The 72,089-nt window shown below is 38.8% G+C and overlaps 1 protein-coding gene across 2 annotated transcripts; it reads right to left on the bottom strand.

Annotated features, from left to right (window-relative positions):
• Window positions 1-21,353: 21,353 nt before the first annotated feature.
• On the bottom strand, window positions 21,354-44,263 carry SPARC (secreted protein acidic and cysteine rich). Of its 2 annotated transcripts, none has more exons than XM_026696633.2 (10): window positions 43,949-44,263; window positions 33,678-33,747; window positions 32,258-32,308; window positions 31,018-31,102; window positions 28,569-28,690; window positions 27,690-27,810; window positions 25,459-25,592; window positions 25,208-25,356; window positions 23,262-23,410; window positions 21,354-22,026 (listed from the first exon to the last, which is right to left on the bottom strand). In XM_026696633.2, exons 2-10 carry the CDS (start codon window positions 33,732-33,734, stop codon window positions 21,998-22,000), a joined length of 897 nt encoding a protein of 298 aa, XP_026552418.1. In that variant the 5' UTR covers window positions 33,735-33,747; window positions 43,949-44,263; the 3' UTR covers window positions 21,354-21,997. The 2 variants fall into 2 exon arrangements, with proteins under 2 accessions (XP_026552418.1, XP_026552419.1); XM_026696634.2 differs by having other exon boundaries at window positions 32,258-32,305; window positions 43,949-44,127.
• Between the last annotated feature and the right edge of the window lie 27,826 nt (window positions 44,264-72,089).

The raw sequence follows: 72,089 nt of genomic DNA, 5'->3' as shown, positions 1-72,089 counted from the left end.
CCCTGCTGCATGATTTGTTTTCTAGATTTCCAGACACTAGATTACATGTGCCCCATTTCCCAGGAAAATAAAAGAACATCAAGATCAACTGAGATAGTTAGCATGTAGAGTCAGGCCTCAGAAGCATAAAGATCTGAGAGGGTAATTTGAACCCTATCAGAAACATGTGAAAACTAGAAATAAATTCTGGTGAATCAGCCTGCTTCATATTTTCACAGCAGAACATGGCAATACTGTACATCAGGGGTGTCAAACTTACGGCCCGTGGCCCGGATGCATCATGCACTGGCCATGCCCACTCCCACTCCCATTTTAGAGAAGGGGAAAAAAGTCGTGATACATCACATGATGACAATGTGACAACACGAGTTGGACATCCCTACTGTACATTGTTAGGTTGGTCTAATTACTATCAAATGCCTACATCAGAGGTGTCCAACCTTGGGCAACTTTAAAACTTGTGGACTTCAGATCCCACAATTCCCCAGCCAACCATGTTGAAATCTACAAGTCTTAAAATTGCCAAGGTTGGACACCCTTGTCTACATTCTAGCAATCTTGCTCTTTCAACTACATAAGCTTGTCCAGAAGGTTACAGAGAGAATGTAACTCATTGTTAATTCATTGTTAAAATGCTTCCTGTGAACCATACACTTCAACATTTCTTCAGGTTTTCTCTCTAGATTTCAGCAATTGAAGAACATCATGTTAAAGATAGAAAAAATTGCCATGAAAGATAGGGATAAAATTAGAGATGTTTTGAAATCCAGTGCGGACACAAAGGTAGTTAAGCCAGCAACCTCAGGACAAAAACTCTAACCCCTTGGACTTCTTTTTATGCCCCTGGTATGCGGAGATCTGCATTTGCTTACTGACTGCTTGAATTTACAATAGCAGTGAAAAAAGAGATTTATAACTACTCCTCAAAATTGCAGCCAGTTCCAATTCTAGCCATAAGTGAGGACTATTTGTGGTTTAAAAGTAAAGAACTTCCCCCAAATTGTCTAAAAAGATAAACTCATTGCTTGCCAAAACATTTCCATGTTGACGCTCATTCTGAAATATTATGCCATCCATGTCAACCCCTGTACCCCCCCCTGAAATATTAAAAAGACATAGAATGAGACATATATGAATCCTGTGATATTAAATAACTAAAAGGGAAGCATCTGTACTCAGTTCTCCACACTATCTATTGATACACATAGTTAACATAGCAAAAAGAAGAAAAATGAAGCTGCATTTTAAAAACTCTTCACAGGACAAAATAATAACATATACAAGATTCTTCAAAATCTGGGCCATTGTTTGAACAACAGAGCTTCAAAAAAGAAAAAGCAGGTTTAGCTTGTTTTCTGATTTGCTCTGGCTTTTCTTGTCCTGAAAGTGATAATTAAAACAGTTTAAATGTTATTTTTTTTATAGATGTATGGTTCTCACAAATCTTTCAGCAACTGGGAATACACAAGTGGTATGAAGGAATGCCGGACACTTCAAAAGGAATATTAGAAAAGTAGGGAGCTCCTGAAGAGATTCCCCAGAATGCTTATGCTTATAGAATTGCTATTGTTGCCCTTAGATTTTAATAATAATATTAGTAATTGAGAAGACAGTCACTGACAGCAAATACCATTCGTGCAAAGAAGCAGAAGAAACAGTGAACCACCTATTCAGTTGCTGCAAGAAGATGATAGAGTCTGACTACAAACAATGGCATGACACAGTAGCAACAAAGGTGCATTGGAATATCTGCAAGAAATACCATTTGCCTGCAAGCAAAAACTGGTGGGACCCAAAAATAGACAACGTAATAGAAAATTCAGAAGCTAAAGTACTCTGGGACTTTAGAATTCAAACAGACAAGCAACTGCCATGCAACACCTCAGACTTAATAACTGTTGATAAGAAAGACAAAAATAGTATGGATAGTAGATCTTGCAATATGAGGTTCAAGGACTCCACATTTCTCCTAAAACCATGATGTAGTCCCTAGAGGTGCTCCCAAAACACTCTCCAAATAGTCATTTTTAGTGAGACACAAGGACAAACTGTTGAATTCATAGGAAATACTCATGCTAAGGTTATTTAATGACTCTGATGTTATTAAAATTAAGTTTTCATCCAAAGGAATCAAGTTCTTCTTCTTTTAGCCAACATAAATGGATGAATAAATCAAAGGGGAAGTTCAGCCTCTCCAAAGTTGTTCATTCTTGCTATCAGACCTCAGGCCCATTTTTAGGATGGAAATGGCATTCAGTGATCTGTGTCATGACCTGGATGGGGAAAGGATGCCCTGCCTCAGTTTTTAACATCATCAACTATGCTATCCTTTTGGGCCACCTGCTAGGGTTGGGGACAGTTTTTGGTCCCACCCAGGGGTAGGATTCAAATTTTTTAACAACCAGTTCTGTGGGTGTGGCTTAGTTGGTGGGCATAGCTTGGTGGTCATGTGACTGGGTAGACATGGCTTGGTGGTCATGTTATTGGCTGGGCGTGGCCAACTCAACATCACTCACATCAAGGCATGCATCTCCTCACCTGGGCTCTCATGACTGTGGAGATGCTGCAACAGTCGTAAGTGTGAAAAATGGTCATAAGACACTTTTTGCAGTGCCATTGTAACTTTGAATGGTCACTCCACACAAGCAAAGTACCAGCAAAGGAGGGAAAATTAACTCCAGAGAAGTTCCTGAGACAGGAAGTCTAGTCCTGCCAAGAATGTAATAAGTGTTAATGGAAAGGCAGTTTCTATAAGGAACACCAGAATGTTTTCTTCCTGCCTTCCTTACAGGATTAGGCCAAGTAATTTCTTCTAACAACCAGTTCTCCAAGCTGCTTAGAATGTTAACAACCAGTTCTACCAAATAGAATCCCACCCCTGGTCCCACTCTTTCCTTGGGGATGGCACCAATCTGTGTTGATGGAAGAAGAAAGTTCATCATCCCTGATCCGTGGGGTGCCACAGGGTTCAGTCTTGTTTCTCTCATTTCATAACATGTATATTATGCCACTGAGACCTATCATTCAAGTTTGGGGGATAAACAACATGCAGAAGCTATAGAATAAATATATATAAATGAGATATAAGATATAAAATAAGAAATAATGTACAAATGAAATTTGAGAAAGGAGATATGGGAGAATAAAAGAAAATCTAAGAAAGCCTACTTTACTCCAAGCCAAACTGCTGTATTTCTCCATCCTTTTCTCTGCTTATAAATCATTCTTGCTTCTATCCTGTGGTAGTATTCCATTTTTTTTACTATCAGTTCTGTGGGCGTGGCTTGATGGACATGGCATGGCAGGTATGGCATGGCATGGCTTGGTGGGAGTGGCTTTATGCTTGACTGAGACTGCAAAATCATGCCTTCAGGATAAGCAGGCAATTGGCTCATATCTCTGTCCATTGATCATTAGGATTTTAAAAAAATGTTTTTACAAAAACCTTGTCCTTGGTTTTACTAGTATCCAGTTGTAAAAGCAAGATAGTCCTCAAAATGAACATTTTAACCTTATCAGTTGTTTGTTATAGGATTACTGTGTCATCAATGCAAAGCAATACTGCATTTAGAGGATGGCATTCTTTTTAAGTTAAATAGCCTGCAAATGGTACAGGTCAATGTACAAACTGAATAGCACTGGGGTAAGAATATAGTTTTGTTTCCTACCCCTCCTAGAAGGGATTGGTTTAGAAAGCTGGCTTGTTGGGTCGCATCTAGCATAAAAGCTGTACCCTCATATCTCTCAGAGATAAGGAAGCAAGGGACAGGTTTTCCCATTGGTTATCTCAAGGAATGTAGACAAGCACTTGCTTAAAAATCAATGAAAACAAAACAGCAAAAAGAGCAGACTTTGGCTTATTTTGTATGGTTCTGTATCAAGTAGCTCAGCTGAGTCTCCTAATGTGTTATAGATCTATCTGCTCTAAAGCCTGTTTTTTGTTGACAGCATTTCCCATAATTAACCATGCAATTAGGTTCTAGAATAAATATATTTTGTAGAACTTATTAAAAACACTGAACAGACTCCTTTATTGTTAACCAGCGGGAACATAATGTTTTCTTTTCTTAGAAACTAGAATGATGAATAAGAAATCCCAATATTTGGAAATTCAGACAAGAGATAAAATCAGAAATGAGGCCATCTGAGAAAAAATTGGCATAGAACCAATCTTAAACTACATACAAAAACAGAAAATAAAGTGGTTCGCCTGGAGAGATGTTGCGGGATTTCATACCATACAAGGCATATACAAAAAGAGAAGAAGGCCAAAGAACACGAGGCAGACCCAGAAGAAGATGGAGATACATCAAAGACATTCAAAAACAACATCAATGAACAAGGTTGAGGCTGCCAGAAAAGCAAGAGTTAAAACTTTGTATCTTCCACAACACCCAAAGCGATAAAAGAGGAAGTGAAGAACACCACAAGGCTATAGTACTGATTCATGTAAATAGTGAGGTCAAAGTGAGAGCTCCATCATCTCGGTTTAGTTTTTTATAAAGACTTAAATAAGTTTGCCCTGGTATCTTCCTGACCAATCAACTCTTCTGAAATCTCTTGGCAAGGACATTCAATCTGGATTCCCTAGGAAATAGTTTGTGAAAAAACTCCATGTCCTAGTGGGATATGATACTACAAACAAGTTAGCTCTGTATCCTGAAGTGCAGGCTTTAGTTTGAAGAAACACTAGCAAATGATTGATTGTGCTACACCTAATAAATGGTTAAGGGTCTCCTTTTCTTGGCTTGCTTTTTTCCTTTGCACATACAGTTGCTTGTACTATGTATTTTTTGTTTTAATTTCTGGGACAGTTTGAGCAGAGGTTTGTATAGAATTAGATCTATAAGCATAATCCGTGTCAGTCAGGACTTTCTTTGCCTTAACATGGTGCTGATCGAGCCTTTAACTGAAGTTAATTCAACAACTTTTTCTCCTTAGACTCTAAAGCATCTTGATGGAAAGCTGTTTTGAATATTGGTAGAACCTAGAGAGTATTTGGCCTACTAGAAAAACAGCCAATGTTTTATTCTTGCTCTCCTTCAAGTAACAGAATTAAAGCCTTGGGTATAATTCCAGTGTTTTAAATAAAAGCTGAGACCAGCAAGTTGAAATCAGAATTAATCTACCTGGATGAAAACTGAAGATCTATTTTTAATTCTTAACCTGGCACACATGCGTAGACTTGGTATGCATAGATTTACTGGTAATCAAGATTAGTGTAAATTCCTCCCCCAAACAAAACTAACATTCTAGATGGGGATGTGGAGCAGGGCTGAGAGTCAAATCAGATCATACATGTATCTGAGTAGTGAAGCAAATATATAGGCAACGTACACAGAGATAGAAGAAAGTTTAGAAGAGCAAGAGTTTAGGCCAGGGTGTCCAACCTTGGCAACTTTAAGACTTGTGGACTTCAACTCCCAGAATTCCTGGGAGTTGAAGTCCAAATCTTAAAGTTGCCAAGGTTGATGACCCTATTTAAACTATTATTTAAGCCTACTATTTTGAACTGTACTGTCTAAACACATTGATTAGGTGCAGTAGGTTCATGCCTTGTTGTGTTTCTAACCATTTAAAAGAAAGTGTGAGTGAAACTTTATGCACACACATGTCATCTTTAAAGTCAGGCCCTCAGTGAATTAAAGTATAACGATAAACATACAGTAACTAAATAACAGTAAGTTAACAGGAAGACCATCATGGTGCAGTGTTTAAAGGTATCAGGCTAAGAACTGGGAGACCGTGAGTTCTAGCCTTGTCTAAGGCACAAAGCCAGCTTGGTAATTTTGGACTACTGTAGTTATTTTCTTTCAGCCCTAGGAAGCAGGGCAATGGCAAATGACTTCTGAAAATCCTTGCCAAAAAAACTGCAAGGACTTGTCCAGACATAGTCTGAAAACTGGATACAATGTGGGGGGGTGGAGAAACAGCCCAGCAAATTACATCAGTTAAAGCAGGTTCAGTAAAAGAACAAAGTAATAAATAACACCCATAAAACAAACATAAAATACAGACTGCCAACATGCCAAGTCATAAAAAGGACAAAATTAATATAATGTTTACTTAGATTCCTCAAATAGGTTTTTATAATTAAAATTCTTTTATTGGCCAAGTGTGATTGAACACACAATGAATTTGTCTTTGTGCAAATGCTCTCAGTGTTTCTCTTAAAGTTAGCCAAGGAGTGCAATGTCCTCCTGACTGGAGGAAATTACTACTGAGAAATGGTATCACCACCCAGATGGCCCAGAGTTTAGTTATTTCTAGCGAGATGCCCTTTCTAGGAAGAACTGGTATCACAGATGATAGGTGGATGAAGACATAGGGAAAGTGATCCTCTAGGAAAGATCCAGAAGTGGTATTTAGCAGGTTCTGACCAGTTCTGAAGAACCAGTAGCAGAAATTTTGAGTAGTTCGGAGAACCAGCAAATACCACCTCTGACTGGCTCTGCCTCTGATCTATTCTCTGCCTCCCAGCTGATCTTTTGTTACCCTGGAGCTGGAAAGCAGGTTAGTGGGGGTAGGGAAGGAATGGGATTTTGCAATAACCTTCCCCCAGGAGTGGGGAGGGAATGAAGATTTTACAGTATCCTTCCCCTGTCACACTCACCAAGCCACGCCAGTGGTAGAATTCAATTTTTTTTACTACCGGTTCTGTGGGCGTGGCTTATTTGGTGGGCGTGGCTCATGGTCATGTGACTGGGTAGGTGTGGCTTAGTAGTCATGTGACTGGGTGGGTGTGCTTGGTCATGTGGCTGGGTGGGCGTGGCCAACTCAATGTCACTCACAACAAGGGGTGCCTCACCTGGCCCCTCCCCTCCCAGCCATTCCTTGTCACCCAGCCTCAACTTATCTATAGTTCTGTAAAAATGTTGTTCACCTTTTTTGACTTTATTATCTGCATACTATAGATGTACTTTCATGGACCACTGAAAGGAGGAAATGGCTCACATGCTTTACTCAAGAGTGTGATAGGCAACAGGCTTTTAAGGGGCTGCCACAAAGAAAGGGGGACAATGTATTTGCCAAAGAAGCAGAATGCAAACAAGAAGCAATGGATGGAAACTGAACAGAGAGAGAAGCAACCTAAAACTAAGGAGAAACTTATAGACAGTGAGAACAATTAACCAGTGGAACTGCCTGCCTCCAGAAGTTCTGGATGCTCAATCACTGGAAGTTTTTCAGAAAAGACTGGACAGCCATTTCGCTGAAATGGTATGGGTTCATCCCAAGGTCCCTTCTAAGTATTATTCTGACACCTTTCCCAGGATTTCTACTCAGAGTTTGGCATCCTCAGTTTTCTTGCCTGAGCTGGAGGTTGGACTAGAAGACCTCCAAGGTCGCTTTCAACTCTTGTTAAACACACGTGTATTTTATGCTCTGGACTATTGACATTGAATGCTCTGGACTATTGACACTGACATTGAATGCATGTAAACCCTGAAAAATATGTGGTAGCCCTGGGCAAAAGAAAGGCAGAAAAATCACTCTAGGTGTAGGGACAGTGTAAAATATTAACACATGATAAATAATGGAACAATTAAAAATAATAGCACAGAGTTTTATCTCTCTCTCTTCCTATTTTTTTCTTTCTTTATCTACCTTCCTCTTTCTTTCTTTCTCTTTCTTTCTTTCTTTTCTTTCTTTCTCTCTCTTTTTCTCTCTCTCTCACATACACAGAGCACTTAACAGACAAGCATTTTGGAAGCAGCTCCTTTAAATTTCTTCAAGGCTTGTGTGGATTGTTTTATGTTGCAAAAGTACTCCAAGGCTCCATTCACCCTGCACTCCTTCTCACTTCAGCACTTTACCTCACAAGGGGAAAGCGATACTTGCAGCGTCCATGCCTTTCTTCCTTCCTCAGAAGGAACCAAGAAGCACTCACCAAACCAGGACTAGTGTCATGTGTGCCCCAATAAGGGAAACACTAGAGAAGTCCAGGTTCCTATGGTCAGAGTCTCCTTTAATCACAATCACTGTGGATCTCTTCTTCAATATTTGTTCCAGTTAGCCAAGGAACAAAAGCATCTGTGGGAAAGATCAAAGGAAGGTCAGTAATGAAAGGAGGATCATGCTGATGTAATGCAAACTCCACCCCATTTGTTCAGGCATGGAAACACTGGATCTACATACAAAAGGAGTGGATATTACACTGCCAACTTGTGCCATCATTTTGACATAAAGTCTTTGGGAATCCTGTGGCTGCCTCTGCTAAGTGAAATCTTAAGTGTTTTCAAATTGCAGAATGCTGTTATAAGCTATATAATTCCCCATACAAATGATTTTCATAGAAACAGGGTTTCCTTTTAAAAAAAAAATCATACCACCTGGATTTGCAGGTGGCCCAGATCTAGGCACAAGTTCCTATTCTACAATTATAGAATAATCAGGCAATGATCAGCAAGGAAAAAGTTATAAATTCTAGGAACACCAGAGTGCCGAATATAATAATTTCAGTGCCCTATTGTGAATAAGCCAAAACACATTCAGTAAATGTTACTAAATTGATATATACTGTATACATATATTCATTTCATTTTATCCATTATTGCATTTTCAAATTGGAGTTCTCTCTTTCTTTTTTTCCTAGTATAGTGTATCCGGAAGGAATATTACTACTAATAATAATGGCAGATTTTTTTGCAGCTAGGGAGCCTTTTTTACAGCAATTACTCAATAATCCACTGTAGCATAAGTTTGCTGAGAAAACATGGAACATATTGGATAGAAGCAGGTAATCAAATCTTCACAAATAAGTATGTGAACAGAACATTTTTTATCTGGCTTAAGAAGAGAATGAGCAAGAGGGAACTTGTTAGCAAACAAGGAGGAATGAAAATTTGTGCATTATGCATATATACAGTACATGAAGTAGATAAACAAGAAGTGAAAGGAAGTGTTTTTCTGTAAAAAAAAAAAGATCAAACATTTAAAATGCTGTTGTAGCTCTTTATGACATTTGGTCTTTGCAGATGGTTAGCCAAGAGTTCCTGAGATATTAATATACTTGTGGAATTCTTTAGCTTGAATCAGGATAATTCCAATTATTCTCTCCTCTCCTTTGTTCTTCATTCTTCTCTTCTTTGGCTTACAATAATTTTAAACCGGGCATCTAGCTCATTTCCCCACTTTGCACACTTTTTCAAGTGATTCCAGGTGTGAACTTAGATAGACCCTCCACCCTGTATAGGAACTGCCTGTCTATTTGGAAGCAATTTATCAGTAAATATCCCGTTCCAAGATAACTGCTATAATTTTGCTATTGTGGAAGGCAATTTGCTCTCTCTTTCAACATGGAGCTTGGTTGCTTCTTTTCTGCAAACTCTTTTGGGCTATGCCCACACATGTTAAAGGAGCAGCCAGAGGGAAAACCAACCACGGTTCCAGCATGTCCTATGCAAAGAGAAAAGGCTCTTTTGTACTCCTTAAAGTGGATTTTCCATGTTGATGTATATTAATAAATAGCTAATGCCTGGCACAAACTAATTGCCCCTCTGAGGCTCATATATATGGGGCTTTCCACTGTTGGGGTGTACAGATTTCAATCTGTTTGGAATTTGTTCAGTACATTCTAATTTCTACCTGCCTACCCCTTATAAGAAGCTGCTTCAAAGTGATCTGTATTGAGTTTCTGTCTTGGCTGATAAGCTGCTCCAGTAATGTTTGATTCTGGCAGCTTACCAGCCTCCCAATAGTAAAACAATTTATGGAAGCATCCAAATAGCACTGTAATAAAATAAATCATGCTGGGATTGTAGGTTGGCCAGTCCTGAGTGAGAGTATGGAAGCATTACGGGAAACTTACTTTCCTATCTTTTCTTTACTTTCCTTACCTTCCTATCAACATGCAAGATCAACTAGACCAGTGTTTCCCAATCTTGGCACTGACTTAAAAAAACCACACAAATATTCTAGTTTGTGTGGACTTGCTGAAAATTTAGGCAGTTGAAATCCATGATTTGGAAACATTGGCCTGTCCCAGCATGATGTCCTACAGATGCATTGGGATTATAACATTTGGTCAGCATCTGGTCAGCTTCACCACATAGTAGGTTGGTGAAAACTATTCAAAATAGCAAAAGGAAGTCCTATGTACAGGTATTAAGCTTGTTTTCCAGCCCATACCATATTTGCTTTTTTTCTATTCTTTTGTACTGTATATTTGATTATTTATTTGGTCTTCTATGCTGATAATAAATGGCTAGCTTTTCCCCCAGGCACTGGGATAGGGAAGGTTGGAACTTGGAGATTATATAGATTGTTGCATTGTAAATGATGGGTTAGGTGCCTATTTTAGTTTTCTTAAGTTTTAATTAACTTTATTGTTGTTGTGAAGAGACCAGAGTTGTGTTTTACAAGATGGACAGCTGTGCGGTTTAAATCTTTAAAAAACAAACAAACACAAATAATCTGCATAACTTTCTATTTGTGCCCAGATATTTTTTTTAAAAAAAAATTTGTATAATATTTCCATAAAGACATTGCAGTAAATATGTATTTACCGAGAGATGCCATTGCAGGACCATCGGCCTATAGGACATATGCTTTACCCTATCAGTCTTTTAATTAAAGCAGCTTTTCAGTAGTAAAATAAATAAAATTGTCCTAGATATCACAAACATGTTGGCTCACAGTTGAAAAAATGTGCAAGCAACTATCAGTTTGACTTCTGGAGCTTTTGCTATTATTATCGTTGTTGTTCTAATTACTATTGTTATCGTTAATAATAATGCAGGCTATGAAGTAAGATTCATTTTCTAGCAGAAGCAGCTTTCAAAATACCTTTTTCAACACCGGTATAAGCAGTACTTAGTCCTGTGAATGCAGAATTCATGCGCTAAGCAAGTCTCAAGCAGTAATGTACCTGTATTCTTAGCTTCTTGCTGACATCTTGTGGCCAACTTTGATTTGTAAAACAGGAGATCAGTGGATTCAACCCTTTGGATTTTTAAAAAAAACATTTTTGTGTGTGTGCATCACTGATACGTAGATCTTCCTGGAAAGTTGCAATGTGAGATGTCTATGGAGATTCTCAGTCCAGGTCCTAGTTCTCCCAAAGGTGCTTTTCTTTCGAGAGGCAACTGGACTTTCTGGCTTTTCTTTGAAGATGTTCCACTTCTCATCCAGCTTCTTGGACGACAAGTGAAAAGTCTTCAAAGAAAAAACTGAAAGTCCAGTTGCCTCTTGAAAGAAAAGCACCTTTGGGAATCTTATTCTTCAGTAGTGCTGTGATACCTCTGTTTTCTCTAAAAAAAAAGCTATTTTGAAAACAATAGAAATATATAAAAGAGGGGGAAAGGGGAAAAAAAACCCAGGAAATATTCCAAGTGTGGTCTTACTAAGATATTATAAAATGATACAATAAATTCATTGCCAGTTCCTGCCTCTGTTGCTTCTATTCCCCACCACAGAAACCAGCTGATTTCTATTCACAGTAAAGGGGAGCAAAACATATTTCATCCTTCAAAAGATTGTCCTTGGACAGTGTAGGAACAAGAGGGGAAGGTAGTCCTCAATTACAGCCAATTATATTGTTAAGAAGGGACATGGTGGCTCGGTGGCTAAGACGCTGCTTGTCGACCAGAAAGGTCAGCAGTTTGGTGGTTCGAATCCCTAGCACCATATAATGGAGTGAGCTCCTGTTACTTGTCCCAGCTTCTGCCAACCTAGCAGTTCGAAAGCATGTAAAAATGCAAGTAGAAAAATAGGGACCACTTTGGTGGGAAAGTAACAACGTTCTGTGCGCCCTTCTGTCTTTAATCATGCCGGCCATATGACCCCAGAGACATCTTCGGAGAGTGCTGGCTCTTCGGCTTTGTAACAGAGATGAGCACCGCTCCCTAGAGCCTGAAACGACTTGCACTTATGTGCGAAGGGAACCTTTACCTTTACCTTTTTATATTGTTCAGTTACAATGGCACTGAAAAAAAGTGACTTATGACTGGTCCTTGCACTTATGACTGCTGGAACATCCCCACAGTCACATGATCAAAATCCAGATGCTTGGTAACAGGGAAATATTTACAATGGTTGCGGATCCTATGACTGTCACTTGCAACCCTCTGAGTTGGTTTCTGACAAGCAAAGTCAATGGGAGAAGACAGATTTACTTAATGATAGTATGATTCACTTAACAAGGATGTCCAAAAAAGTTGCGTAATTGGGCGTGACATACTTAACAACTTCCATGCTTTGCAATAGAAATTCTGGTCTCACTCATGCTCGTAAGTTAAGGACTACTTATATGAGGTGATGAACAACTTCAACTAGTTTATTTACACAGGAAAATGATCAAACCACAAGCATGAATACACTTTAAGGGGCGGTCCAGATGTTCACATATCCACATACAGCCCAGGACCCCAACTCCAGCCCTGCAGATATGCTGGGAAACCAGCAAGGCTACTCTCAAAATGCCTTCAAAAGGATCTTTTACATGCAAACATGTAATTTAATACTGTTTGATAGAAAGGCATACACTTGTGATGACACCTCACCCTTCCTGGCATAATTCTGTGCTTGAAAAAGCTCAGCCCAGTTAAGGCAGAATAAGTGCTTAGAGGAATATCCGAATGCTTTGAACCTTAGGAATTTCTATTAAACATGTATCAGATATTAATTAAAAATGAGCCTAACATCATATACTAAAACATTGGCCTTCAGATTCTGTCAATATCCTTGAAATATATCTTCTAGAGAGGCTTGTTTCCTCTTTGTCCTATCCCAGGCCAAGCACACCACAAAGGTTATTTCAAAATGAGAGTAACTTCCCAACCTCCCCAAATAAAACAACATCTGGCCGGCAAATTTCTCCCCGCTATCCTTATGCCAGGTATTCAGTTCACCCACCACATTACAGGTTTGGTTCTGGCAATAAATCCAGCCTCTGGGCATTGGAAATAAAGGCCCATGTCTTAATATGCTGCTTGTTCAATTCACCTTGTTGGAAGAAATCAGGGTTAGCACAAGGCGCAGCCCAACAATGTGCAACATCTGTAATTGTGGAATTCGGATGAAATTCTGGCAGAGGAGCTTGAAGAAACTGGCCACCAGGGGGAGCTCTATGGCTTTTTAGCGGCCGCTCACCTCTTCCTCCTTCAGGGACTTCGGGAGAAGAGAGCGGGCGGGCGCGGGGAGCTGGAAAGCATATTTTTGAATAGAAACTGGGACGGAAGTCTGACAAAGGGAAAGTATTTGTCTGCTAAGCTCTTATTCGCTTGGCGTAAGAGATGCTGGCTGCTAGTTAGAAGGAATGCTGGCCTGGCTTGGGCTGCTGCCATAGATTAGGGAGCTCCAGGCTGTGAAGGAACGCGTGGTGAGCAGGTCTCAGGAGCACTTTCATCCACAGACGAGAGGTTTTTTTTGCTCCTACTGCCCAATGTGAGTTAAGTGCAAATGCCAAGACACAGCACTATTGCGTGAGGCAGAAGAGAAACATATCCCATCCCCACCCCACCCCGTGGGCTTCTTTCTAATCCTCCCACAGCAGAATTTTCAGCCTCAGCAGCCTGAAGATGAGTCGACTTCAGCTCCCAGAAGTCGGTCCACTCACCTTCAAGTCGCTGAAGTTGAGAAACACTGTGCTGTAGAGTTGAGGAAAGTTTTTTTTTAGAACACACACACACGATCAGTGTCTTTGCAAAGTTTAAAAAATATTGCATCCAGAAAGGGAAGGGGGGGAAGCATTTGAAAAGATTTCTGAAAAGTTGGAGGGAGCTGTGAGGTGGGAGAAGGATACGTATTTGTGCGCATTTAGGCAAGGGGCTGCTTCTTTCTTTGAAACGGGCTGATAAAAAAGGAGGGACAAATGTAGAAGTTTGCATTATTCTAGATTTACGTCTCCACTCCACTATGCAGCAAATTTTGATCATGCAGGTGTAGGAAGTAAGCACCCACCCGCTCCTAGAAAAATGAAATATCCTAGGAAATATTAAAAAGGCAGAATATTTCCCCTGAAAAGAGAAGTAGAAACTCAGAAGCAGAAACTCACCTCAGAAGCACATCCCCACCTTTGTTAATGGATCATTACTCTGCCCTAGGCCAGTGTATTTTACATAACAAAGATCTACTCCAGGTAGAGCTATAATAGGAATTGCCCAAAGCCCTTTCATTTTACATCATCATTCAGCAAGGCTCAACCAAGCATAATGAAACATAATGAAATCTCAATGTAAAATCTGAACATGCAGACTGTAGAGCGATTCAGATTTTTGTAGGCTTACCAACAAACTTATCTTCCCAAATGACTGAACCTGACACTTTTGGTTTCTCTAATTTGTGTGTATGTGTGTGTGTGTGTTTGTGTGTTCACCTTTGAATCAGTTTTTGACTCCTGGCATCTGCTTAGACTAGTTTCTGCACTTTCCTTGTAAGTGGTCTGCCATTAACCTCCCTCCTAAAGATGAGAAAAGTGTGACTGGCTCAAAATCACCCATCTGACTGTGTGCCTACATTGGGGCTAGAACCCACTGCATCTAGCCTGGTGCCCTCACCAATACATCAAACTGACTCTCCGCCTCACCCTAACTGAGCAGCAGGAACTGATTGACAGGTAGCTCTGTGCTCAGCTACAAGCCTAAAAGGGAAAGTGCTGATTAGGCATAAGTTCTCTTAAGCAATGCAGACTTGATCTCAGTCAAACGAGTTCAGACTATTCCCAGAGATATAGAATCAAGTGACAGGAAGGTCGGTCATTGGAGAACGCTTTGCTGTTTCATGACAAAGGTGATTCTGAAATTACAAATATTCGCCGTCTGGACTTTTATGCAAATGATATATTGGAGGGGGACCATCACCACCACCCATATAAGATCAGACTTGGCATCCTTCTAAAAATGCCATTCAGGAGTCAGGATGGACAGATCTCCTATACCCTACTGCACTTCTGGAAATGATTTTTTTTATGACCATTAGCAATTCTTTGTTCAATCAATCAGACTAGAGCTGGAAGGGACCTTGAAGGTACACTAGTCCAACAGGAGACCCTATATACCATTGCAGACAGTAGTTGTCTATTCTTGTCTTTAAAATCTCCAGTGATGAAGCCCCCACAACTCCTGGTGGCAAGCAATTCCACTGGTTAATTGCTCTCACTATTAGAAAGTTTCTCCTTGATTCCAGGTTCTATAATCCTAAATCACAATTTTTCATTCCAGTTGCGTAGGAGAAAAATGAAAGGGCTTTATATTTGGCTTTCCTGTAACATTTAGCTAGCACGCATGTGACTTCAATGGGGTGCCCTGTGGGTGCCCCGTATGCTTTCTGCATCAGACTTCTCCAAGATGCCAATCTTGTGAAAATATGTTGGTAGGGCAGTTCCCAGAAGCCATGCTAGTTGGTAATTTGGACATTACAGACAAAGCACATCTCAAAACCATTTAAGTGTCAAAGGAATGGGTCGTTCATAAAGGCTAAACAAAATGCAGATCTCACTCCTGCTGATGAATTTAATTGAGTTAATCCATAAAAAAACAATTTTATTAGGAGCTAAATTCCTTAGATGTGTAGAACCTCGGAAGAATAAACAGTTTATTAATCAAAGTTGTAGATATCTCTTAAATATGGAAGTTCTGTTGCCCTAGGCAAGGCTTTTGCCAGCTCCTTGCACATTTCTAGCAATGAGCCAAGAGCATTGTGGCTGATATATTTACAAATGTGATTATACCAGATGTGTCTGCCAAAACTGCCTTACGAATTTATGAAATAACTACTCTTGTTCTGCAAATATGCAAAATGACAGCCTCACACAGGGCAATTATTGCTATGCGTAAGAAAAACTCAGCACTACCAGATTATAGCGATAACTTTCTCTTGTTATCACAAAGTTTTGTATTTATTGGCTTGGATCCAGGCGATTTTATCACTTCCTCCTTCACCTGCAGCCTTCTGTGCCAAAATCCTCAGTATGAAAGGTAATCTCAGGATGTAGACATTGGCTGCTTGCTATGACATGGCAGCTTTAGGGAAGGATATCAGATATAGTGGAGGAGTGCTGTGCCAGGCTGATCTAAATGCATTTTTGAAGTTTCTTTGCAATTTCAGATTTGATTATTTATATCCCACCTTTATTAATTTTACAAACAATGCAAGGTGGTGAAAAATTCCAATTTATGTTCCTCCTATTTTCCCCTCAACCACATCCCTGTGAGGTGAACTGGGCTGAGGGAGAGTGACTGGCCCAAGGTGACTCAGCCAACTTTTGTGTTTAAGGCAGGACCTGAACTCACCATGTCTTGTTTTCTAGCCTAGAGTCTTAAACACTAAACCAAACTGGACTGGACAAGCAAACACTACTTAAAAAATATAGTTGGGAAGCATACTTCAAATCCTGGATTGCGTGGCTCTGTTCACTGTCACTCATGACCTAATCTTCTCCCATTTGGATTCTGTAAATGTACTCTACATGGGCTGCCCTTGAAAACTATCCAGAAGTTGAGGCTTCTACAAAATGCAGTGGTGCAGCAGTTATGTGTGCCCTTAGAAGAAGCATGTCTTGCACCTCTGCTCCACAAGCTGCATTTTGCCAGTCTGTGAGGTTGCAAGTTTGCTTCTGGGTCCAATACAAGGTTCTGGTTTTTATTTTTAAAGCCCTTTATGACTCGGGACTGGGTTATCTAGCCTCTCCCTGCTTATAACTGCCTGTCCTATCAGATCTGGCAGAAAAGGCATACTGCAAATTCCATCTGCCAGGCAACTACACTTCCCTGCCATGGTGCCCGCCTTTTGGAATCTTCTCTTCCCAGAAGTGAGGTTAACTCTATCCCTCTAGACGTTTCTCAAGTCTCTCAAAACCTGGCTATGCCATGAAGCCTGAGGGTCCCACAGGACCAGGAAGATCTTGCAATGGCTCCTTTACTGTGGCTAACATCATCCTTTCTTGCTCCTGTGTCTTTTTTTTTTTTTGGTATAGTTTTTTTTAGTAAGAAGAGTTTTTATATATTTATTGGTTTTTTTTTTTAATTAACTGTTGCTTACCACCCAGAGTCACACTCTGTGAAGTGGGTGTGAGACACATATGAGAAATAGATAAAAATAAAATTTAAAAATGCATATACCGTTACTAGGAATGAAACCCAGTGCAAATAAGAGGTCAATTTAACTAAGGTTATGTAAGCATCAAGATGACTTTGAGTGACTTCACAGAACTAGACAGAGAGAGAGAAAGAGAGAGAGATTCAACAGAGCTTTACGGCAGGGGTCCCCAACCACCGGGCCCCGGACCAGTACTGGTCCGTGGATCATTTTGTACCGGGCCGCAAAGAATGAAAGTAGGGCCTACTTTGCTTGGGCGCCACCATCTTGTTTCGACGGCGCTTGAGAAAGTGCTTCTGGGTAAGCTTGTCGGTCGTCGGTTAGAAAGCGGCGTTTGGGTGCTGAAGGAATCCTCGCACCTTAGTTTTGTCGAAGCGGGGGGCGGCTTCGAACGAAGAGCTGTCCCAATGGCGGTGGAGTCTCGCGTTACTTAGGAGGAGATTAAGAAAGAGCCCGAAAAGCCCATTGACCACGAGAAGGTACAAAGGAGGAGTTGAAGGGGGCGGGGAGAAGCAGGGGATGGCTGGCTGGCCGGTCGCTTGGCTTGCCTTGCCTTGGTCGTGCATGCTGATGCCAGTACCGGTCCGTGGATCATTTTGTACCGGGCCGCAAAGAATGAATAATCGTGAAACTGGTCCCTGGTACAAAAGAGGTTGGGGACCACTGCTTTACGGCACTCTCTAAGTGGTTTACAGAGTCAGCATATTGCCCCGCAACAACCTGGATCCTCATGAAAGGCTGAGTCAGCCTTGAACTGGTCAGGATCAAACTCCGGGCAGTGAACAGAGTCAGCCTGTAATACTGAATTCTAACTGCTGTGCCACCAAGGCACAGGGATAACTTGATAGAGAGCAGCAGGAGACTTAAGTTTGTAAGCAAGATTGGGAAGTAGAAGAAAATCTACTGCAATAGTGAGACATTTGTTTCATTTCTAAGATGGACAATTTACTTGGTTATTTTAATGTTCAACAAGTTGAAAGAAAATTTTGGTGTTCCACAAGATCCTTTCTAAAGCTGAACGTTCATGAAAAACTCTAAATCATGATAGGCTTTGAACCTTGGAAATTGATCAGTTAAATTCAAGCAGACAAAATTGCTTGAATCTGAAATAGTCCTTTGGGTTATAAATAATGTTTCAGGCTCCCCTTCAAAACGGATCAAAGTTTAGAGGTGTAATTATATATTCCTTTGAATCATATACTGTAAGTGGTCGGGACTCAGTAACTATGTCAAATAAAAAGCCATATTCTTCATTTCTTGGGTGCGAATGATAGAAGTCTGAGTCAAATTGGAAAGATCTGGAGTGCTTGAAGAATGTAAATATAACTGATAACAGGGCAAAAGGGGAGGCAATCAACCCGTTCCTTAGCTCTCTTCTTGCCCCATTTCTGTAAGCACTACAAAGTGGAGAAGAGCTTTTTTGATCTCAAGGAGAAATGGAATGGCATGTCCTCCCCCTTTGCCCCTGCTAATGTAGCTTCCGTCCTGTTGCAGGCTGGGGGTGTGAAATCACAGGAACTGCAAAGGCAGCAGGATGTTGGTCTCTTGGGAATAGGAGCGGAAGGCTAAGATAACTCTGAAGAAAATGAAAGATTGCAGGGCTTTCTTTATTTGCCTACCTGGGCTGATGCTTTCCAAAGAAGCAAACAAGAAAAACAGTACAACAAGCAGAAAGGTATCTTAATGAAATGTCATGGTGCTCATCCAAATGTTTCAAAAGATAAAAATATTGCTGGAGCTACCCACACCTGTGGAGACTGCAAATCCCTGCTAGGGTTATACATAGCATTCAAAAAGAGACACTTTGCAGAGCAGAGAAGCACAAATGAAACATCTCGTTTTTTGCAAGGCTCCGGGGTTGAAGGTGGTTTCTGTCTTAGTTAAACAAAGCAGCTGTGCCAGACAGTTGTTTTGAATGATTTGCACACTTTCCTCCCCAAAGGTCAAGGGCTTTTGCAGCTTGAGAAAAGAGGAACAAACTCTGAAGGGTGGAAAGATTATTTCAAATACATGATTGGAGAGAGTGCTAAATGCATACTAAACCTAACGGTTTTGGCAGAACCTAACCCTAAGCCTAACCCTAAGCCTATATCACCAGGCTTGAGATTTTGGGCTTGGACAACCTTGAACTACACTGCCTGCAATTAGACTTAAGTGTAGCACGCAAAATTATCTGCTACAATGTCCCACCAGTCAATGACTACTTCCGCTTCAACCACAAGAGCAAACAACAGATACACATTCAATGTAAACCGCTTCAAACTTGGTTGCAGAAAGTACGACTTCAGCAACAGAGTGGTCAATTCCTGGAATGCACTATCTGACTCTGTTGTTACATCCTCTAACCCAAACTCCTTTAACCTTAAACTGTCCACTATTGACCTCACCCCATTCCTAAGAGGTCTGTAAGGGGTGTGCATAAGTGCACCATCATGGCTACCGTCCCTGTCCTATTGTCCCCATTTATTCGTACCTATTTCCTGTATTCTTACTCATGCTTATATCTATTACCTTGTAAGCGATTGACAAATCAAATAAATAAATAATAAAATAAATTTGCTCGAGTTTTATAACTTTAATACTGCCATAAACGTGTACTATGTTTGTAGGAATCTTGAGGGAATTGGATAATTACACAGGTGGTTGATTTGCTGCCAGGTCTTTGTTAGCTTTGGTGTTTAAGGTGTTTATAGTTTTAACATGATTTTATATGTTGTTTTAATTTTTGATTAGGAGCTACCCAGAACTGGTTAGAAGATGAGGGAGTTTCTTTAAATTTTAAATAAGTAAACAGTGTCTTCAAGTGACCAAAATTATTCATTCTGTGTACACATGGCCTTTGTTTTAAATAATGCTGATTTCTTTTTCCACTGATGTTGCATGAGAAATGGGTTGAAGAACCTGGGAATGGTAACCTCTTTTTGCTCTCTGAGCCTCAGGGGAGCAAATTTTATTAATTTTGTGCATGTACACCAGTTATAATGTGAAACAGAATTTTGTAGCATCTCCAATGTCCTCTTATCATTGAACAGAAGTAGCTATGGTGAAGATCTCTGTGGCACCCAATCATCTTCTTAGCCTCCCAGCCTAGTGGCCTTTAAACGTGCTGGAATTTCTTGCTGATCTCAAGAGTGGGAGGTCAGATTTTAAGGTGCTGGCTGAGACTTCTTATATTTCTGGCTGAAGACCATCTATGCCTAATTTTCTGTTGCAGCTGTGCTTGTTATTCACATTAGGAACAAAGGAGACATTATTCTCCTGAATAATTCAAATCCGTTTAAAACCCTTCAGTCCTTTCTTTCCCTTAAAATCTCCTTAACTCCGTATGAGTAAACAGACTCTTCATTCAAACCTTAATATATCTTTCGATAACACAATTAATCAAAGATTTTAACCACTGGTTCCTAGCTTTTATTCCGCCACTGCAGGATTTCAGTCAATTGTCCTTTGTAAAACAGGAGAGGATAGGAATACAAAAAGAAGATGCGACATCTCTTTGTATAGGTAGATAGGTTTTGGACTTCTTTTTCAATATGGTAAATCAATTGATTAAATAGATAATATGTGTTCACTTCCAAAGGAATTCATTTGAATTTATTTTATACTTATTTATATTTTATCCAAAGAATCATCCTGAGTATAAGATTTTAAAAACCCATATTTGAGGTTCTAGCTACTCCTGGAACTATAATTTCTAGGTGTCATGCAACATAAAAATTAACATAAATTTGCAGATATATCTTATTTGAATCTTAGCAAAACTGATTTCATTCAGCCGAATCAAATGATCAGTGTCAATTATTGTTCCTGTGTCCTGCCTCCAATATCTGTCAAATGGCTGGGTTAAATCATCATACCAAATCATAATGTGATTTGTTCGCTTTTGACTTGTGGTCCTTTGTGAATTTAGATTTGTAATTTATAAATCAATTGTGGTTTATTTAATAAATATGATCATATAAATGAATGGATACAATTTGTAAACCAAATCGCTGTTACTAATCGCTAATTAGTAAGCAAACTCAAAAAACATTTGAACCCTTTTTACACTGTATCACATAATTTGAAGTTTTATCTCCAAGGGCAGAATTGAAATTATCGGCTGAAGAAATATGAATAGGGATCTAGAGAGGATATTACAATCAGAGGCATGTGATTTGTTGTGTCAGAATGTGTATCCATTACAAATAAATCACCAAAAGAGAAAGACCCAGTAAAAACAGCCACAACCAATTTTTGATAAAGCACCAAATTTAACTTTTAAGACATAGAAACACAGCAAAAAGCAGTACAGTCACTGAGTAGCTGTGAAGCAGAAGCATTTTTAACTTTTTATTTTTAAAGGGTGGGAGGATGAGAGGGTTACAAGATCTGAAACTTTCCAACACTTCAGTTGTTTTCTGCTTATGTCATTTTGAGTTTGTGCCCAATTACCATTACATTCAAGAACTGTCACATTTGCCTTTCTGAATTTTCAGTCCAGTCCCATCTTCTCCCCTGCCATTCCCACTGCACTATCATATAAAATCGAAGTTTCTTAAACTTTCATAAAACTTTTGCAACACTTGACTTTGTAAAGCCCAGTCTCTCCACACATTTTTTGGTTTATCTTCCTTTCTTGCCTTTCTTTGAAATTAGGGGATTAATAGTCTTGAGTCTATCAGCTAGAGTCAATTTAAATAGTCCAAGGAGTAGAAAGTTGGAACAGATTTGTGTTTAATTACTGTACTGGTATCATCAAATTAAAAGGTCAATAGAAATGCACAATGAGTGTGTGAGCAAAGTGATCTAGTGGTATAGATTAAGCTACTATCAACTTTCTGTCTTCTTTTTTAGCACCGTTAATGTATATGTTTAGACCTATATTAGCACCTTGTCCCCGATAAAATAAAGAAAAACACTCTTCAAATTGTTAAAACGGAAGAACACAACTTGTGCATAACAGACGAAGAAGCTGCCAAATTTAGATGACAAGATCCTTGTCAATGTCCTCTGTAAAAAAGAAAGAAAGGAAGACATCATGTAAGAAAAATGCTTACTGACACTGTCTTACACAACATTTATGTGATTCAATCACCTCTCCTAGGATTTAGATTTTAGATTTGTTATCTAAAGAACAGTCTTTTCCAAACTGGTACCGACCAGATGCAATGGTTACTGCTCTCAGAATTCCTGCCCGCGGTGTTCAGAGTTATAAAGTTGTAATCTCTGGAGGATATTAGCTTGGAGAATAAGCTATAAACTATTGGCTAATAGACTGCTATTTTAGAAAGAGGTTTTTAGAGCCATACTGAGGAATAGGAATGCTTGGCTAGTTAAAATGCAGAAGAATGATTTGTGAAAAAATGTTGAGCCTTTAGAAATTCTAAATGCATATATTATTCCGTTTTACCATTAAAGTTAAACAGTTTTGGTTAAGGAAGCTCCCTGATATGGTTACAGATAATCTCATTTAGCAACCAGAACTGGGAACAGCAGCTTGGTCATTAAGCAAAGGGGTTGGTAAGTGTAACTGTGACTTGGCTTATGATCTTACTTCAGCTTTCTTTTGTTTTACAGACTTGTGAAGGTCATAAATATGAGGGCTGCAAAGTTAGTTTTTCATTACTGTCATAACCGAAACAATCAGACGAGTCAGTTGCTAAATAAAGACTATCATTATAAGCCAGTCTGAATTTCTTGAAGAAAAGCTGGGATACAAATGAAAAAAAGGGTCTTTAAGAGCTTCAGCTAATTTCAGTTAGCCAATTCAGCTAATTGGTAATTACTAAAATCAGTGTTCACCAAGAGCATCATCACTTATTCCAGTTCATAAAGCTTCTCAGGTTGATATTCTATATACACTTATCTAGAGTAAGTTTCGTAAGGCTGACAAATTTACTGCTGAGCAAGTATGCTCAAAATCTCACTGTAGATCAGCACTTTTTTCTCTCTGCACAGATATTCTTCTAGAGATGTTTAGAATTAAGGCCACTTCTCCTCTCTCCCTTTTTCAGTTGTGGTCACCATAGATTGCATTGTGCTCGTGTCAGAAGCACCGAGGCACTTCCTGGTTGAAAGCATTAGCAGGTGATATCATCATTATCGGGGGGGGGGGGAGTGATGACCAGTTGGGAGCTCCTTTCAGGTCCCTGGCAGGGGTTGGAGCGAAGTACGGGAGCTCAAGCCTGCCCTACAACAGCACGTGGGTCTTGAATGTGGCCTTGCTAACCTCTTGTGATACTTACTTTCCTTAATGCCAAAGCAGTTGGCCCATTCTTCCAGAGCAATGTATTTGTCGTTGTCTAGATCACATGCCTCAAAGAAGCGAGTGGTGCAGTGCTCCATAGGGATCAAGGGAGCTCTGAGCGGGGCCAATTCAGTGTGGGACAGGTATCTGAAAGGAATATCAAAGTGAGCACAATTAACACCACTCCCAGAAAGGGTGCATGATGGGTGAATGAATCCCCAGCATCATTTCATTGTAAAAAATAACCAAACAACCTGGAGCAAATAACCTGGAAAAGCAATTATGAAAAAGAGAGACAATGATTGCACGATTTTGCTCTACCTCTACCTTATAATCTTTTTTATTCAGGAACATTTTGGGCATGAGATGTGAGCAGATGACGGAGAATACCCAACTGTGCTTGGGAAGTGTTGGAGAACAATCGTCCCAAGAGGGAGATTAGATTATTCTAGAATTATTATGTAAATATAAGAGGACCTCCCCCTCCCCCGTGGCTTTGAGCCTTAACGATAAAATAGCTTGTTTGAACTGTACAAGTGTGGGTCTGGTTGTTTGTACCTGACAGGAGGGCTTGGGAAATAGAGGAAAGGAAGAATCACAAATAAGAGGGAGAGGCAGGATCGGGGCTCTATCCCTGAAATTCCTGTCAAAAGTTACCCATCGAACGGAACAAGGCTAAGATTTTCAACTCATGCTCCCCAACTTTTCTTCCATAGGATATTTTAAAGCTTTCTGTGTGCATTGGTCTTACTGGATCCTTAACTAATCACTTTCCTTTTATATTTCTCACTCAAAATGGGCAATTTTGCAGCCGTACTGAAAAAAATATCTGCTGCAAACATAGGTGTCAGGAAGGGCATTTGGCCAGTAAATAAATGCTCAGCTCCATCCAGTCCAGAGGTGGGTATTCAGCAGGTTCTGACCAGTTCTGGAGAACTAGTAGTGGAAATTTTGAGTAGTTCGGAGAACCGGCAAATACCACCTCTGACTGGCCCTGCCCCATCTATTCTCTGCCTCCGAAGTGCCAGCTGATCGGCTGGGTCTTCTTTTGTTGCCCTGCACAGGAGAACGGAGTTGGAAAGCAGGTTAGCGGGGTGGGGAAGGAATGGGATTTTGCAGTGTCCTTCCCCCAGGAGTGGGGAGGGAATGAAGATCTTACGGTTTCCTTCCCCTGCCACACCACCAAGCCATGCCCACCAAGCCACGCCCACAGAACTGATAGTAAAAAAAAATTGAACCCCACCACTGATCCAGGTACCCAGATTCTACCTCAAATTAACAGACATGGGGGCCATAAATTTATATCCCCTATTATCTTGCACCTTTCTCCTTTTATATGTTTAAGTTAGATAATATATCAATAAGCCTTCCAGAGTAAAATGTGCAGTTTCCTGTTCTATGGGACAAAGAGTTTTCCATTATCTCTTTTTCCGTCAAACACCTTTACAAAGAAGCTCCTTACGATGGTAAGTATTTTATGCCTAATCTCAGCTTAAATATTTAAAGGATGAATGCAATCTGCATTGGATCCTTTATAGTCTGGCATCAGAGTTTTAGTTTTATTCTCTCTATATATTGTGCTAAGATCTTTAAACATTTTTTTTTTAAATGAAATACACCTCAGGATTTGAAAAAAAAAATCCTATTTAGTGATCCTGGAAATAAAAGTCCTAATCAATTATAATGAACAACTTGTCATTATTTGAGATCAGGGTCTGATTTTTTTAAATAGTGCTGCAGCTCACTGATGATTTAATTTTACCTGTTATCTTGTTTGATTTCACCTGTTAACTCTAAAGGAAATTGGAGTCCTGATTTCTGTATCCCAGGTGAATGTTTTAGCCCCACCTTGCTAAAGGATGACCACTAGTAACCAAGATCTAATTTTGTTAATGGGACTTCTCTATGCCAAGTTTCTCATAAGCTACAAATAGCAGTATATACCCATCAACAGGATGTTGGTCTAGCTGTCCAAATTGCCAGTGCACAGGGAAGATGTACATGTTGTAGTTTTTCTCAAAGTCACGGGCAAGGAGTTCTACTGGGTGATCTCCAGCTTCCAGGCGCTTCTCATTCTCGTGGATCTTCTTCACCTGGTCAGAAGAATACATTGGGGGATATTAACTGCATCCCTTTGTAAAAAAAAAAAAGCATCATAAACTACAGAGCTCTGCTTAAGTGTGTCTCTTCCTCACCTTGAGTTTCTGCTTCTCATTCAGCAGGTTGTTATCCTCATCCCGCTCATACAGGGTAACCAGCACATTCTTCAGCCAGTCGCGCATACGCAGAGGGAATTCAGCCAGCTCAGCATCAAGGCAGTCAGGGATGACTGAAATGCAACCAGAGCCCCATCAGTCCAGGCACAATTTATTAAAAAATAACCAAAGAACTATTATATTCAGCAGTGGACGCATTGATCCCAACTAATAAATGGCAGAAAGAGACCAGCTGCAATTTCTGTGATAGGACAGAGATGCTGCTGCTTTGTGCCTCCAATTACATCTCCTTCCTCCACAGTTAATCGCCTTGGCATTGTGATGTGCATCATTTCCCTCCTGTTGGAACATTCCTTCCACCCTCTATCACCCTTCCAATTCACTGCTTCCCTTCCCCAACACAGCTGCAGAGTTGGACCATTTAATAGCCAGGCTTTTTTAATAGTTTTATCCATGTCTGTTAATATGCGCCATAACGTCTGCATTGCACAGAAATTATCTTCTCAATTTGCTCCAGACATTATTTTCCGTATTCTGAGCCAGCCTGAACTTTCAAAAGATATTTTAAAGTTGAATTTAGTCACCTACAGTGATATTGATTGACCCGGTTTTTGCTTTAAAAAAGTTTTTAAGATTCCTCCTGCTCCTTCAACTAAAAGTCAAGGAAGCAGGAAGTGGAATCTAACACTCCAAATCAGAAATGTAGTATTAAAGTCCACTTAAATCTGGGAGATTCCTGGAATTCTATTAATTTGATGGGATGCAGATTTCCAAAACCACCATTCCTTTTCTTCCCAAGAAAAACGGTTTGCTTCAGAGGAGGAGGAAATCCATGTTCCAATGAAACCATCCTCTTCTTAGGTTAATTTTATTTTGGAAAGCCTGCCTGCCATAGCCACCCAGATCCTAGTTAATGTTTTTTTTATCCCATCTAGGGAGAAAACCCTCAAATGTGATTTTTATTGGCATGTAGTACCTAGAATTGGCTAGGTTAACCAAGTTGTTTGAGTGCTGCTTTTACAGGATTCCCTTTGCATTGCTGATGACTTTTGAGGCTTTTCTATGTCTCTCTCTCTGTGTTTCTTTTTAAACGAATTTCCCTTCTAACCATTGGCTTATCAGAACTGTCAGAACAAAGGGTTCCCAAAGCATCAAACAATTGCACTTAAATGCATATGAGTAAAATCATGGAATGTATGTGTATGTGCGAGGAATGGGAATGCTAAAAACTTACTTGCAAAGGCAAGTATTTATGGAATATTAGAAACTGGGTGGAGGGAATACACTCAGCAGTTTGAAAGGGAATGAGTAAGCACTGATGGGTTATCATTGTCTGTGTTCTGCTATTTGAACAAAGAGGGAAAGAGAAGTTTTTCTGGCAATATGCACAATGACCTTTATAAAAATGAATGAATGGCCAGGGGTGAGGTGGTGGGTGGAATAAGGCTTAACCTTTAGGAACCATTGCTGAATAAAGGAGCTGAGGAAACAAACTGTCATCATCAAAGAATAGTCTGTGGAGATTCTCAGTCATCCAGGTCACTGTTGTCCCAAAGGTGCTTTTTCAAAAGGCAACTGAACTTTCTGGGTTGTTGTTTTTTTTTGAAGACATTTCACTTCTCATCGAAAAAGCTTCTTCAGTTCTAAATGAATGGTGGGAAATGGAAGGATTTATACTCCTTGCAGACAGCTGGTCATTTGCATTCTTTAGTGAGTCATTAAGGCCACCTGGAGATTTATCTGTGACATCAGGGTCACCTGAGTGGTGCAAATGGGTGTGGTGCCTTCTTGGAACTGTTGAAAGGACTGTGTTGTAGACTGGAGATAGATGATGTCCAATCCATTCCCCACTATCCAGTCAGAGCTGAAGAAGCTTCTTAGATGAGAAGCAGAACATCTTCAAAGAAAAACCAGAAAGTCCAACTGCCTCTTGAAAAAGCACCTTTGGGACAATCAAAGAATAGATTAAAGTTAGACTTCAACACTGGATGATTTATCATTTACCAACTGGCGCAGAAAACTTGCAGGGTACCTATTATCAAAATCACCCTGCATTCCATGTTAATATGGCCTCCACGTAGTTCCAAATTCCTCAGACTGCATGAATGTCAAAGTCCCTAGATTATGAAAACATGGTCATTTCTAACAAGGGCATTCCTAAGGAGTTATTTTCTAATTGGACTGTTCCATTCTTAAGGACGATGACTCACGTTTGCAAGGTCCAATGTAATCCAGGTGAAGCTTGTGTCCTTTCTTGGTGCCTTCCAAGGTACATTTGGTGGCAAAGAAGTGGCAGGAGGTGTCATAGGTCTTGTTGTCAGTACCACATACCTTTGTGAAAAAGATTGTTTGTGTTAGAAAAAGTGTCCAAATGGACCCTGGTCTTTCTCCTACTCTATGACAACAAATCAACAAGTCCGCTCAGATTACACTTCCATCTGTCAAATTCCATGACTCAAAATGCAACTGGGACTCTTTCAAGGACTAAGCTCACATTCTCAAATTCAAAGACAACGGAAAGTTCACTGATGTCACTGCATTTCCAAATGATGAATGCTGTTTCCAAACAGCTGCATGCTGTATAAATATTAAATGAGTATGAGGTTCAAGACAGACATTTGTGGTAGGCCACAAAGCAAATCCTAAAGCTCCCCAATGTTGCTTTCTGTTATTTATCCAACACAGAGAGAACCATTGGAAAGCTCATCTGCCTTTCTCATCTGCCTTCTGCAATCTATAAAGACGGAGTGATGATTAAAATTGCAGGTGTTCAGAAATGAGCAGAATTACGTACTGCCAACCAATCTGGACTTCATTCATAATCTTACCCTGCATGAGCCCAGATAAATTATCCTTTCCTGATCCCTTTTCCTCCAAAGTTAAAGGACAATCCTCCTCATGTTTTTTTATAAACTGGTAGTAACCTATACAATAGTTACATCAGCTTTCATTGCGGAACCTGACATGCAATTCATTACAATCTTGAATATGTAGTTATAATTCAGCTGCACGATAACTGAGTATCTTTCTTTTGTCTTATACTGGTATATATTTATTCACCTTGTGTTGTAACTAAAGTCTTTGCTTACCTTCTCAAACACTGCAGTGCTGGTTGGGCAGGTGGAAGGATCTTGGCATACACACATTGGAGTGTTGCTTTCATCTACTTCACAGACTTTGCCATGTTTGCAGTGATGGTTTTGGCAGGGGTCTAAGGCAGATCCGAGAAGCCATTTTAGAATCCAAAAAGGGCTGATACTGCTTCACAAAAACTGAAGGACTTGTCATGACAAAACCATAAGCATCACACTCAAGCTTAAAGTAGCTCATCAGATGCAGGAGAGCCTCCTAAGAAAGTTTATGCACTTCAATTTTAAGATCCAGTTAAGTTGTTTGCATTTATCACTGACTGGAGCAACATGGAAACTACCAGGACCAACCAATCAAAAACAGTATTTGGTTGTCATGAATGGTGCAAATTCTTCTGTGGAATTTTAACGTTTCCATATATTTTCAAAACAAATATCTGATGTAGGATTCACAAACTAGAATCCTCCAGAAGATCCCAATAATTTGAAGGGGTTGTACTTAAAAAAAAAAACCTGATCAGGCATGCACACGCAAAACAAGAACAAACTCTCTCCTAGCTTTGGTCTTCCCTTTGCTTGCAGAAACTCACAAAGCGTAGTTGTCGTTCTACAAAGTTTGTGGGATTTCTAGTTTAATGCATTTGTGAACTTCTGGTTGAATGTATTTCAAGTGTTTCTCATTTAATCAATAACATTCAACAAAAGATGAATTAAACTATTTAAATGAAGTGTAGATTGGTTTCAGATAAATAATATCCATCCTCAGACAATTTATTCCTTCAAAATTCTTTAAAATACAAATGGGTATCCTGCCTGCACTGCTGTGATGACTCACTGTGAGTCCCCCTCCCACTTTTTCCCATAGCTAATATCATCTGCTCCCTGGCAGGAAATGAACTGGTGGGAAAAGAAGAGACCTGGTAGTTTATCACCTAATAAGTATAAGTATCCTAAGAGAGACTGGATTGCTCTTTTCCTGTTGCTAGTGGGAGGAGATGATCAGCAATCTATAGTGAATTACCATGAGGAAGAGAATAACTTCATTGTTTCCCCTTGGACGCACTAGAAAGGAGAGGGAAATGGAAGCCCCCTGCACAGTTTACTCTAATTCTCCTTGCAATTAAATCATTTTGTGGAGTTGTTTTGCTCTGAGGTGGTGTAAAGAGGCACATTGATTGTCCAGTTTGGGACCTAAAATGCCATTCCCAGTATAAGGGGGAGGGGAATTTTTCCTAAGCACCACCTGATTCTCCTTACATTCCAGATCTGATACAATAACCTACTTGATTGTTTTCAGCCCCATATGAAAATTTATGAACTTCTTAGGCACTTCGGGCTCAAATTACTTTGATCATGTTATGAGAGGATCTAGCTCTCTGGAGGAGAAGGCTCTAATGCAGGGAAAGGTGGGAGGCAAGAGAGCAAGGTAGATGGACCTCAATTATAATAGTGAAGAATGCACTGTTGGAAGACCTGAAAAACCAGGTTAGGGACCTGGTTATTGTCCTGGAGAAAATCTGAACTGTGCAGTCCAAGACCAAGAATCATGCAATGAAATGAAAGAAAAGATATGCACTTCAGTTCTCTACTGTTCGTCTATGGAGATTCTCAGTCATCCAGGTCATGGTTGTCTCAAAGTCGCCTTTTTCAAGAGGCAACTGGACTTCCTGGTTTTTCTTTGAAGATGTTACACTTCTCATCCAGGAAGCTTCTTCAGCTCTGATTGGATGGTGGAGAATGGTAGGATTTATATTTCTTGCAGACAGCTGGTGGGTTAGAGATTCAGTCGGAGCTGAAGAAGTTTCTTGGATGAGAAATGGATGAGTCTTCAAAGAAAAATCAGGGAGTCCAGTTGCCTCTTGAAAAAAGCACCTTTGGGATTCTCTGTCCCAAGGAGGAATGTGTGTATGGGATTTCAACATAAATGCTTCTAACTGATTGACTGATGATAGACTGTGTGTCATTATAATGCTTGATTCCCAGTGAACACCCAGTGAACACTCCATGAGCCTTCCCATATATGAGGAGAAAACTGGTGTCAAACCCTGTGTCTGTGTATGTGAGAGACAAATGCTTTCTTTGTTAAACGATTCCCATTTGATTCTTATTCCCGATCAGACTAGTATATAGGAATATAACACCACTGTACAATATGCACTGGGGCTCTTGATGCAAAGGAACACCCCAAAGTGTATTCTTTTCCACTCTAAATATGGCTTCTTGTTTTGTAAATGGAAAATCTTTTTTTTTTCTTGTGCTGGTTTGAAGTTTTGCCCTCTAGGTACGGGCTTACTGCACATGTCATGATGACAGATGCCAATTTCAGTTCTCTTGATATCTTATGTGTATAAAGTGTATGTATGTACCTGTTACAGATGCATAGATTTTGCATATACACAAAATACTTTATATCAGTACATCTTAGGGATCTAGCTATGCAACCACCTACTTTCAGCCACAATCTCCTCAACATCCACAGTGGTCTCTTCAAACTCGCCAACCTCCACCTGGACTGGGTTGATTCCAACTGGTTCCTAAATGAACAGATGGAATGAGATCAATTACAGTTCGGGTCTGATGGATGACTTGTTTCTGCAGCGTGGATACTGTACCCATATTACACTATTGCTTGTAATATGGCTGCCACCTGCCTCTGAATGACTCTGGACAAGCTCCTAACAACAGCGTAATATAGAAACAGTAGAATACCAAACAAAAACAAAAAATACCCCAAATTAATCTTTTGCAATTTGGAGCCTTCCTAAAACTTTAGGCTACAGAATTCACTAAGAATTAAAGTGCAACAACACACTTTCAAGGTACCAGGGTGAAGAATGCTGCCTTCTAGTATATTTAAAGTAACCCCCCTGCAACACACCCCTTACATTTACAAAAAACACCCAAAGTTTAAGAAGCAGGGTATTATTTTAGGTCATAGCTATTGATACTTTTCAAAAAAACAATTCCCAATGCCTCCTTTTATAGGCGACATAATTATTTTTATTGCTGCTTTATTGGTTTTGTTGAGAGCCACCTAAGATTATGGCATATAAGCTATGTGACCATCTAAGTTTTATCCATTAATTTTTTAAAAGCGGTTGCTGTAGGCAAACAATAATTTGTTTAGTCTGTTCCTGACATGTATTTCTTTACTTCTGATATTTTATATTGTAATGTTCTAAGCATTTATATTCATTCAAATTAAACAGTACCAACCATGCATAAGAGAGATGTGTTTATAAAGTGGAGGGTAAAAACTATTTTTTAAGGAAAAAGAAAAAAGTGAGTGGAGGGGAGATAACCACAAAACAGCTGAGTCAAGGCTGAGCAGTTATGGTGGCTCTGGCTCTAGCTCTGTGATTGGATAGACAACTGAGGGCAGGAAAGAAAAAGCAATGAGTATACTGAAAAAGGAATTGGAGTCTTAAGTGGAAGTCTGAATGGGAGTACATTACCCTACAAGAATTTATTGTGTTTGTATGTGTGATATGCAGGTACAAATGAATGAAATAAAGTAAACGAGCTGCATTTAGGAAAACTGTAGCAGCAGGAAATGAACATATATGCCGTTACCCTCTGTCCTGAGAATTTAAAGCTATTTAGTTCTCCATCCCACTCCTAGGGTTGTTCGCATGTAAGAACAGCATCAAAGAAGCAAAAGAAGGGGCTAGCACTGTGTTACTCTTTACCTGTGTTGCAGGGTCCTCTATAACTTCCATCTCTTCTGGCAGAGCATCCTGCTGTAAGAGAGAAAAAAAAAGGCAAATAAGGACTTCTCCTTGGAGTTCTCAAGTTGGTGCTAGAACTCTACTCCTACTGCTGGGATATCTATTCTGCTCCGTGTTGCCCTCAAACCTCATCAAATGGACACTATAAACATTTTTATCTGGTTTCCCTTGTCACAGTGAGATCCAAAGAGCTTCTCAAGAACTTCTTGGAGCATCTGACCTCTTACTTTGAAAGATGGAATTTCCTTATCTAATTCCTTTCTGAGAGGCAAAGCCCAAATTGAAGGCACTCAACTCTCCTTGGCCATACTGCACTCCTATAAACAATGCAAAATATCCTTCACATTCTCTTGGTGATAAATGCACATAACTATTTCTCAGGGGATTTCTTATCTTTGTTGTTTTTATACTGGTTATAATATTGGAGTTTATTTTACTGTTTCATGAAATGATAAGTCTGCGAGTATAACTTGAGAAACGTTAAAATATGAGTTTGAAGTAGTTTGCTTATGGTGTGGTTATGTTTGCTCTGCCTACACTGTGATATAATATCGGGTATGTCCTGAGATACATGAAAATAAATTGAACGAAGATGAAATAGGTAAAAGAAGAGAGGGTCTCAAGAATGAAGAGGGGATGAATTAATGTGGATCAAATGACTGACTAGAATGGATGAAAGACTCAAATGAAAATCAAATAGTGAATGACATCAGTGGAAAGCGTAGACTAGGAAAGCTGTGATTGGATGATGTTGAAAGTTTATGAAATCATCAAAAAAGAGAAAGGTAAGACATTTAAAGAAAATGTAACAATTAATTGGCATATGGACTTGGTGGAAGCAAGAATGGTTTCCAAGAACAGAAAAATAAGTGGCATAGTCAGGGGTGGTATAGTGAATGGTAGTAGTCTAAATTAGATTTAGCTATAATTCTTTTTCTTGCATCATGCCTTCAGTGACTTTCACTTATTAATTTCCCCTTTTTTACTTTGGAAATGAACAACATGATAGCTATGCACTTATATATATTGGGTAGCTCTCAATCTGATATATTTACTAAAAAAGGATATATCAATATAATTGTTATGACTACCTTGCTAAAAGCTTATATGGTTTGTCATACATTGTCAAAATTCCTTGATTGGTCCTGGCTGGACTAGACTGCAGAGTGGATGAGATACAACTGGATAAAATTTAATCAGCAGAAGTTGGAAGCTTTCATAATTGGGTAGGAAGGTTGACAGTGATCTTCAGTGCTGAACTATTTCTGAGTGTTGTGGGCTGAAGTGCATACTTTTAACTTTACAGTACAATGTGGAGAGTTTGTAAACTGCAGCATCTGTAATATTCAGAAAATGGGTTTTTAGAGCTAATGATACTCACTGGAGTTGCCAGCGCCTTGCCTGCCAGGCAGAGGAAGAAGAAAATCCAAGCCCGCATCTTTCTTTGAAACCTGGGTTTATGAAGAAAAAAGAACCATAGTTTATTTTGGAGGGAATGTATTGTTTCCCTTATATTTCACAGGTATCAGTATTTTGAATCTGAATCTTTCATTTTTAATATCTGTACCCACTTCTTCCATAGAACTCAAGGCAATATACAGTATGCAGCAACAGACATCACAATGTCATATCACTGCACAAATGATGGAAATTAGATAACATTATCATGCACACAATGTCAGGTCACTTTCCCTCCCATTGTTGCTCATGATTTCCCATTATAGTCATCATCTAAGGTGGTTTACAAGACAAACTGAACCACTATCTAGCCAACCGAGCATATTGTCCCAATCTGTGATCTGGAATGATGATCCATAAAGTGTTTCATTGGTGCTTTAAGTGGTCAGAAAAATAAAAATATTTCTTTATAATAACAAAAATCTCAGGAAATTGTCAACTTTCACACCATTTTAATGTCAGGCATTGATATCTTGGGATATTCAGAAACTGCATGAGGCAGGGGTCTTTTTTTTTTACCGTTATGTCATATTTTATTTAGTTCTGGGGCTCCACCAATGGGCTTTATTTACATTATAATTCCTGTACAACAAATTGTCAATCTCTGATTTGGTTTAGATAAAAAATATCCCACATTATAAAAAAGGATTGAAAAATGCTCCACTATTATCCAACTATAGACTTTCCAGAACTTTCTGTTCCTAACCAAATCTCAACCCTCTGAGGAAAGATAGCAGATAATTACTAATTCCAATAGAAATCTGAAGCACCAGCACTATCAGGAAAAAAATGTACTGGAATAAAACTGCATTTGCACACTCAGTAACACTTCTTGTTCACTGACCTATAAAGACTACCTTGGACCTCTTAGTCAGGCAGTGGAAAATATGCAGGAAGGACATGGCTGCATTGACTCTCTTCCTCTACCCCAGATATATCCAGCCTGAGCAACTTTAAGAGCTGTGGACCTCAAGTCCCAGAATTCTCCAGCCAGACATACTGGCTAGAGAATTCTGGGAGTTGGAAGTCCAGAAATATGCTTCTTCCAGAAGTCAACATTCCCAATAAAAAGTTCAATTTCAGATCAAATAAATGCAGCAATATGAAAAACTGAATTTAGGTGGCTTCCTTTTCTTGGCATTATGTAAAATCCGTGCATAGTTGTTGGTGGAAACCTGTATTATTATTCTTTTGCAATAGTATTCAAGCTTGCCCACTCTTGTTCCTCCAGGTTTTTGCCAAAAAGAAGCACTCAAAGAAAACCTTGCAAGATTGAATTCTTTGCTTAGCAAATAAAGACTTCTCCTTGGAGTTCTCAAGTTGGTGCTAGAACTCTACTCCTACTGCTGGGATATCTATTCTGCCTCTGTGTTGTCCTCAACCCTCACCAGGCACTATAAGCATTTTTATCTGGTTTTCCTTTGTTACAGTGAGATCCAAAGAGCTTCTCAAGAACTTCTTGGAGCATCTGTCCTCTTACTTTGAAAGATGGAATTTCTTTATCTAATTCCTTTCTGAGACACGAAGCCTGAATTGAAGGCACTGAACTCTCACAACCTGTCTCAATGTTGATTTGTTTCAGAATTGTATGCCTACATTTACAGCACAGTAATAGCCAAAAGGTGTGGAATAGAAATAGGTGCAAATGGAAATCCTGTAATGTGGTTGTCTCTATAACCGGCAGTGTGGCTAAAACGTCAAAGATCCAGATTTTTTTTATAGGCAGGGGCAGCGAGTAGCTAAAGCAATTCCTCTTTTTACTCCTACCTATTTTACTCCCGCTCAGTACATGGCGTCCCTTCTTCCCTCTCTCCTTTATTTGCTTTAGAGACCACTGAAAGTATCTTCCATTACTGCCAAAACCTGAAGCTGAGGTCACTAGCTCTTTCCTTCCAAGGGCATTTTCGGGTGGAAAAATACAGCTGAATCTGACTGTTTCCCTCATCCCAGATTTATAAGGGCTTTTTTTATGCTTCAGGAAGTTTGGCATATTTGCCTTGCTCTCTGGCTCTATTTACAACCAAGGCAGGAGAACTCCATGAATGAGGTGCCAAGAGGGGTGGATGTTCAGAAAACAGCATCCTTCAAGACACAGTTGTCAATGTTGGGTTAAGATTTCTGCTGGGTCCTCCAAATGCCAGAGAATACCAGGTTTCAAGGCCTGGCTTTGCATTTGGAGTTTGGAGACCATCAGACAACACACCAGTCAATGCTCAGTCCTTCCACTGTTGTGATTGGAAGTAGAAAGACTGTTTGAGCAAATAGGCCCTGCGTAAACATCTGTCACCGGAGACAGGAAACACGTTTATTTGAAGAACAAAATATAAAGAAAAGCCTCATCAGCTAACTTATTTTTGAGAAAAACTGCATAGATATTTTGGCTGAGAGGTCTAGCTGGTGCTTTACCATAAGCCCATAGAATACAATAGTGTGCTTCTCCTGCTATGAGGTCTTGTTTCATAGTCCTCACACAGGTACCTATGAATGCTGCCCTTCAATGCTAAATTGCCTTTGTATTAATAGGGTTGCAAATGGGGAGAGAGGTTTTGAAGCAACTTCTGGGTTGCTCTTGGTAGGGTGGGGACATAATCCAGCTACCTGATATGATTTTCCACAGTTCAATTTTCCACAGTTTTTCCAGAGAAGCATTATATCATGACCACTCTGGGAAATTAAAATAGGTGGACAATTGAAGTTGCTCAACGTACTAGACTGGGAACAATAAAGAGTGTGTTGCAAATTTAACCATAGATTTTGCCCATTTTAAGTGGAGTGCAAGTTTATTTCATAGTAATGATGTCACCTTAACAAAAAGAGTCTTCAAACTTGATAGCTTTAAGACTTGTGGACTTTAACTCCCAGAATTCCTCCTCCAGTCATGTTAGCTCGGGAATTCTGGGAGTTGAAGTCCAGAAGTCTTAAACTTGCCAAGTTTGAAGACCTTTGCCTTAAAAAGTTGTTTACTTTCTGTGGCTGCTCAAGGCAACGTGGATAGATTTCATGCGAGAAAACATGTTTTTTGTTAGCTGCATATCTTGTCCATCTCTTTCTGTAATAACTGTGCTCCGCTTAACTGAAGCCCTCTCCTCTCTCTTCTCTCTTCTCATTAAGCTCAGCATTATTTGCTTCTTCGGTACTAGGTAGCTTATCTCCTCACTTTTTCTCTAGGGAAGAGTAATTTTCATTTTCCAGCTTTCAATGACCAAAATTCACTTCTCTGCCACCTCACTTGCTCATGTGTTATTTTTCTCAGTTTCTTCTCCCAGACAATACCATTTGCCTCCCCCATCAGCATACAATCTCTCTCCCCTTCTCTTTTAGAACTAATTCCCAGTTTTAAAGTTGGTGTGGCAACTTCAAAACCAAGTTTCAGTATATAGAAAAAAAATGTGTGAACAATTGGATTTCACATTGTGTACCGCCATAGATTATCAGAATAGCTTTAATTTAAGCATGTGCATTTTCTGTGATTGTGTGTTCATCTAGATTTTGTAGCTCTATGTGAATCTGGTTTTGCCTGATTGAAAAAAAGTGACTTCAGAGGATTTATGTTGAAATCTTAAGCTACCCTCCATTTTCCCTAGCTTTCATTTCAGTCTTTCAGAGTTTGCATGATAGAACTGTTTACCTAGCAACTGCCAGTAGCATCTCCTAGGCATCATTATTATTTACCTGAGGACAGATAGATGACAATTATGGATGAATCATCATGCATCATAGAAGCTAGAGCATGTTGAGAATAATATTTATATAACATCTTTGAACATAGTAATGAATTATTACAACAGGACTTTAATTATCCCATGTTACAAATTAGCCTGGTATTAACGTTTTTATCTTTTAAGTAAGGGAATAAGATAAAAGAATACTTTATTTTTTTAAAATAAACTTTATTGAATTTTCATTACATTAAAAACATAAAAACATATCACTCAATAACAGCTATTTGTGGTGCTTATCATATAAGAATCATTTGTGCAATATTTACAGATATTAATTTGTGCATAATTATATTCTTTTTCTATCTGTATTCTATATTTAATAATTACCTATCCCATTTTAATGATATCTTTGTCATGCATGTTTTCAACATGTTAGGCTGTGTTAATGACACAAATGTCCCCATTAAATAGATAGATACTATTTGCTAATTGGAAAACTGGAAATCAGAACTTCTCCATAAACTTTGATTAAAAAAATAATTTACAATGACTGAACTTAGCCATTATGCTAAAACTGTGGTTTAGTTGATTTTGTTCTTAGCTAACCGTGAACATCTAGAGAGCTATGATGATGGATTCATGGCCACCATGTGAAATATGTGCTGTATTTGAAATGTTATCTATCAGCATTCATTAGTTGTGATTATTTATTGTTAAAATTATAAATCCAATTTAGAAGGCTGATTATCTCACAAAAACCAAATGCAAGTGACAAATGGGAATAAACAGGCAACCAATATAAGCTAACACAGCACCATCACACCCAGAGGACAGTTATCCTATCTAACCTGAGCCTGGCTGTGTGTGTGTGTGTGTGTGTGTGTAGGGGGGGAACCAGGTCTTCAAGGCCTGTTGAAAAGAAAACAAGGTTGGGATCACTCAAACCATTTTGAGGGATGCTATTTCAGAGTGTCGATGTGACAACAGGTAAAGGAAACCTCTTGGGTCCCATCAGCTTGCATTGCTTTTAAGGCAGGGCTTGGAGCATGCTTAATTTGTCAGATCTTATAAATCATGGGTAAGAGATAATTCCTCAGATAACTAGACCCTGTTCAAAGAAGTGCTTTATAGGTAACAACCAGCACCTTGAATAGCAACTGGAACAGGTTCTGACCGGTTCTGGAGAACCGGTAGTGGAAATTTTGAGTGGTTCAGAATACTACCTCTGACTGGCTCCACCCCCATCTATTCACTGCCTCCCGAGTCCCAGCTGATTGCCAGGGTCTTCTTTTGTTGCCCTGCACAGGAGAATGGAGCTGGAAAGCAGGTTAGTGGGGTGGGGAGGGAATGGGGATTTTACAGTATCCTTCCCCTGAAGTGGGGTGGGAATGGAGATTTTTCAGTATCCTTCCCCTGCCACGCCCACCAAGCTACGCTATACCCACCAAGCCACGCCCACAGAACCAGTAGTAAAAATTTTTGAATCCCATCACTGATCTGGAAGTATCTGATAATGAGTGCAGCTTGCACAGCATTGTTATATGGGCAAACTGAAGCATGCCACCATATTCTAGCTCAGATGAAACTTCTGAGTCATCTTCAAGGATAGCTTCATTTAGAACGCATTGCGGTAGTCCCACAAAGGTAACTGAGGCATTGTGTTATACTTAGGAATCAAATGTGGTCTCTGGATTCACATGCTATACTTCATTTAACTATAGAAGAGATCACAGGCACATTGTACATAATCCATAAACATAAAACAAGAACTGCCAAGGATTTTGCATGATTTCCAGGGTAGGTAATTGATGGAATGAATTTCAAATGCCACCAACAGTATAATTAGACCAGGTATGAATATGATTTTAGGTTTAAAATACATAAAATTGAAATGAACCAATTTAGATTTTAGCAGATTTGTTTCTTATAAAACTGCTTTTTAGTATCCATCATGAACAACCTATTCCGCATTCTTTCATCTCCCAACCATGCTGAAGGAATCACAAAATCTCTAGCTCAAATTTCTGCTGTATATTATTTTATTAACCTCTTGAGTTTCACAGAGGCAGAAGAAATGCCTGAAATCACCAGCTTTAAATAGCTTGTTATGATCACTGCCAAGAAATGTCAGCAGAACCATATGGCAAAAAGTCTTAGTCAAGCTTTATGTAATTAACACTCATAAAATCATGGAAGAAAAGTAATTCAGCCTTTGAATTTACAGTAATACTTGCTGTGGTAGACCATTGTTAACGGAGGAGGGCAAAATTTTAAGGCCGTAATAAGGGGCACGATTGTTTTTGAAGCCAACATGATTCTTCAAAGGATTTTTATTTAAAAATACTGACAAGATGGATCTCTTCTTCAGTGAGATGTGGCATATTTTACTCACTAATTATTTTGTACAGTATTAAAAAATCTAAAAGGAACCCAAGTTGAAGCTCTATTGATATGGATATTTTTTGAAAATTCACAATGACACTCCAAGGGTTTTTAGCTTTAGCCGTGTCTGTTCATAACAAGAATTATAGTTGGAGGGTTGGACTGCAATTTTCCACGCACACCTAAAAATTGTTGAATTAACTCAAGGCCCTTGTGAATAAATCTGTTCTTAGTTATATAAAAAGGAAAAGCTTTCATCTACCAGTCATACCAAAACTGAAAAACTGATATGTAATCTAATTTCATGTGAAACTACTAACAACCATATCCAAATATCAAAGTTTAACTGAAAGAAAAAAAAATGTATCCGTTTCCCATCCTTTACTTGATCTCTCCTGTTTTCAATTAAATAAAGTAAATCCCTTGGCACAATCCTTTTCTAAAATTCCATGTTGGTGCTGTTATCCCATGCACACTATTCTTATGTACCAAAGTACATCAGAAGTACATAGCATCTCTTCCTGATATATTTAGATGAAGATTTATTTAAAAACTTCAAATGGGTTACGCTATGTGGAATTATAATGGCTCGCATTTTGTAAAAATAATTCATATCCTTCTTTCTGTCCAGGAGTTTATAGAAGTGTATATTGTGCCTCCTTGAAATCCCAGTTTATTATTTATATCTTGAGGTAATTTATAATAGAATAGAATAGAATAGAACAGAACAGAACAGAACAGAATAGAATATAGAATAGAATAGAATAGAATAACCGAGTTGGAAGGGACCTTGGAGGTCTTCTAGTCCAACCCCCTAACTAGGCAGAAAACCCTACACCACTTCAGGCAAATGGTTATCCAACATCTTTTTAAAAACTTCCAGTGTTGGAGTATGTATAACTTCTGGAGCCAAGTTGATCCACTGATTAATTGTTCCAACTGTCAGGAAATTTCTCCTTAGTTCTAAGTTGCTTCTCTCCTTGATTAGTTTCCATCCATTGCTTCTTGCCCTGCCTTCAGGTACTTTGGAGAATACTTTAAACTGAATCATCCCTCATGAGTGGGTGGAGTCTGAACCTCAGCCTTGTCAAACTTGGTCTAGCATTCCTTTTTTAATAGCAAGCTGGTTCAGGGATGTGAGAAAACCTTTAGTATGATAACTCTAAGAAAGCTCATTGATCATTCTATGTTATATTCCAGTGGCCCTTACCCGAGACTAAGAATCAATTCCCATGTTTGAAGGTTCCCAGGGCAAGCTGTTAGGAATACTAGGCCAGGCAAAAATTTAAAAGTGAATAGCACGGATGATCTGGCACCTTAACAGCTGCCCATAATGCAGACCTCAGATTGACTTGTTTTTGAAAAAAATATGTTTGATGGGTATGAAGAATGTTGTATTAAACTCCATTCCCATATAACCATGAGTACTTCAGTCCAAGATCTGGAAAGATATAAATTGTCCACTGGTGTCAGAAATTTCTTATTGCAGAAATGCCTTCAGTGAACTTGAAGATAATTCTGCAATATATTGGCTATGACGCATAGAAGACAGAGGTGCAAAGACTGAGCCCCCAGGCTGCCTCCTGTCCCCTAAAGTCTTGAATGTGGTTCCCAGGGCCCTCAAGCAACTTCTTATCCAATTGTTAATTTTTAATTGACAGAAGGGAGAAATTATTAAATAGCTGACTGGAGCTATTTGATTTGACTCCAGGGCACAATTCAAAGTACAGCTTAAGTCTTGGTCTCGGTAAAAGCTGCACACCACTGTCATACTCAATTAACAGACAATTTTTCCACCGGCTCCTACTTCCTCCCTGCAATTCCTGTGCCTAAATACAGCTTGGCCACTTCTGGCCAAAGCTACCAGAGTGTACCTGTTACCATTAGTGAATGTTTAATGTGATGGCCATGTGATGGCCACTGAGCAAAAGAAAAGAAAAAAAAGGAGTTGCTTGATCAATGCAAGGAATTCAGACTTTGCCATGTGATGGCCAACTCATACTCAGTCTTCCCTTCTGTTTGACATCAGGGAAGAAGCTACAACCCAAGTTTCTTGCATTCCTTTTGGGCCCTTCTATTCTTTGCTGTGCAAAAGGGACAGGAGGAATTTATTCTCCCAGTGCCTCTCCCACTAAGAAGGAAGAGATCGATCCAGCAGCCATCTGTGCATCATCACTGAACCTCTAGGGAGATGTCCTATTTCCTGGAGAGAAGGATGATCTGGCAGCACAGCGGTATCTAAAATTTCCCTTCTACAAACTGAATGGTAAGACTCACACAGATTTACCATTAGAGAGTGAAAAGTACTCTCAAGACATCCAGTACTGGAAGATAGGGCTTAGTTTGCCTGTAGTGTTCCCCCCGCCAAAATTTCATTATATTATGTTATGCATTCCATGATGCTACAAAAGCAGAACCAGCTGTTCAATAGACTTACTGTCAAGTCCCAACATTGAAGTGTCCTTGGTGCTCTCTGAACTTGGTTGTTTTCTTACAGACTGATGATGTTACCTAGTTTGGGCAATGAAAGGTCTGCAAGAAAACAGCCAAACTCAGAGAACACCAAAGACCCCTTATTTTAACCGTGAGCTACAAATATTCTCCTTTATCAGTCCCAACATTGTCAAACATTAGGAAAGTGATAATTTGGACTGGATAATAGCCTGCATTATCATTATCTATAAAACCCCATACTTTTATCTCACAGTTGGAAAAGTTATTAGCTTATTTCTTACTGTTGCAGAGAATGACTACTTATACAGTGTTACTAAATTACTACCTGCACAACGAAGTCTAAATTAAAAGCAATGGTGCTTCTGCCCTTTGTTTCTTTATTTACAAAAAGGATAATCATTCCAGCTATTACAATCTGTGTTTGTATAATCCTTCCTCTTTCAAGATGCCATTTCAAAAACCATCTAAGTTTGAAATACTAAGTATGGGACACAGATTCAGACCTGAGACTTGGATGACCCTTGACACAAACTAAACTTTGAGTTGAATAATAGACAATGTAGAATAATTTCTTTTAATTAACTTGAAGTGTCCTGCATTTTGTCTTTTGATTGCAGTATAGCAAACCAGCAGTATTTTGGGTCAAAACATTGATACAAAACACCCCAACTGAATGCATCCGTTCCTTTCACATCTATGGTCATAAAGGACAGGGCATCTCTTGAACCAGAAGTCCCTGAAAGGGTTTCCATGGGAGCCGACATTCCATTGTGGAAGAGTCATACCAGAGAAGGGTTTTTTTCCCCTCCCTGTAGGTTGGGCTTGGCAAAAATGTGAAAAGTTGATATCTCTTTTCCCCCCCTTCCCCTTTCCCTGCCTCTGCCTATGTGGCACACAATGGCTTTGTCTAAGCGGGTTTCATGGTGTTCTGCATGCATTTCCTTTCATGTCTCTGCACCGGCATTTGCACAACTCTTTTGTCCAATTTACCCTGCTTCCAGAATAGTTTCATTTAAAGTTGTTGCGTTTGTTATTTTCAAAGTTTTGCCTCTGAAAGGGAATAGCATGACTTAAACAACAGAACCTTTTTCTTCATGTTGCAAGAGAATACCATTTACATTTCAAAATAACTCAATTTGACTTCACTGAATTGCAAAAAAACCAAAACAAAACCACTTTTGGGAGGGTAACTGGGAGAGGGAATAAAGGACTCTTTGGGAAAGGGGAAACAATTTAATTCTCTCTACTGTAGTCCTGTAAAGTCAGGGCACGAATGCTGAGGCAATGAATTTTAAAGACAATGAATTGCATGCTTCATTTTGTATACGCTTATACAGATCGAAATAAATTCTGCTTTGCAATAAAACAGTAAGAAATAAAATTGAAGATGGAAGTAGAGAAGAGCACTGATACTTGTTGCCAAATATGGATGTTATATTAAACTAATTCAATTAATAAAAACAATTAGCAGCAAAACAGAAGTTAGGCACGGCACGCAGAATTACCAACAGTACAGAATGTAATGAAAATACTGAACATTCTTACATATCAATGTTATTCATGTTAGACTATTCTTCAAATGCAGATATTAGTTTTGGGCCCAGTCAGGACTCTTTTGCTTAATATAACAGATAAAGGAAGAAAAATGAAGGCTAAATAAAAGCTGAGAATGGAAAAGTAGGTTTTGATGCCATACCTCAAGGACAGGGCAGCTGAGAAAACTTCAGCCTCTCTCAAGGGTCTGAAGGAATCTAAGTATCTTGGAAGATGGCAACAGGAAACTGTTTCGTGGGTGCTTGGGCTGGGCTTGCTTTCTCCTCCTCCTCCTCCTCCTCTTCTATTTTCCAAATTTGTTTTTTTCTCTCCAGCTACAAGTGGGCTGGCTTTCACCTTCTCTTCCCTCCCCACCCCCCTCCTCCTCTCAAAATATATTCTGAGGTTGCAGCCAACATTTAAATTATAGGCCAGAGCAATCAAACAGTGTCAGAGTTTGTGAAGTCGAATAGAGAGTAAGAAAGAGGCTGTTGCTGTCTTTATGGCAACTATTGCCTCATGGAGGACTCCAATGACATCATTTTTTCTTCATCTTAAGGTTTCTCAAAATGTTGGCCCCTTTGAGAGAAGAGGGTGCAAGTGCTAGAGAGAATGATTTGTATATTGAGCGATAGATAGATAGATGATAGATAGATAGATAGATAGATAGATAGATAGATAGATAGATAGATTTTGATGCCATATCTCAAGGACAGATGGATATATATTCTTGTTGAAAGAGTAGCATTTACTATGCCATTAATTTAATAGCAATAATAAATGTGTCAGTCTTTAAAATACTGCAAAAACTGTGATTGTCATTACAACAGATTAAGAATTTATTCAAAGAAAGAATAGCTACAGCTTTTATCATAATCAGTTCCTAGATCAAACAAGCAAGCTGCATTTGCCTTTGTAAACATTTATGTTATATAAAACTACCTCTATTTTATTTCTGGAGTAGCAAAATTCACAGTTTATTTGGTTAGAAAAAGTACAACATTGTCACAAATTCAGTTTATAGAAATTGCTGTGCTACACAAGTTAGTGGTGTAGGTTTTTCACCAAAAGACAAAATGTTTTTTTTTCTATTCCAATATTAAAATCGTTCCTTTTTACATCCCCAGATATGTATTCATAGATGCAGCATGGACAGAGTTTTTAATTTCTAATTTCTTCCCTAAGCCTTGGGCAGAATTTCTTTTCTTTGTGCAGGCCTATTATCCCAATTACCCCCATGATACAAAGTTGCTTTGATCTTTTGACTCAAGTATGCTCCAGAAGGCTACAAATTGAGTAGAGATGCTTCTTCATATTAACCCCATGGTAAGACCAGGATGTTACAATGTTAATGTTACGATTGCCCTGAATTTTGATACCATTTGGTGCATGTTTTGGAATTCCTGTCCTGTTCTGATTAATATTTTGTTTTGTTTTACAGAATTGTCTGGTCTCCCACCCTAGGTGTCACAATTTTAGATAGTTCACAAAACAATAATTAAAAACAAGAGACATACACACAAACATGAAAACCACAATGTTCAGAAAAGAAATCCTGGCACCCAAAATAACATTCAACCATCAATGATTGTAATTACGGCTCTCCTGCCTCATTTTATCCAATACTTGAAGGAAGAACTAGCTTTCTTCTGGAAGGCTAAGAGGTAGGTGCTTATCAGATCTTGGGAGAGGGGTATACTACAGGTTGGGTCTGCTATGAACAAGGCAGGGTTCCAAGGTCTTCCTACGCAACAAATTTAAAGGAAGGGACTCAAGTACATGAATCCTATAATCAATCTGTCTTTCTGTCTATCTATCTATCTATCTATCTATCTATCTATCTATCTATCTATCTATCTATCTATGTGGGTTCGTGGTGTGTTCGTCTTTTCCTGTGTAAGACTGAGGGTATCTTGGTGACGTTTCAACAAGGTCCCACTTGCCATCTTCAGGCTGGTGCTTTCAGCTTTGTGCTCTCTATAAATACTGGTGGGGAGGTGTGGTGGGGAGGTGTGGCTCTGTTGTAAGCAGGTTGGTTGGCTGTATTGTTATTTCTTGATTGGTTGATGGAGTCGATATTTGCAGATTGGTTGGGTTTTCGTAAGAACCTGTGTGGCTGAAGTACTGGCTGTGTGTGTATCAGCCTCCTGTGGGTAATGGGCTGTGTGATGACCTCCTGAGTTCTATTGTTGTGACATCCTGGGTCTTGTGCTGTAATCTCTTGGGTCGTTGGCTGTGTTGCAACATCCTGAGTTTTTGTGGTGTAACCTCCTGAGTTCTGTGATGTGATATCCTGAGCAGATGGCTGTGATGTAACATTCCCAGTTTTAGTTTGGCTCCAAGTTTGAGGTCTGGCTGTGTGTTTATGGCATGTGTCCGTTTGCTTAGTTTGGGGAAAGGGGTGTGAGGCAGCTGGTGATGCAGAAGTGGTCTAATATCTATCTATCTATCTATCTATCTATCTATCTATCTATCTATCTATCTATCATCCATTTGTCTGTCTGATGAGTTTGCCACCCATCTCATCAAGAGGTGATTCTACCTGTTTCGAAAACATTAAAAATCAATAAAACATTAAAACAATAAATAACCATAGCAGCGATAATTTACAATGAAAGGTGGGGAGGAAGGCAATAGTATAAGTGAATCTGGCTTCCCCATTGACTTTGCTTGTCAGAAGGTCGCAAAAGATGATTACATGACCCCAGGACACTGCCACCATCATAAATATGAGCTGGTTGTCCAAATTTTAATCATGTGGCCATGGGGATTTTGCACCTGTCATAAATTTGAAAAACAGTTAAAAGTCACTTTTTTCAGTGCCATTGTAACTTTGAATGATCACTTAAGGACTGGTTGTACATCAAGGATTATCTTACTCTCTAAGCCCGATTTAGATTATTAGGTTGTTGTTATGAGGAAAAATGGGAAGAGGGAGCACTATATATTCGACCTTGAGTTTCTGATGAAAAACAGGATATAAATCTATCAAATGAATCAAAACTGCTTCTTATGTAACTATCTTGGAGAATGTCTCACTAAGCTTAATGAACCTTAGATATGCATAAGTTGGAAAAGCCTCTATGGTATTCTTCATATTGAAAACATCAAAGAAAAACTAAGCCTGAAATGCTACTCTGTTGATAGGATGAATATTTCATCTACTTTGTGAAATAAATGAAAGCTTCTTGCTTCCCCTTTCCTTCCATATTTAGATGCAACAAAATTGTATTTGAACTGAATCTTAAGACAAGGCAATATCAGTTAGGTATTTAAAAATGCACACAAACTAGTTCGAAGGGTCAGCTAAATTATCAGTTAGATGTTCTGCTAATCAACATCTTTTGGGCCATAAAATGTTGATATGTATGTGAGCTAACCGCAGCAATTTCTTCCATGTTTTCTCATTTATTGTTTTGTGATTCAGTGGCTTCTAGATGCAATGGACAATGGTGTTCCATCACTATTGTTGAAGTAAGGCTCAGTTGAAAGTGTGGTGTATACATGCATTTGGGAAGGTATGTAAATGTCAAAATAAATAGACATACATTTTTGGTCAACTCTAGTGATAAAACATTTTGGGTTTTCCTGGAAGCCTATACAGCTTGTAATCCATGGAACTGAATGTAATCCATTTACTTTGGGTTACATTAGGCAACCATTTGTCAGAAATGGTCTAGGGTTTCTTGCTTGATCAGGGGATTGGACTAGAAGATCTCCAAGGTCACATCTGACTCTATTATTCTGTTATACTTGGGTTTAGCCATTGTCCTCTGATATTTTGTGAAAGCAACAACCTATCAGTGAGCACTTGGATGCAACTAGTTATCTCTATGGGCTGTCCTTAGTGTCTTAGATAACAGATTGTGTGAATGTAGTCTAGGCTATACAAAGCATGAAGGTTGCTTTGATATATTCTGGGCCCTAATGTTGGTGAGAATAGTATTTAAGTAATGTAGATATTATATGCCACAAGATGAGAGGCATATATATTTGATACATAAATGTATAAAGTAGAGATGACTATAAAGAAAAATATATAGAAAGGATTCACAAAACTTCTCTTGCTTTCTGCAGACACCCTAAGATCAGGAAGACCTTTTCATAGGAAAGAACATTTTTACAATGGCAGAAGATACCTTTTACCATGATTCTAGGTATCCTACAAAAGCATTAACCAATAGATTAACATTTATATGGAATATTGATGTGCAGTGTTTGTGATTAGGGCATCCTAATGAGCCCTGAAACAAGTATCCAATATCTGAGAAAGTTGTGCAGTATCACAGATTAGGTTCTTCAAGGTACGTTTCACTCAGAGACATGTAAATGTCACATATATCTGTAACACTTTAAAGCAAGCAGTTTTTTTTAAAAAAAACCTTGCAAACAGATGCAATATTTGCACATTGCAGAAGCTTTGAAGAAACCCATCTAAAGAGGCTTCCCATAGTAGTACTGACCTGAGTTCAATTTAACCTAGGCTCAAAGGGTATGAAGAAATCTGATGAATTAAGAAATGTTTTATATAGATGTTGAGAGTTTTCTTTTTTAAAAGTGCGCACTGTTTCTTTTAGCAGTAAACAACATATTGAAACTTAAACTTTTCCTGAGGAGGCAAAAATAAAATTTATAAATAAACGATGAAAAATAAACTTTTCCCCGTGTTTCTGCATGCCAATCTGTTGCTTAACGCATAGGAATAAACACAATAAAAAGCAAAGTACAAAAAGAGAACTGGTGAAGATTATGGGTGCTTCTGTCCACATTTCCATTCTTACATTTATATTGCTTTGTCCAGGAATGCTGAATGTATTCTACAGTGGATTAGCTTTGCTTTTTCGTGTTAAGAGGCATTGAGATGAGGCAGCTGCTGCTGAGACTTGTCCTGCTGAAACAAAAACATCTGGAAAAGTTTAAAAAAGTGGAACCACCTCTCAGTATACTTGCAACGTGGCAGCTGTTTAAACATAGATATGCTGGCCTCAAGGTTTTTAAAAAAAACAACCATTTCATTACTTAAAGGGCTCCAAATAACAGAGCCAGCAAGATAATTACAATGGGAACTTCTTAACATACGTGGCAGTTGAAGGCAGATCAGTGACAAAATATTCCAGAAACAGCTTCCATTCTTTGCCTTTGACTTGAAAGGCATAAAATTAAGCACCTATGCCTTGTTTAATTGATTCTAAATACATAAATTTTTAGTATAGTGTAATGTATAGTATAGTATATAGTATAGTATAATGTAATGTAGTGTAGTAGTGTATGGTATAGTATATAGTATAGTATAATGTAATGTAGTGTAGTAGTGTATGGTATAGTATATAGTATAGTATAATGTAGTGTAGTGTAGTAGTGTATGGTATAGTATATAGTATAGTGTATACTATAGGATACAGGCATGGGATTCAAACATCCAGGCAACTGGTTCACTGCCAAGTTTCTGGGTGGGCATCGATATGGTGGCCATGGCCTACCGGAACTTCCAGGAGGGCCATTTTTCACCTTCTGAAGGGTCGGGAGGCTTTCCTTGGGCCTCTGGGAGCTATGAAGGCTCTCAGCTATGAAGCTATGAAGCTCTCATATGAAGCTATGAAGGCTCTCAGAAGCCAGAAACAGGCCCATTTCTGGATTTCTGGTACTTCCAGGAGGGCCATTTTTTTCCCTTCCCAAGGGCCCAGAGGCTTTCCTTGGGCCTCTGGGAGGGCAAAAACAGCCTCCCCAGGCTCTGGAGGCCCTCCAGAAGCAGGAAACAAGCTCATTTCTAGACTTCCGGTACTTCCAGAAGGCCTGTTTTCCCTCTTCCAGAGCCTTTGCTGGACCCTGCACTTACCTGCATCAAAAATGGGCTGCATGGAGACTCATAGGGAGGCCAGCAGGTCAGTTCAAATACCAGTTCAAAGAACCAGAAGCAAATTTAACATACGGCTCACCTGAACCGGTAGGATCCCACCCCTGATAGAATAGGATGGGGTAGGGGTTAGGGTTAGAGTTATTATTATAGTATGTACATTGCATTACTGTTCCAGTTCATGAAAATTGTAATAGATAAGAATACCTCTTCTTTAAAAAGCAGATCACTATCTCCCAAAGAATGATTAACATGCACTTTATTTGCCATGTATCTGTTTGAATTACATGGCTGTATCTGCTATCATGCAGTATCTGGCTTTTGACTTCTCTAAATATGTTGAATATGTATTCGTGTACAGAATCAATTCCTTCAATAGTATTGGCAGGACCTCTAAACTTGCTTGGATGCCTTTATTTACAATACATCACTAGTGGTGATGTTGAGTGGATTGAACTCCAATGAATTTCATTGTCAATCTTTATTGCAGATCAGTCTTAGGTGCAAAATAATAATGCATGAAGTATCATAAAATATTTCTTATTTTGTTCATATTCTCCAGGTAAGAAAACAAGAAGAATACTTATTTTTGTTATTTCTTTATGTTTTATGTGCAAGCAATACTGTTGAGGTAATTCCCTGTTAGGAGAATGAGCGCATACAGGGAGACGTATTTGAGAGTAGTGTTTGAATAATACACACACAGCACACAGATACACTGTACAGTAAATGTAGGTTTTTACTTCCAGAAAGGTTTAAGCAAAGTTCAAACACAGTCCAAAGTCATTCACAGGTAAAATCAGTCAGTTTTCATCCAGGGATAATCCAATAACAAAGTCTAGTGTCAAAAACAGTTCAGTATCAGACTTACATCAAATCCAAGAACAACAGTAAATGAGGAAAAATGGAAGAACGGCAATACTCTCCAACAGAAGGAAACAGAGACTTACTCACACTCTCTTCTGAGACTCAGACTAAACAACCCAGGTTTCTGGCTCCATCTTATGGCCTATTGAGAACCACACCCAACTATAGTTTTTGCATTTTCTTAAAGATACAGTATTAAAATGTCTATCCTGGTTTACATATTTCCAACCCAAATAGCTATTAGGTGACTTATATTCCTAACATTCTCCCCTTTGGGTAGGACAATATATACAACCTTACATTCTAAGTCCATAATCTTCGCAGCAAGCTTTATGCTTTATAGAGCCTTGGGCCTTTGTAAAATGATCTGCTATATTGTTTTCTGACATATAGTATTCTAGCTTAATCATCTTACTTTGCACACATAGTCTCACATTTAAATATCTTAAATCTGTGTGTTTCGTTCTTGTCTTAACAGCAATATTTGAAGCCATCTGTATTGCTGATTGGTTATCTTCGTAAACAACAATAGAATCTGTTACATCAATTCCCATGTCAATTAGTAGTTGCTTATACAAAAGTAAATCTGTACATAGTAAAGACAAACATGATAATTCAGCCGCCATTGTTGACAAACTTAGATGTTTCTGTCTAATAGACCTCCATCCAATCAATGCTTTCCCCAATATTACAGCAGTACCTGATGTAGATTTTCGTGTATTTATGTCTGTAGCAAAACTTGCATCAGCATATGCGGTTCAACTCAGTTCATCTTTAGGCTCCAAATACAATGCATAATGCATTGTTTGTTTCAGATATCTTAATACACGTTTAGCAGCTTGCCAGTGCCTTTCAGTTGCCTCAGCGTTAAATCTAGCTAATTGATTAACACTGTATGCAATATCTGGCCTTGACCAATTACTGAGATAAGATAAACTACCAATCAAAGACTGATAAATGTTCTTATCAAAAATAGGAATTTGAACATCACTGTGGCTAAACTCCTGGCTCATCGGAGTCTTAGCCGGCTTACAAAGTTCCATTTTAAAACTTTTTAGTAATTGGTTAATTTTATCTGCCTGTGAGATTTTGTATCCTCCACTAGTTCTATCTATCTTTAAACCAAGATAATGTTTCATTTCTCCTAACTGCTTAATCTTAAATTTCTTCTCTAACAGTGAGATTATTTTAGTAGCTTCTAGTAGCATTTGGTAGCTTTAGTAGACTCACCGGATGTAAATGCTTGGGATCCAGCTAATGAGGACGATGCCAAGAAGCTTGCTGACTTTAAACAGAACAATGAACAAGCTCTTTGTATAATTGGACTAACACTGACTGACCAGCAGCTAGTCCATATTCGTGGAGAAGAGTCTGCTGCTAAGTGTTGGGAGAATTTGAAGAGGATTTATGTTTGTGAAAGTGTAGGTGCACACATGCATCCTACACGTAAACTGTATAGAGCATGTCTTCTGAAGGGTGGAGATATGTTAGCTCATTTGAACTTCATGAAAAGAACTTTTCAAGAGCTACATGAAAAAGAACTGATATTTTCAGAGCTGCATCAAGTTTACATCATTCTTTCCTCATTGGATGAAAGTTATGATGATTATGTATCTTCACTAGAAGTCCTGCCCAGAGATAAACTGACATTGACTGACATAACCAGAAGGTTGTTAGAAGAAACAAGAAGATGTCTGGATAGGGACCAACTGAGGAAGGAACAACCACAAGAAAAGGATTTGTCTTCAACAGCCTATACCGTTAGGAAATGTTTTTCTCGTGGGGCTAGAGGACATATAGCTAAATTATGTAAGAAGGGAAAACAACAGAATACTGGTAAACACCAGAAAGCTAAGAATGTTAGTTTAGCTATGTCTATCAATTCTACTGTAAACCATGATTTGTGGGTTGTTGATAGTGGAGCATCACAGTGCATTACTAAAGATAGAAAAAGGTTTGTAAAGATGTCCATGAGAAAACAACATGTATCATTGGCAAATGGATGGAAGATGAATGCATCAGGTCAAGGTACTGCATATTGTTCTTGTGCAAACGAACATTTGACTATGTTATATGTACCTAAACTAAAATTTAATTTGCTTTCAGTAAGGGCTTTAGTTAATCTTGGTTATGTAGTAACCTTTAGGGGAGATAACTGTATAATAGAGAAAGAGAGTAAAAGTGTTACTGCTAATTTAGAGAATGATTTATATGTAATACATGATGACCAGTTAAAGATGGCTAACTCAGTTTATAACAATGTTAAGCCACATTTACTGTACAGTGTATCTGTGTGCTGTGTGTGTATTATTCAAACACTACTCTCTATAAATCTCCCTGTATGCACTCATTCTCCTAACAGGGAATTACCTCAACACATACCGTTGCACAAATAATAGTTTTGCCTAATTCTAGAAACAAGTTAACACATGTTAATGGAGAAAATCTTTCATTGGACATGATTTAGCAATGAGTCACAATCTCTCAAGAGAAAAACTCAAATAGCTCATACACTTGCTGCAAGATAGCTCATGGCGCACAAAAGGAGGGAAATACTTAATATAAACATTTATTTATGGGATGTCCTCCCTTTGTCTATCCCAGCTGGTGGGTTTTGGCTTTGTGTGTATGAGGGAGGAGGCAGAATCAGGTAACAATGCCTTTCATTTTACAGAATCTATCTGAAGACTTTTGCAAGACAGATTGTGTTACAACACTGAATTAAGCACAATAAGAGATCAGTGTTTGGCCATATTAATTCCTTCTGGTCCTTAAAAATTCTTAAAAAGTCTGCTTTCAAGTTTTGCAGATTTCCTATTGTAAAACATTTCCTAGTTCCTATTATATATTCTTGTAAATAAGTTCCATTATATTATTTGTGAGGAAAAGCTTTTACAAAAAAAAGTTCTGTGAGTCAAATAATGACTCCCATTCAAAACTAATTGCAAGTTTTAGCCATAATTGCATGGGCTAGGGAAAACAGAAATATGAAAAGAGGCCTGATTTTCAGAAAATAAAAACTTGAAGTTTCATACATTACTAAACTTGCTAATATTTGTCAATCTCTAGCAGAGGGGTGTCAAACTCACATTGTCATGGCATTGTCATGTGATGTATCGTGACTTTTTCCCCTTTGCTAAGCCAGGCATCGGTGTGGCCAACGTTGACGCATCTGGCCCACAGGCTGGGAGTTTGACAGCCCTGCTCTAATAAGTATGTTATCTTTTCCCCCCTCACCTCTCTTTCCCCCCTCATCTGTGTAATATCTTATTTCTTTTTTCTCACCTCTCTGACCTTAACATGATCTTCAGTGTTTTATGATTTATGGTGAAGGGGGTGGAATGGGGGTAGGAAATCGCCAGGTGCTTTCTAAACTGAAATATTTATTATATCAGATCCATAACTGAATCGATGTATGTGGGAATAAAGGATGAAAAATGAAAAAAGATGATAATTTACCAACAGAGTGAATTATTATTATTATTATCTAGATAGGTTACTGCTGAAGTGCCACAGCATCTATATTCTCCCTGTTAATTATCACCCACTATTAATCAAATCATTGAATAAATGCCTCAGTACCCAATTTGTAATAAATTAGTGGTCAAACTCTGAGTATATGTAGCTGTGTGAGCATGATCCTTCTCAGCTGTACAAAATGTAGGACATCAGTATGGCTTTGGAAGGGTGTGGTGTGCAGATGGCGTTGTACAAGCCAAGAGATCAGCTCAGAAAGAAAGACCACATCCAGCTGGCATCTTTCCAGTGGGGATGGAGCCTGTATATGAATCTTTCCTTGCTAGCAATCTTTAGCGCAACTCATCCCCTCCCCTTCCTCTTGCAGTGACAGACCTTTTCCTAACTCTTTCTTCTTCTGCTGCTTGAGAGTGCATAGGAAAAAAATCATCGACTGAGAGAGGACAATGACAGAGTCATGAGAAGAAGGTTAAAGTCAGATTGCTTGGCCATTCTGGTATCCCTGCAAATAGTGAATAAGGAAAGTCTTTGAGACTTTGCAAAAGACTAAATTAGGCCTTTCAGCCAACAGTTTTCCAAAGGAAATTTACAAAGCAAAAGCTTTCATTTTGCTGTGTATCTGTGTATGTTATTTTTTTTAACACTCTAGTTTTTTTTTCTGAGGAATTGAAATTGAGTATATTTGGAAGCCAAAGTATTTATCACATTGTTGAATCAGAAGCAGCCAAGGGATGGAATTTGCTTATGTCAACTCACTAGAAAAATAGTTGGGTCTGCTCTGTTTGAACTGTTGGAATTAATAAATGAAGTTTTTATAGCACTCCATAACAAACACTATACAAATTGTTGATGATTAAGAGACTGTGAAGGATGGAAGAACAAGAGCCCCCCCTCCAAAATGTTGGCGACTCTGGAGAATGGACTTAAAAACCTACCCACCAGTCCTTGAACCAGCAGAAATGATGCCTTCGATAAAATTTGCTGCAATTCCAACCCAGCTGCAGAACTAAGGCTGGTATCTAATCATGGCCTTATTTAGAGTACAGAGGGTAAATTAAGAACAAGGATTGGTGAATTCTCCTGACTTTTATTTCCATCCATTCTCACCAAACATCACTGGGCCAGCAGGAACACATCCCCAGTCACCCTAATTAATATCAGTTAATAGTCAAATTTTGTTGGTTGGTTTAATCATCTGTTGAAACTCATGCTGGTTTAACAAAAAAAGAAGTTCAGAGACAGCTAATATTGCTTGCTCTTTGTGGATAGAGATTATTGCTAGTAATGCTACTTCATGAAATAGGTTCCCCTCCCTGGAATATCGCTAAACTTACTGTATATTTGAAAACAATTCAAATAATAGTTTCCCACCCCCACCACTATTGTTGGTCAGCATCTGAGAACTGAAGACCTGGAAAATACAGAAGGGGGATATCAATTTGAAAAATACTGGAATCTCCTGCTTCTCGAAGCAGAATAGTCCTGAAAAGCATTGCTCGGGGATTACAAGAGTGAGAGAAAAGAGTGAGAGAAATGTGCAACCTTCCTAAAGTGAACAATAGGTGCTAGCTGATCCCATCATCTAGGAGTCATTTGACTGGGCCATCAACAGAGTGGTTAAGAAGTGGATTAAGCCAGGGGTCACCAACCTTTTGGACCTCAGTGACCACCAAACTCATAATTTTAAATCCTGCAGACCAGAGACCCAGGAAAATCCCCAAAAAGTCTGCAGGAAAATATCATTCTTTATTTGGGATCACAGGATACCATCTCCAGCTCTGTTTTCATGGGGAGACAGAGGGAGACTTTTGGCTTCATGCAAGGAAAGCAGCAGAAGCAGCAGAAGTCTTTATTTCTCTCCCTCAAACTCTGCCAGAAATGAGTCTTTGTAGGTGCAGCCTCTTGGAGCAGGATGCCTTGCAGGGTCCCAAAGGCTCATTTCTGATGGAGTTTGGGGGAGAGAAAGAAAGACTTTTGCTGCCTTCCTTGCATGCAGCCAAAAGCAGAAGAAGAAAGAAGCAGCCCAATGGCCAGGCGAGGTGAATGGGGCAAGTTCCCCCCTCCGCCCTTTCCCCCCTCCCCTCACTACCTCATGTTGTTTGCAAGGCAAGTGATGCAAGCCTTGTGTTCCCACAGGCCATGTGGATGACGCAGCCTTGTGTTCCCGCGCAGCCTGGATTAATTGTTTTGGGGGTGCTTTGTTGGATGACATTTCTCTGTGGACCACCAAAATTTTCTCGTGGACCACTAGTGGTCCATGGCCCATTGGTTAGCGACCACTGGATTAAGCTGTATCTATGGAAAACACTATGTCGGGATAAGGGGAAAACACTTTAACCCAGGTACAGCTAAACACAACTTACGGCTTCACTTATGAACTGCAGATCAGATGAAAGGAACATTTTGAGGTCACAGCAAATAAAAGGGGTTGCTGATGAAAATTTGCATTGCAGTTCACTGCAAATGATGCCATCTTCTGCTTGTGAAATTAGAAAAAAAAATAGTTCCCACTTTGAAAATGAAGGGAAGGAGTCCAGTCAAGAATCAAATCAAAGGATGTAATTTCTCTACAAGCTCATTCCTCCCTTTTTAAATGAGCCTCAGATCTGGAGTCTCTTTCTTGGAAGTGGGGAAAAGATTCAGTCCTCATGCAGCTGCTTTTGATCAAGTGATAGCTTTCATTTGGAATAGAAAGCAGATCACTCCAGTTCCAAGAAGATGTGACATGAAGCCAGCAGGCAGTTTTTCTCTGGAGTTTGCCTTATCCAAAATGAAAGAAAAGAGAAAGAAAGGTTATGGACGTATTGATACTTTGTGGGTTAGACATAATTATTTGCAGTGTGATGCCACTAAATTCAATTGTTTTAGCCATAAGAAAATAATTCACTCACTTGCAATCAAAGATAGTCTTGCACCTTCCCTTAACCATCACACTTAGGATGGGAGCCACTAAGAAATCACAGTTCTGTAGGCTAGACTGGAAAGTTAAAAACTTGTATGTGTATCCTGGGACAAATGTGGCAAACTTCCTTCCACCCAGTTATCAAGAAAACTGCATGGATTTTTCCATCTAGTGGAGCTCAGTTCCAGGGAAACATGACTTTTGAACTGAGGATAAATTTAAATCCAAAATTGTATGCTATTTGGCAGCAACTGGAAATCTTTTCTCTCAAATCTAAAAAAAAAAAATTGTATAGACATCTAGTTATTTAATCCCTAGCTTTCTAAGGGAATACACATTTGTTCCTTGGTATGTTTACTTAGAAATAAGTTTCCATATTCAACATTTGAGATTATATTAATGATCTTTTTTAGTTTATAAAATGTAAAAAAAAAAAAGATCAAGAATATTTTTTTGAGTGTTCTGGAAATATTTCTGGGCTTTATATTAAGTGTTCTGTACTAATTAATTGACCAGTACTTGTCCTTAGGAAACATTAAACTATACCATCATGATAAGGTGATTTACAATATAACAATGTGACACAGATCATAGGCTTTCAATATGACGGCTACTTGTATAATAGTACAGTATATAGGTTACATTTAGCTTGATAGTCTATCATAGAAAATTATCCCAAAGCTGCAATTTTAAGCTTTTTTTCTCCTCCGCATTTCTTCTGGTGGTTTATGGAATCAAAGATCAGGCAAAACCTCTGAGCAAAAGAACAAAACCAGGGAATACAGTTTATAGCTTCAAACATTTTGAGTGCCAAAAGCCAACCCAACTAGCCTACTGTTGGCTGTTGTGATTATGATGGATCTTGGAACCATTCTACAGGGTAGTTTTATTGCCTTTTAAAGAAATGTTAGATTTCTGTCCTGCTTATGTAATTGCAAAAAATGGAACATTTATAATGTATTTTACAAATGTCATACAAATAATACATAGAAAAATTTAGAGGGGTAGAGAGAGGAAATCCTAGCTCATATGATTTGCCATGAAGTGAACAAACCTAGCTGGTGCTAGTAATACTGGTAGTTTTAAAGATAATACAAATATACAATTGTTTAAAAATTAATAAGACCTAGGGCACATTATACAAAGACCTACTGTAGCTCTTTGGAGAAGGCTGTAATGCTATGAAGCATGGAAGGAAAGAGAAGAAGAGGATGAAATCAACAGATTCAGTTACGTTGGCAATGAGTGTACTGTTGGAAAACTTGAAAGACCAGATTATTGTGGAGAACATCTGTCTATGTGGTCTAGATGGCACATAATCAATGAAATCTAGGAAGAGATCTTGTGGATGATCTACTACTACTAACACATGGTCATATAATCACTTGCAGCAAAGCAAAGTTCACCATCAGTGGTGGAATTCAAATTTTTTTACTACTGGTTCTGTGGGGATGGGTTGGTGGGAATAGCATGGCTTGCTGGGCATAGTTTGATGGGCGTGGCAGGGGAAGGATACCATAAAATCCCCATTCCCTCCTCATCCCACTAACCTGCTTTCCAGCTCTGTTCTCCCATGCAGGGCAACAAAAAAGACCCAGCTGATCAGAGAATAGATGGGGGCAGGGCCAGTCAGAGGTGGTATTTGCTGGTTCTCCAAACTACTCAAAATTTCTGCTACTGGTTCTCCAGAACTGGTCAGAACCTGCTGAATACCACCTCTGTTCCTGATGTACTTTGTTTTTTGCTAACTAACTTTTAATATTACAGAAATTGACTGATGTTTATCCAAAATCATCCTTGAAATTTAAAGTTATTCTTTCTTCTGTTGTCTGGAATAATTCTGCCCTTCAGTTATTTGAAGTTTGTTATGTCTCCCTATGGCATTCTCTTGCCAGGTCAATGAAACACTAACCCCTTATGATCTATTCCTCATAAGATTTTCCTTCCAGAGTCTTCATTATCTTGCTTGCTTTCCTTGGGACACCCTTTAGCTTGTGAGTATCCTTCCTAAAATGCAGTGCAAAAAACTGGAATAAAATATTGTACGTGTGATCTGACTGATGTAGAATAAAAAAGAGTGGCTTCTTTTGATCTGGTTGCTTCTGTTGATGCAACAGAAGAGCCTGCATTCAATTGTTTTGTTTTTTGTGGTTGCACCAAGATCTTCAGCCTCCAACCAACTGCAATGATGCAGTTGCATAATGAAGTTCAGCCTCCAATCTGCCAATACTATTCACATGTACTGCTCAGTATTTATTTGTTTATTAATCGTTTATATGGCTGTCCATCTCATGAAAAGGTGATTTTGAGTGGCAGTATGGCCTTCATTATCCTATATTCGTGCTTTTGACATTTCCTACCCAAATATACGACTTTGAATTTCTCTATTTTGACATTTTGAAGAATTTTCTAATTCTTCATTTAAATCATTTATAAATGGACTGATTTGTGATACAGCATTTGACATTTCCCTTTGATGTCTAACCGCTGATGTACACTTGCAAATACAGTATATATATGGCTGCATAATGGCTGCATATCCTTATGTTACCACCTCACATTTTGTCATCTTATCTACTATTCTCTCATAAGAGACAGTGTAAAAAAATTGCTGAAGTCAAGGAACTCTATTCCAAAAATCAATTAAATTGATCACTTTATTAAAAAAAAAAGGATTGGATCACAATTATTGAGTTTCTAACTGTCTATGTAACTAATATTCCTTTTGTCATGAAAGAAGGGTCTTCAAAGTTTTCCACATCACATAGGCAGTGGTGTGCTACAGTCAGATGGATCATGAGAGCCAATTGATAAAATTTTAGGAGTTTTGTGAGTTGGCTGAAGGCAGAGCTAAGCCCTAATACCTAGTATGCGCTCACCTTGTTGGCTAGTGGCATGGCATGGCATTAGCAATAGAGCTGGCAGAGCTGGCAGTTAAATATTTATCAGCAGACCACTGCTTATAGGGGGACCATGTTTCCAAATTCCTTTCCTCCCTAACACATGAGCAAAGAAATTTCTGGACTCCCCAAATATAGAAACAAACATGAGGAAGACAATCATCTGAATGGACTGGATTGTGAGGATTTCTAAAAACTCACTAAGAGCAGGTATATGCACATATTTTGTTTGAAATTTTGGAGGAAGGTTATAAATGATTCAGGAAATCTGCTCAGGACAAAGTTAAATATAAAAGACAGAGGGCTAAACTTTCAACCATGGAGGACTCTAAAAGTACCACGAAGTTCTGTTAGGCTGTTTCCCTTTGCTTCAACAATTTGTTCAAGTTGGCTGAAGGCTTTTGGCTTTGAGCTCCCACTTCAGAAAGAAAAGCCATTCAATCTGTTTAGAGATACAAAGAAGGGGTCCCCCCCTCTTTTTACTGCTCTTGAGGCAATGGAAAGGTGAAAATAAGTAAGAAATGAGGAGTACATAGAAATATTAGGAGTACATAGATGTATAGATTAATACTAAATGTCAAGCAAATCTTTGGGATCCCTTGGATCAAGTTTGTAAGATATATATTTGATTCAAGAAAGTTTAGCATCTCCATATTGTTCAGGGCTGAGCATTTGCTGCAGGAGGTATCTTAGAGGGTGCCAGACTACTTTTATATGGGACAAAGGCCAATCTGTGCCTCTAAAGTTTTGGAACCATAGCCAGGGTATGTCAAACGTCCAGCTTTTAAAACTTCCAGTGAGGTAGTTTAGTTCTCAGGAGAAATCTCACTTAATATGTTAGTAGCTTGCTGAAGGCATCCTGACTGGATTTGTCCAAATAAAGAATTTCTTTATTTTGAATTCTCAAGCTAACATTTCTTTTCACACACCCTTTTCTCATTGTGCATTTATATACCAAAGCATTCTAAGTCTGAAGAAATGGAGGAGGCCTGCAGTTAGTTCTCTCCCCCTCCTCATTGTTTATTCGTAAAGTCAATGCTTTGCAATTTCACAGAAAGGTGTGAAAGGGAAAGCTGACAGATGCTGTCACCTTTATTTAAAATATCCTATTAAATTAGATTATGATACTGTATTTAATACATAGACAATAGAAACTGCAAGTAATAGGTTTAGTGTCCTCATTACCATTGACTTAATCTCATATAAAAATACTTAGAGAGGCTTTCACATAAGAACCCTGCCAATTTGAAAGAAGCTCCAGATCTCTTTCATCCATTAAATCAGATGTAGTCAAAAGCTAGTTTATTTCTGGTTCATCTACGGTTTACTTGAAATGACACTAAAGTTAGTCTTTCTGTCTGTCTGTCTGTCTTTCTCTCTCTCTCTCTCTCATCTAATAAGTGTGTGTACACACACACACACAGAGTAATGCTGTGGCCCGTAGAAGGTTATTTCTCCATTTGTTGGAACTATTTCCTAATACCTGGGCTTCATATTTTTCAATTTGTGACCTGGTCCCCCTTCATGCAAATTGCTGTGATATTTTGGGATATGGTCAGAGAAATAGAGACAATTTGGGTTGGACAATTTATTTTCCTTCTCTACCCAATGCCAATTTTGTTCCTGTGGACATAATTCTCAACATTTTAAGACCATCAAGCTTGAAAATGATTATGTTTCTGAGGGACTGCAGAGCAGAATCAGGAATGGTATCCATGTGGGAGTACAGTCCAATATATTGGTGGAATTGAAGTAACTCACTTTTTTGTTTTGAAGCCATCAAAGCTGCTTCCAACTATATTCAGAGCTGTTTATCCAAGGGCTGCCTTTATTGATAGTGGGAACATTCAAATGCCTGAAACACATTTCCTTACAATGCAAACATACTGACAGAGGGATTGTCCATGTCATACAAAACATTTCCCATGTTTGAACCTTTCAAATGAGTTACGTCAATAATTGTTCAAGAAGCAACTCTTTCCCCATCAATCTATGGCACCAGACGAAATGGAAGGAAGCAGGCTTCAATTGTCCACCTGGTGCTAAGTGCAAATTTCTTTAAACAAGAGTGGCCAAGTTTATCCATAATATTAAGCCCTAATGAGTAGTTAAATATACTACATTAACCCTGTGCTGGAGAATGCTCTTTGATTCCCCATTAACTGGTTCTTAAAATGACAGCTATAGCAAATTGCATTTATATAACTGCCACTGCTTAGCTGCAACCATTCTTCAGTAAATGGGATTTGGCCCAATTATCAAGGTAATATAACTATAGTTAATATGTATTAACATAGTTAATGTTCTATATTAGCATACTTGAAACCCTGAATCCTGATTGGTCCACATGAACCGCAACCTGATTGGACAACTAAACGGCCGTGATTGGTGCGCTAAGAATCAACCACGATTGGCCGAGCTAATCGCGGGAGATTCAAAGCCCTGTCATTGGCTGCCGAGCCGCGAGCAATCCCTATATGAAGGGTTGCCGCAGATCGCAGGTCCTGTACAGAACTGTATACTGAAATAAAGAGCTGAATGATCACTTTTGGTCTCGCGTCTCTGTGGGGACCGATCTACCCAATCTAACAGTTAATATGGTACTAGTGCAATTGTGCTGCTTCCAAACAATATCTGGAAGCTTCAGTTGGTGTAAAATGTTACAGCTAGGTACTAATTGGTGTGCAGTACCAGGGTCATAGTAAATGCAGTGTTTGCTACTTGTTTCCTCAAGCGTAGTTGAAGAAGTTGACTTTAACCTTTAAAGTACTGAATAGATTGAAATATGACTATTTGAGAACCCACCTGATTCAATGAGAACTTGTCTGCTTTTCATTAAAATTGGGGCAAGGATGCCATGGATAATATTACTTTGCTCTCATAGATAAGCAAAAATTCAACTTCCAGTCCCAAGATTAAAATGTTTCATTAGAAATACATATATCATCTCAAAGGGGAACCAAGAAGCAACAATGTTCCCTGGACTCCTGGACCTACTCCTGGCCCCGGAAAATCATAACAAAATGTTCTTAGCCAGCTAGAACTTTTGTAATGTCCACCTGCTAAATGGGTGTTTGATTTTATGGGTTGTTTTTTTTTTGTGTGCCTTTGAGTCAGTTTTTGATTCCTGGTGACTGCCAAGACTAGATGCTCCAGTTTTCTTGGCAAAGTTTTTCAGACGTGGTTTTCCATTGCCTCCTTTCTAGAGCAGTGAGAAAATGACTGGCCCAAGGTCACTCAGCTGATTTTGTGCCTCATATGGGACTAAAATGCATACTCTCCAGGTTTTTAGTCCGATAACTTAACCACTACATTGAAATGGCTCTCAAAAAATTGATGTTAGGAGATCTACAATATTTTTGTACAAGATAACATCACATGTGCCATTAACTGACTGCTTTGGATACTTCTTTCACAAGAGCAAAATATAGATTCCTTGCCAAGAGCTATTTTGAGTACTTCTTGATCCAGATGTTCAAATCCAGCTTCTTTTGTGAGATAAAATATGTGATTCATATAATACACTTACATACAGCTGTCTTTTCTTCTTTTAAACGTCTGCATAAGAGCACCATGTCCTGATCAAGTGGCCTTAGGAAAACAAACTCTTCCTGTGTACATGCATGTGTGTTTTTAACTTTGCCGGTTTCACGTGGCATTTTAAAAATATGCAAGTATGGTAGGGAGAGGGTGAGTTTTCCAACAGAAGGCTGTGAAGAAAAGGATTATTCCTTCTTTCCCTCTAGTTTCAGAAAGGAAAATTGGATTATGCTGCTAGGAACTTACTCTAATGTTAAAAACCCCAACCATAGGTAGCTATATCATATATGTCAGTATTGAAATCAGAGGTGGTATTCAGCAGGTTCTAACCAGTTCTGGAGAACTGGTAGCAGAAATTTTGAGTAGTTCGGAGAACCGGCAAATCCCACCTCTGACTGGAGATTTTACAGTATCCTTCCCCTGCCATGACCACCAAGCCACACCCACAGAACTGGTAAAAAAATTGGAATCCCACCACTGATTGAAATATATTCTGAAATATCTAAATTTGGGGGCTTTGCTTGTGGTCTTTGCCTCTCCTTCAGGTAACTAAGGAGGAAGCAGTTCAGCCTTTTGGTAAGTTGACAGGGGATGATGGGAACTGAAGCCCAGCACATCTGGAGGGTGTTAGATGTGAGAGGTTGGAATGTTGAAAGTCCATCCGGACAAAAATTGCTGAGCTGAAGTTATTCACTCCCCACAATGCACACAGAAAGACTACAGTGGCATCAGCACTAGACTATTTTCTCTAAAATCAAGCCAGCGCTAGATCTACCACACCCCTGTAAATACTGCCTGCTTATATATGTCTGTTGGTAAAATTAGGTTTTGTAGATGTCATTTTTTAAAAAAATTACCTATCTAGAATTACTTGGTTCTTAGGATTCTCAGCTTTCCCAAGTACCTTTTCTGCAGTGGCTAGAATCCCTTCTAATTGCAAGGGCTGACAATTGGTTTTCTGCGTTATAACAAAGATAAGTTATGCAACTATAGATACACTCTAAAATAGGCTTCACCCAACTTTATATAAAGGAAGAAAGATCTCATATCTTGACTAGCCTCTTCCCCCCTCCCCAACCAAAAAAAATAGGACCGAAATCCTGCCTTTGACTTTTGTATCAGCGAACTTACCCAGTTGTGGTCCTCCAGGTTCCTGCCAAATATTTGTTGCAGCACTTAGACATCAGTGCTGGTTCTTCACTGTTCTAATCCATGAAGAAGCAGGCTTTCCTTGGGAAAGAAGTATGTGCCTATTTATCGAGTTTAAAATTTATCCAGTAAAAGCTGGAGAGATTTTTGATAGGACTGAGAGGCAGGTTCTTGCATATTAATGGAGCTGATCAGGGATTGTCAACTGGAAACAGATGTCTGTGCCCCTTTTGACTTCTTCATATATTGATACTAGCTGCTTTCTACAGGTTTAATTTCAAGGAGAGCTTGGTGCAAATGCCAAAGAACAAAATTTCAAGACATTGTAGGTGGTAGCAATGCTCTTATATCAGGACGTCAGCAGGTCGATCGCTTAACAGAGGCTTCAGAATTCATATTCTCTTGAATCACTTGCATCTTTCAGCTTTGTTTTTCCTTCTACCATTCGGTGATGGAAAAAAATCTTGCTGGTCGCTTTACTGGTGTTTTTAAATAGCCCTGGCTTTTCTACTCCTTATAATTAACTGGCATTTCAGTTTACATAAAAAGAGGAAAACAGTTATGTAAAATGTAACTCAACAGCCTGTAAGTGAATTTCCAAAATAAGATCACTCAGTGCACGTCAAACTTTGGGTGCAACAACGTAAGTTTTTTATGGGTGTGTATGTGCTTATTAATTAGTCTGATAGCTTTATTATGATGAAAATGATATTAATATCAAAGTCATTTTAGTACCATGACCAATCTTCTGGACAATTTGAACAAGCATTTAACTGATGATTGGTTGCCACATTTATTTCCAATTTCAGATTTTGTCGCATGCCAACAGATGCATTTTCACAAGCTTAGATAATGTTAATCTTTTTTAAAAAAACTTTTTGCAAACCAAGCTCATTTTGGTATTTTATAGTTTCACTCCCAAAGTGCTTTAACTCAGTAACCAGAATGAAACATGTTATATGAATGTATCCAATTTGTATCTAGAATGGTGCCCGTGGCATGATGGATAGGCCTACAGAGGCAATAGACCATCTGTTTCTTGCTTGATGTTGTTACTGCATTTAGACCAGGACTTAAAAATACTAATAGTAATACAGAAACATGATCATGTTGCCTTTGAAACAGATATTTAAAGGCACTAGACTTTGCTACACATTGTAGCGAATTATTAGACATTCCTATTTTTTAAAAAATATTTATTTAATTTATATTATATGGCGACTTGAGGAGACTTACACAATGTAAGACCATATTTAAAACAAAAAATAAAAAACAATAAAATGAATCAAATAAAATGAATCAAATAAATTAGTAAAGTACAATAGAACAAAATTTGGAAAAATAAATAAATAAATATATATATATTAGTGTGGAAATTTGGAATTTGGAAAAATTTGGAAAAAAAATAAAAAAATATATATATTAGTGTTTTCATTTGCAAGATCACTGTATTTTCATAATGCACTTAAAACTGAGCAGTGGGGTAAAGTGGTCATATCAATGGGCAGAATTCAGTTACCTGGTTAATCCAGAAGGTTTACATTTATTCCTGTTTTAAACTAGTTCCATCAAGTCCACAGCTCCCCATGTTGTGTCAGCTGTTTACTTGAGAGTTAGCTATGAGTTTTGACATCTGTGATCAAGATGGAGACCTATAGAGAGACTCTGTGAAATTGGGGGACTATCTAGTCACCCTCTGGATGCTTTAATGTTTACCCTCCATTAATATCTGCATAGAGAATAGGGGTATTTTGTTACATCAGGTATTTATTCCCTAAATAGTACCAGAGTCTAGGAGTGAGGGAGGAAAAAGGAATGTGAGTTTAGTGGCAGTCCCCTTCCCTTCAGCGATAGTTAGGTCTGTATTCTGAATCATTATGTATCAGCTTACACTCAAGAAAAAAATATACAGGTAGACCTTGACTTGAAACCACAATTGAGCCCCAAATTTTCATTGCTAAACTAGACAGTTCTTAAGTGAGTTTCCCCCCATTTTATGACCTTTTTTGCTGCAGTTATTAAATGAATCACTGCAGTTGATAAGTTAGTAACCCAGTTGTTAAGGGAATCTGGCTTCCACATTGACTTTGCTTGTCAAAAGGTTGCAAAAGGTGATCATATGACCCTGGGACACTGTAACCATCATAAATACATGCCAGCTGCCAAGCATCTGAATGCAGATCATGTGACCATGGGGATGCTGCAATGTTTGTAAGTGCAGGGGGAAAAAAAACAGTCATGTCACCTTTTTTTCAGTATCATCATAACTTTGAATGATCACTAAATGATTGATTATAAGTTGAGGATCAGAAAGATGGAATAGATTTTATTTGTTTCTATTTCACAGTCGTTAACTGCCCATCTCCCTCAGAGATTCAAAAGACATCGTATTCTGGAGGATAGTAAGGGCTATAACTATAACACTGGGATGAAGAGCCGTGGTGGAGCAGTGGTTAGAATGCAGTACTGAAGGCTACTTCTGCTGATTGCCGGCTGCCAACAGTTTGGTGGTTCAGGTCTCACCAGGCTCAAGGTTGACTCAGCCTTTCATCTTCCAAAGTCAGTAAAATGAGGACCCAGATTATTGGGGGCAATATGCTGACTCTGTAAACCGCTTAGAGAGGGCTGTAAAGCACTGTGAAGCGGTATAGAAGTCTAAGTGTTATTGCTATTGCTATCATTTTAGCTTCCTTTCCTGTTGTAGCTTCTGAAATGTTGGTTTAGGCCTGACACATGGATGAGGCCAGTCATACAAGCATTTTGTACCTCTTTCAAACACAGAACTATATATATCTATATGAGACGTTGAAGCACCATCAAGAAACAGAAAAATAAATCCCTGATTCCCCCCGAAAAATACTGGGAAATCTGTGGCCTTCTAACTTCAGCTCCTAGCAACATTCCTTATTAGCACTGGTCATGCTGGCTGAAGTGCAGGGGATTGCAATTTATCAACCTATGAGGTTCAAAAGTTTCCACTGGTTTCTAAATTACAGTTGCATTTCAGAGGCTGAGAATCCTGTTACTAATCTTAATCACAGCTTTACAGAATGAGAGTTCTGAAAATACTTGTGGAAGAGAATGCTTTCCAGCTCCATTCTCCTGTGCAGGGCAACAGAAGACCCAGCTGATCAGCTGGGACTTGGGAGGCAGAGAAGAGATGGGGGCAGGGCCAGTCAGAGGTGGTATTCCAAACTACTCAAAATTTCCACTACCAGTTCTCCAGAACTGGTCAGAACCTGTTGAATACCACCTCTGCCTTGGACCCAAAATTCCTCCTCCTGAAGGCCAGAGCTCTTTTAAAAGTTGTCACCAAGTTTCCCTTCCTATAGAAAGGAAAATCTCCTTTTGTGACCTTGTGACAAACAAAGTCAATGCGGAAGCCTGTTTCACTTAATAATTGTGTTACTAATTGAACAACTGCAGTGACTCACTTAACAACCATGGCAAGAAAGGTCCTAAAATGGGGCAAAACTCACTTAACAAATGCCTCTTTTAGCAACAGAAATTTGGGGCTCAATTGTGGTCGTAAGTCAAGGACTACCTATCTATTTACACCTAAGTAATCATAATCATTGTACGGCAATGAGAAATGCACATTTTATACAAGAAAAAGCAAGTCTATAAGGCAGATGTATACTTTGGAGTCAGTGATTTCAAAATACCCCTTTGACTTAATGAAACTCTGAACTTTGAACTCAATTCTGCTTGTGAAATGTTGCATTTGGAACATAAAGTCAGAGGTTGTTTTCAAATATGCATCAGCTTCAGAGGTTAGGGGTACTATAGCTAGATCTATGTTAAAAATAGCCTTTTGAATTCTGCAAAGACAGTTCACCTGGAGGCAAATTGATTATCCCTTTTTATCAGTATCTTCCCTGTTCCAAGTTTATCTTGAACTGCAGCAGAAAAAATATATATAATTTACGTAAGGAAAAAACCGCTATGTGTATTGTAAGCATTTAGTTAAGTAGCAAATATCTTGCTTAGCAATAGTAGATCTTTTTAAATAAAAAGAAAAGGAGGTGAGTATCCACATAATTTATATTTTAAATATAATTTAATAATTTAAAATAAAAAATAATTTAAACCTTAGTAAGATTACATCTGGAATACTACAACCGGATCACCAGATCACCACATTATAAAAAAGAAACTTTGGAAAGAATGCAGAGAAGAGCAGCTAAGATGATTAAGGGCCTGGAGATGTAAACATATGAAGAATGATTGCAATAATTGGGTATGTCTAGTTTAATGAAAAGAAAAATTAGGGGTGACATGATATCAGTATTCCAATATTTGAAGGGCTGGCATACAGAGTCAACCTATTTTCCAAAACATCAGAAGGCAAGCAAGAAACAATAGGTGGAAACTAGTCAAGGAGAGAAGCAATTTAGAACTAAGGAGAAATTTCCTAACAATGAGAACGATTGATCAGTGGAATGGCTTGCCTTCAGAAGTTGTGGCTGTTGCATCATTGGAGGCTTTTAAGAAGAGACCGGACTGACACTTGTCCAAAATGGTATAGTGTCTCCTGCTTGAGCAGGGATTTGGATTAGACGACTTCCAAGGTTTCTTCCAGCTCTATTATTTTTGTACGTTGCACACTCTGCATCAAATATCTAAGGTAAAAGATTCAAGTTTTTAGAGACTTAGCAAAAAAGCAAAGAGGCTACTTAAGCTCATCCACTAAATGAGAATCGAGAAAATTACAGAGGCAGTATGCTAATGACTGGCTTTCAGAATACATTAAGAGGTAATGGCAGAGGAAGGGAGTACTGTGGGTTAAATAATTAAATGTTCTAGGTTACAGAAGGAAGTTTGGCTTTCGTGAAATAAGTAAAGTACAAGAAGGAATTTCTGACTCCCAACCTTAAGTCCGCAGTATTGTTTGGGACACTACACATCCTCTTCATGAGCTGTTTTCCTCCCAGCCTTCCTGGGAGGAGGCTTCGTGGTATCCGAAGCAGAATATCCAGATTCAGACAGTTTTGTTCCATACAGTATATCAGCCTTGTGAACTCTCAAGCTTCCTCTTTCCGCTAGGCATTCAAGATGGACAGCGATTAACATTTATACATATTTATATGTATGGGTGTAGGTATAGTCATATGTATGCATATAGCATGTCTATATGTGTGTATGTATGTGTACACTTTTGAGAGGAAGCAACAGAATTTCATTTTTAACGTGTGCCAGTATGCCCACAATAAAAAATGACAATAAAGGTTATCTCCTCTCCTCTACCCTCCCCTTTCCCTCCCCTATCCTCTCCTACCCTCCCCTACCTTTATGGTGTCTTGTCTTGTCTATCATCATTTATTGCCTAATGTTACCAAGAAAACTGCAGGAAATTGTATTTTTAAAATCTGACCAGGAAATTTTGATTGACTGATTATGTGCCATCAAGTCAGTGTTAACTCTTAGTAACCAACCACACAGTTAGACCTTTTCCAGGATAATCTGTTCCCCCAGACTGGCCATGCAGGTCTTATAGTAGTGTACCCACTGCTATGTAATATCTTGCTGCTGGTTGCCCTCTTTTTCTCTTTCTCTGCACCTTTCCCAGCAGTAGAGCCTTCTTCAGAGAGCTGGGTCTTCGCATAATACTGTATGTTCAAAATATGATACTTCACCCACTGTAGTTAGATCAAGTGAGAATTCTGGAGTTATTTGTTTTGATCCATTTATCTGTTTTCTTGGCTATCTAGGATATTCTCAGGAGTCTTGAGCACCAAAGTTCATAAACGACAATACCGTCCAGTCCAGTCCAGTCCAGTCCAGTCCAAAGTCTGTCTTTTCCATGGAGTGTTACTGGGAAAACCATTGCCTGTTTGATTCTGATTTTTGTAGGGGTAGACATGTCATGTCATCAAAATACATTTTCCTTTTCTCTCTTTGCTTTAAATATTTTCCCAAGTACCTTCTTGCTTTAGCTGGGCAAGTCGGTTTGCCTTTGTGTCTTGGGTGAATATATACGCTTGGTGTATATTTATGGCTTCCTTTACCCATTCCTTCCAGGAATGCTCCCCTCCTCACACATTCCCCCAATGAAGGGGGGGTTGTGAAAGGCCAAGAAGTTAGCTGATAGCAATGTGCACAAAATAAACAAATACATAAGCGAATTTCTACTTTCCTTTTTTAAAGAGTTATTCTTTAGCAATCTAATTTATGGGTGGGGATTTTTTTAGCTGCTCCTACTTAGGTAATAGCACCCCAACTGCCCCCCCCGCCCCGAAAACTGCTGGCTTATCAACCACAAGGGTCCATTACACATAGAATCACTTCTAAAAAGGGTGAGCTTGCCAGGTGACCACATTTCGTTTTGGGATTACTAAGATTTGGAGGGGAGAGTAAAGAGAAAACAACAACCTTAAAAGCAACTATCTCATTGCATTTAAAGCACAATGGGTTGAATTTGGAATGAATAGATGTCTCCTCTAGGTTACATTTTAGGAAATATTACTGCTAAGCCTAAAACTGTACATGAATAAGGCCTCTGAATATCTCCTCCTCCTAATTTAAAAGAATACAAGGCCTATCTAATGAAATAGGAGTTCCCTAATTTAGGGCACCAGTTGGATGAGATTCACAGGGTTATCAGTCTATCATGCGAAAGCATGTTTTAACTCGTACAACTATAATTCTCAGCATGTTTATTTTAGCTGCTTTTCATTATTATAACTACAGCTGACTTGTTTATGTGAGCTACTTTTCATTATGGGCAGATATTTAATATAAACATACAAGAACTACTTCAACCTTGATGCTTCACTTCTAAGTCTTTTTTATGTGTATTTGACCTGAAAAGTGATGCTCTAAAATAAGCATTTAAATCAGTTTGTCCAATGGATCAGCTGCAGGATTTTGTGATGCTGGATGGGGACTGAAGTCCCATTTAGAGGGCACAAGGCTGGAACTCAAAATGCTATTGTTGGGATTAGATAGAATTGTGAATAGAGAGAATAAAAAAGAGAGGCATCTTTCTGATTGTAACATTTTTATTTATTTCAAATTTCCTGTTTGGCAATGTATACTGCTGTGACAGAAATACTGTGTGTGTGTGTGTGTGTGTATGTGTGTGTGTATTTCCAAGCAACAATATATTATGATGCCTCCAGAGATCACTTAGCTATTAGCTAGATTTTCAGCTTGCTTGCCAAGTGCAGTATTAATTTCAGTTTTTAAGCATTTCATCTACTAAGACCTATTGTACACAAACGATGGCAGGAATGAGCATGAAAATGCACATAAAAACTCTATGAATTATTGAAGTGCCAACTGTTTTTGGCTCTCTATTTTGTTCTGCCAACAGAAAGAACAGTATAGAAAACCTTCACCAAATGGTAAAACTCTACTCATGCTCTTTCTTCAACTCAAATGCTCAGCTAGCTCTCCAAGCAGAGTAAGGCACCAATTTAGACGGGAAAACATTGGGTTGTGGATTAGAGACCAGTGGCCAAAAATGTGTTGTGTGTGCCATACCAATTGCCCTCTTAATCTTGCAATAATATCGGTAAGTTTCCAAGGAAAAAAATGCAGCAGGAGCTTTGCCGGCCATAAGGAAAAAAAACAACAACAACAAAATCCATGGAGGTAATGTTAGGCTACCTGA

Source organism: Pseudonaja textilis, chromosome 2, assembly GCF_049901715.1.
Source record: "Pseudonaja textilis isolate UNSWEBS1 chromosome 2, rPseTex1.2, whole genome shotgun sequence".
NCBI lineage: Eukaryota > Metazoa > Chordata > Lepidosauria > Squamata > Elapidae > Pseudonaja > Pseudonaja textilis.
This window is presented reverse-complemented; position numbering and strand designations above follow the sequence as displayed.

Coding starts and splice junctions, on each gene's coding strand:
- SPARC (XM_026696633.2), bottom strand. CDS start 33,734: ATGCGGGCTTGGATTTTCTTCTTCCTCTGCCTGGCAGGCAAGGCGCTG. Junction 25,357..25,458: donor ATGAGAAGCAGAAACTCAAG/GTGAGGAAGAGA, acceptor TCTTCTGACCAG/GTGAAGAAGATCCACGAGAA. Junction 23,411..25,207: donor GACCAACATCCTGTTGATGG/GTATATACTGCT, acceptor TATTCCTTTCAG/ATACCTGTCCCACACTGAAT.